Source organism: Mus musculus, chromosome 7 (assembly GCF_000001635.26).
Source record: "Mus musculus strain C57BL/6J chromosome 7, GRCm38.p6 C57BL/6J".
NCBI lineage: Eukaryota > Metazoa > Chordata > Mammalia > Rodentia > Muridae > Mus > Mus musculus.
In genome coordinates this window covers 23,755,984-23,828,072 of record NC_000073.6, presented here as the reverse complement: position 1 = coordinate 23,828,072, position 72,089 = coordinate 23,755,984, and the positions used below count along the sequence as shown (strand labels likewise).

Below are 72,089 nucleotides of genomic sequence, written 5' to 3'. Positions count from 1 at the left end.
TCTATGGAATCTTCTGAACCTGAGGTTCTCTCTTCCATCTCTTGTATTCTGTTGCTGATGCTCACATCTATGGTTCCAGATTTCTTTCCTAGGTCTTCTATCTCCAGCGTTGCCTCACTTTGGATTTTCTTTATTGTGTCTACTTCCCTTTTTAGGTCTAGTATGGTTTTGTTCATTTCCATTACCTGTTTGGATGTGTTTTTCTGTTTTTCTTTAAGGGCTTGTAGCTCTTTAGCAGTGTTCTCCTGTATTTCTTTAAGTGAGTTATTAAAGTCCTTCTTGATGTCCTCTACCATCATCATGAGATATGCTTTTAAATCCGGGTCTAGCTTTTCAGGTGTGTTGGGGTACCCAGGACTGGCTGATGTGGGAGTACTGGGTTTTGATGATGGTGAGTGGTCTTGGTTTCCGTTAGGAAGATTCTTACATTTGCCTTTCGCTATCTGGTAATCTCTGAAGTTAGTTGTTATAGTTGTCTCTGGTTAGAGCTTGTTCCTCTCGTGATTCTGTTAGCTTCTATCAGCAGATCTGGAAGACTAGCTCTCTCCTGGGTTTCAGTTGTTAGAGCACTCTCTGCAGGCAAGCTCTCCTCTTGCAGGGAAGGTGTACAGATATCTGGCGTTTGGACCTGCCTCCTGGCGGAATATGAAGGCCCAAAACAGGGCTTGTCCAAGAATCTGTGTAGCTTCTGTATTCCATACTCTCACCTGCTCAGAGTAGTCTCAACAGGATCCTGGAACCAAGATGTCTCCCCCAGATGCTGTGGCAAAGCCCTCCCGGGCAGGCCGGACACCTCTCCTCTGGCAGGGAAGGTATTCGGGTATCTGGAGCTCAAAACGTGGTCTGTCCCAGAAGCTCTGTAGCTTCCACCTGACCCGGAAGCTGTTAGCTTCTGCATTCCATGCTCTCCCCTGTGCAGACTTGTCTAGGCGGAATTGGGTGTCCTAATTCTTAATACCTGTGTAGTATTGCATTGTGTAAATGAACCACATTTTCTGTATCCATTGTTCTGTCGAGAGACATCTGGGTTGTGTCCAATTTCTGACTAAGACAAATAAGGCCACTATGAACATAGTGGAACAGGTGCCCCTGTGGCATGGTGAGGCATCTTTTGAATATATACCCAAGAGTGGTATAACTGGGTATTGAGGTAGATCTATTTCTAATTTTCCAAGAACTTCAAGATTGATTTCCAGAGTGGTTGTACCACCTTGCAATCCCACCAGTAATGGAGGCATGTTATTCTTTCTCCATATCCTCGCCAGGATCTGCTGTCACCTGAATTTTTGATCTTAGCCATTCAGAGTTGTGTGAGGTGGAATCTCAGGGTTGATTTGATTTACATTTCCCTGATGATTAAGGATGTTGAACAATTTTTCAGTTGCTTCTTAGCCTTTCAGTATTCCTCAATTGAGAATTCTTTGTTTAGCTCTGTACCCCATTTTTAATGGGGTTATTTGATTTTCTGGAGTCCAGCTTATTGAGTTCTTTGTATATATTAGAGATTAGTCTCCTATCAGATTTAGGATTGATAAAGATACTTTCCCAATCTGTTGGTGGTCTTTTTGTTTTATTGACAGTGGCTTTTGCCTTATAAGATACTTTGCAATTTTATGAGGTCCCATTTGTCAATTCTGGATATTGCACAACCAGCCATTGCTGTTTTGTTCAAAAAATTTTCCCCGTGCCCATAACTTCAATGCTTTTTCTCACTTTCTCCTCTATAAGTTTCAGTGTTTCTGGTTTTATGTGGAGGTCCTTGATTCACTTAGACTTGAGCTTTGTAGCAGATAAGAATGGATCAATTCACATTCTTCTACATAACTGCCAGTTGAGCCAGCACCATTTGTTGAAAATGCTATCTTTTTTCCACTGGATGGTTTTATCTCCATTGTCAAAGATAAAGTGAGCATAGTTGTATGGGTTAATTTCTGGTTCCTCAATTCTATTCCATTGATCCACCAGTCTGTCACTGTACCAATACCATGCAGTTTTCATCACAATTGCTCTGTAGTACAGCTTGAGGTCAGGAATGATGATTCCACCAGATGTTCTTTTATTGTTAAGAATAGTTTTTGCTATTCTAGTTTTTTGTTATTCCAGATGAATTTTCAAACTGCTCTTTATTACTAGGTGAAGAACTGAGTTGGAATTTTGATGGGGATTGCATTGACTCTGTCGATTGCTTTTGGCAAGATAGCCATTTTTACTATATTAATCTTGCCAATCCATCAGCATGGGAAATCTTTCCATCTTCTGAGATCTTCTTTAATTTCTTTCTTTAGAGACTTGAAGTTCTTATCATAAAGATCTTTTACCTCCTTTGTTAGAGTCACACCACAGTATTTTATATTATTTCTGAGTATTGTGAAGGGTGTTGTTTCCCTAATTTCTTTCTCAGCCCGTTTATCCTTTGTGTGGAGAAAGGCCACTGAGTTTGAGTTAATTTTATATCCAGCTACTGCACTGAATCTGTTTCTCATGTTTAGGAGTTCTCTGGTGGAATTTTTAGGGTTACTTACATATACTACGATATCATCTGCAAATAGTGATATTTTGACTTCTTCCTTTCCAATTTGTATACCCTTGATATCCTTTTGTTGTCTAATTGAACTGGCTAGGACTTCAAGTAATATATCGAATAGGTAGGGAAAGAGTGGGCAGCTTTGTCTAGTATTAGATTTTAGTGGGATTGTTTCAAGTTTCTCTCCATGTAGCCTTATGTTGGCTACTGGTTTGCTGTATATTGCTTTCATTATGTTTATATATGGGCCTTGAATTTCTGATCTCTCCAAGACTTTTATCATGAATGGGTGTTGGATTTTGTCAAATATTTTCTCGGCATCTAAGGTGATGATCATGTGGTTTTTGTCTTTGAGTTTGTTTATATAGTAGATAATGTTGATAGATTTCTGTATATTAAACCATCCCTGTATCCTTGGTTGAAGACTACTTGACCATGATGAATGATTATTTTGATGTGTTCTTGGATTCAGTTTATGAGAATTTTATTGAGTATTTTTGCATTGATATTCATAAGGGAAATTGGTCTGAAGTTCTCTTTCTTTTTTGGATCTTTGTGTGGTTTAGGTTCAGAGTAATTGTATCTTCATAGAATGAATTGGGTAGCATACCATCAGATTCTATTTTATGGAATAGTTTGAGGAGAACTGGAATTAGGACTTCTTTGAAGGTCTGATAGAATTCTGCACTAAACCCATCTGGTCTTGGGTTTTTTTTTGGGGGGGGGAATGAGACTATTAATGACTGCTTCTATTTCTTTAGGTTATATGGGCTGTTTACATCATAAACCTGATCCTGATTTAACTTTGGTCCCTGGTATCTGTCTAGAAAATTGTTCATTTCATCCAGGTTTACCAGTTTTGTTGAGCATAGACTTTTAGAGGAGGTTTTGATGATGCTTTCGATTTCCTCAGGTTATGTTGTTATGTCTCCTTTTTCATTTCTGATCTTGTTAATTAGGAAACTGTTCCTGTGCCCTCTAGTTAGTCTAGGTAAGGGGTTATCTATCTTGATGATTTTCTCAAAAAAAAAATAGTTCTTTTTGTTTCTACTTTGTGGATTTCATCCCAGAGTTTGATTAGTTCCTGCCATCTACTCCTCTTGTGTGAATTTGCTTTTTTTTGTTCTAGAGCTTTTAGGTGTGCTGTCAAGCTGCTAATGTATTCTCTCTCTTATTTCTTTTTGGTGGCACTCAGAGTTATGTTTTTTCCTCTTAGAACTGCTTTAATTGTGTCCCACAATTTGAATATATTGTGGCTTCATTAAACTCTAAAAAGTCTTTAATTTCTTTCTTTATTTCTTCCTTGACCAAGTTATAATTGAGTATAGTGCTGTTTAGCATTCATGAAAATGTTTACTTTCTATTGTTTATGCTGTTATTTAAGATCAGCCTTATTCTGTGGTGATCTGACAGGATGCATGGTATAATTTCAATATTCTTGTTTCCATTGAGGCCTGCTCTGTGACCAATTATGTGGTCAGTCTTGGAGAAGACATCATGAGGTGCTGAGAAGAAGGTGCATCCTTGCTTTTTAAGATAAAATGTTCTGTAGATATCTGTTAAATCCATATGCTTCACAACTTCTGTTAATTTCAATGTTTCTCTGTTTAGTTTCTGCCTCCAGGATCTGTCCTTTGATGATAGTGGGATGCTGAAGTCTCCCACCATCATTGTGTGATGTGCGTTGTGTGCTCTGAGCTTCTGTACAGTTTCCTTAATGACTGTGGATGCCCTTTTGTGGGAACTAAAGGGGTGTCTGTAAAAGGAGGGAGGAGGGAGGAGAGCCTGCACCTGGCCAGAGTTCCTCCTATACTCTGGGCAGGTGGATGCAGGAGGTCTGCCAGATGTTTTCCACTCAGCCCATGGCAGGCTGCCATATCTGCCTGTCCTACTTATGTAGCCAGTGTGCTAGTCCATGTCTTTTTATTAGGGAATCAAATCCATTGATATCAAAAGACACCAATGAAGAGTAATTGTTGCTCCCTGCCATTTTTATTGTTAGAGTGGGGATTCCACTCCTGCTGGTATCCTCTTTTAGGTTTGTTGAAAGATTACCTTCTTCCTCTTTCTAGGGCACAATTTCCCGCCTTGTATTGTACTATTCCGTTCATTATCCTTTGACAGGCTCGATTTGTGGAAAGATATTGTGTGAATTTGGTTTTGTCATGGAAAACTTCGACCTTTCCATCTATGGTAATTGAAAGCTTTGCTGGGCATTGCAGCCTGGGATGGCATTTGTGCTCTCCTAGTGTCTGTATAACATCTGTGCAGAATTCTCTGGCCTTCATAGTCTCTGGTGAAATGTCTGGTGCAATTCCAATAGGTTTGCCTCTGTATACCACTTGACCTTTTTTCCTTACTGCCTTCAACCTCCATCTTTATTTAGTGCATTTATTGCTTTGATTATTATGGGTCAGGAGGAATTTCTCCTCTGGTCCAGTCTATTTGGAGTTCTGCAGGCCTCTTGCATGTTCATGTGCATCTTCTTCTTTAGGGTAGGGAAGTTCTCTCTATAATTTTGTTGAAGGTATTCACTGGCCCTTCAATTTGAAAGCCTTCATTCTCATCCATACCCATTATCCCTAGGTTAGTCTTCTCATTGTGTCTTTGATTTCCTGGATGTTTTGAGTTAGGATCTCTTTGCATATTGCATTTTCTTTGATTGTTGTATCCATGCCTTCCATGGAATCTTCTGCACCTCAGATTCTCTCTTACATCTCCAGTACTCTGATGCTGATGTTCCCATCCATGATGCTGAGTGATCTTGGTTTCTGCCAGTAAGATTCCCACATTTGCCTTTTGTCATATGGCAATTTCTGGTGTTAGATGTTTCATCTGTATCTGGCTGGAGATTGTTCCTCTTGTGATTCTGCCAGCCTTGTCAGCACTCCTGGAAGTCCAACTCTCTCCTGTGTTCCAGTGTTCAGAGCAGGCAACCCCGCCTCTTGCAGGGAAGATGCACAGAGGTCTGGCACCCAGATCCACCTCCTGGCTGATGATGAAGGCCTAAAGGGACCCCGTTCAAGAAGCTCCGTTGCCTCTGCGGTCCACAAGCTCTCTTGAATGGACTGATCTCCAAGAGACCTGGGATACAAGATGGTGTTCTCACCTGAGTCCCGGGGCCAGAGCCCTCATTGGAGGCCGACTCTCCTCCAGCAGGGAAGGTGCCCAGATGTCTGGGTCTCAGCTCTGTCTCCTGGCTGAGGATGAAGGCCGGAATAGACCCTGTTAAATAAGCTCTGTTGCTTCTGCACCCCACGTGCTTTTTTGCATGGACTGGTTTCCAAGAGACCCGGGATACAAGATGGTGCTCTTACCTGAGTCCCGGGTAGAGACCACTCTGGAGGCCAACACTCCTCAGTGATCTGAATATCATGGGCATGCTAGGGCACTTGTGGCATGGGGAGTCCCCTGGGGACCGTGGGATCATCCACTGAATTTGTGCCCAAGGTGGCCCTGGGCTGGATGGAGCCAACCAGAAGGAACCACAGCTACTGGTTGTGTATGCTTCCTGCTGGCACAGAACCCCCTCCACACACACACACACACACACACACACACACACACACACACACACTGTCTTGGAAGAAATGTTGTGATCCTCTCACAAAAGATCTCAAGATCCTGGGTGTATTAGGGCACTGTGGTGTGGAGAGTCCTCTGGGGACCATGCGACTCTCTGCTGATTTCGTGCCCAAGGTTGATTGGGGCTGGCGCCAACCTGGATCCTTTGCTACTGTCTCCCCTGTCCTCATCACACAGGGCTCTTAGTTCTCATTCACAGGTGAGCAGGTCTGGCTTAACAGTGGGAGACTGCATGCATACCAGTCTGGCCAAGATCTTACTAGGTCTAAAAGAAACTCTGGATAAACTCCTAACTTGGGTGCCCATTAACATATCTGGGAGGTTTCCAGGTCACTGGGCCATGGGTCCCACCTCTGTGCTGCTGATTTTCCCAGCTCAGCACAGGAGAGCACACCTGAGCAGAGCTTACAATTTCAGAAAGAGACAGACCAGGGTAGCTCACCTGTCTGCTGCTGTGAGTGTAGAGATCATGGCCTCCATGGGTTCCTAAGGGAATGATGGCTTCCCAAATGTATTTTTAAACAATAGAATATTAATGGCTTTTAGCAAAGTTATCATTGGGTTTGACATTTGGATTGTGATTTGTAGCAGCTGAAGTATCAGTCTGGGTTGGTTTCTGCCCTCAGCATATCCAAGCACCATTGTGCACTGGGCTGGATTGGAAGAAACGAACCTTATCTGGTTGGATGGGTTAGGAGGATCTTGACTGACATGAATACAGGGAAATAATAATCTTTGTAGACAGTTTTGGGTGGAACAACTCTTTTGCTTTGGGGTGAACAAGTGCTATATAAACATTGGGGACTGTGTAAGTGTTTGTGTGAGTTTATATCATTGGCAGAGGATGAAGTGCTACCAATCCCTCATTTGCATAAAGAAGAATTCCAGATGCTGGTTAGACATGTTTTCATAAATCAGATAGGAAGTCTGATCTAAAAGCTGGCTACCAGGTTATGTGCCTAACTTAACGATGATAGATATGGTGTTGTACAGACTACATGTGCAGGTATATCCAGAAACAGAACATGGAGGAAACAGTCCTACTTCTGCCAGACACATCAAGAGATTTTTTTTCACTTTCTTTCTTTTTTATAACGTGTTTTCCTCAATTACATTTCCAATGCTATCCCAAAAGTCATCCCCCCCCCAATCCCCTATCCACCCATCCCCATTTTTTGGCCCTGGTGTTCCCCTTTACTGGGGCATATAAAGTTTGCCTGTTCAATGGGCATCTCTTTTCAGTGATGGCTGACTAGTCCATCTTTTGATACATATGCAGCTAGAGTCAAGAGCTCCGGGGTACTGGTTAGTTCATAATGTTGCACCTACAGGGTTGCAGATCTCTTTAGCTCCTTGGATACTTTCTCTAGCTCCTCAGTTGGGGGCCCTGTGATCCATCCAATAGTTGACTGTGAGCATCCAATTCTAGGCCCCCGCCTAGTCTCATGAGAGACAGCTATATCACTGTCCTTGCAACAAAGGCTTGCTAGTGTATGCAATGTTGTCATCGTTTGGAGGCTAATTATGGGATGGATCCCTGGATATGGCAGTATCTAGATGAATCATCCTTTTGTCTGAGTTCCAAACGTTGTCTCTGTAACTCCTTCCATGGCTGATTGTTGAAATTCTAAGAAGGGACAAAGTGTCCACACTTTGGTCTTCGTTCTTCAGTTTCATGTGTTTTGCAAATTTTACCTTATATCTCGCTATACTAAGTTTCTGGGCTAATATCCACTTATCAGTGAGTACATATCATTTGAGTTGTTTTGTGATTGTGTTACCTCACTCAGGATGATGCCCTCCAGGCCCAACCATTTGCCTAGGAATTTCACAAATTCATTCTTTTAACAGATGAGTAGTACTCCATTGTGTAAATGTACCACATTTTTTGTATCTATTCTTCTGTTGAGGGGCATCTGGGTTCTTTACAGCTCCTGGTTATTATAACTAAGGCTGCTATGAACATAGTGGAGCGTGTGTCCTTCTACCGGTTGGGACATCTTCTTGATATATGCCCAGGAGAGGTATTGCTGGATCCTCCAGTAGTACTATGTCCAATTTTCTGAGAAAACGCCAGACTGATTTCCAGAGAGGTTGTACAAGCTTGCAATCCAACCAACAATGGAGGAGTGTTCCTCTTTCTCCACATCCTTGCCAGCATCTGCTGTAACCCTAATTTTGATTTTAGCCATTCTGACTGGTGTGAGGTGGAATCTCAGGGTTGTTTTGATTTGCATTTCCCTGATGATTAAGGATGTTGAACATTTTTTCAGGTGCTTCTCTGCGATTCGGTATTCCTCAGGTGAGAATTCTTTGTTCAGATCTGAGCCCCATTTTTTAATGGGGTTATTTGATTTTCTGGAGTCCACCTTCTTGAGTTCTTTTTATATATTGGATATTAGTCCCCTATCTGATTTAGGATAGGTAAAGATCCTTTCCCAATCTGTTTGTGGTCTTTTTGTCTTATTGACAGTGCCTTTTGCCTTGCCGGATCTTTGCAGTTTCATGAGGTCCCATTTGTCAATTCTCAATCTTACAGCACAAGCCATTGCTGTTCTATTCAGGAATTTTCCCCCTGTGCCCATATCTTCGAGTCTTTCCCCCACGTTCTCCTCTATAAGTTTCAGTGTCTCTGGTTTTATGTGAAGTTCCTTGATCCACTTAGATTTGACCTTAGTACAAGAGATAGGAATGGATTGATTCACATTCTTCTACATGATAACCACCAGTTGTGCCAGCACCATTTTTTGAAAATGCTGTCTTTTTTTCACTGGATGGTTTTAGCTCCCTTGTCGAAGATTAAGTGACCATAGGTGTGTGGGTTCATTTCTGGGTCTTCAATTATATTCCATTGGTCTATTTGTCTGTCACTATACCAGTACGATGCAATTTTTATCACAATTGCTCTGTAGTAAAGTTTTAGGTCAGGCATGGTGATTCCACCAGAGGTTCTTCTATCGTTGAGAAGAGTTTTTGCTATCCTATGTTTTTTGTTATTCCAGATGAATTTGCAGATTGCTCTTTCTAATTCGTTGAAGAATTGAGTTGGAATTTTGATGGGGATTGCATTGAATCTGTAGATTGTTTTTGGCAAGATAGCCATTTTTACAATGTTGATCCTGCCAATCCATGAGCATGGGAGATCTTTCCATCTTCTGAGATCTTCTTTAATTTCTTTCTTCAGAGACTTGAAGTTTTTATCATACAGATCTTTCACTTCCTTAGTTAGAGTCACACCAAGATATTTTATGTTATTTGTGACTATTGAGAAGGGTGTTGTTTCCCTAATTTCTTTCTCAGCCTGTTTATTCTTTGTGTAGAGAAAGGCCATTGACTTGTTTGAGTTAATTTTATATCCAGCTATTTCACCGAAGCTGTTTATCAGGTTTAGGGGTTCTCTGGTGGAATTTTAAGGGTCACTTATATATACAATCATATCATCTGCAAAAAGTGATATTTTGACATCTTCTTTTCCAATTTGTATCCCCTTGATCTCCTTTTGTTGTCGAATTGCTCTAGCTAGGACTTCAAGTCCTATGTTGAAGACTAGGGAGAACGTGGGCAGCCTTGTCTAGTCCCTTAATTTAGTGGGATTGCTTCCAGCTTCTCAACATATACTTTGATGTTGGCTACTGGTTTGCTGTAGATTGCTTTTATCATGGTTAGGTATGGGCCTTGAATTCCTGATCTTTCTAAGACTTTTATCATGAATGGGTGTTGGATATTGTTGAATGCTTTTTCTGCATCTAACGAGATGATCATGTGGGTTTTGTCTTTGAGTTTGTTTATATAATGGATTACATTGATGTATTCTCGAATGTTAAACCATCCCTGCATCCCTGGAATAAAACCTACTTGGTCAGGATGGATGATTGCTTTAATGTGTTCTTGGATTCGGTTAGCGAGAATTTTACTGAGTATTTTTGCATCGATATTTATAAGGGAAATTGGTCTGAAGTTCTATATCTTTGTTGGATCTTTCTGTGGATTAGGTATCAGAGTAATTGTGGCTTCATAGAATGAGTTGGGTAGAGTTTCCTCTACTTTTATTTTGTGGAATAGTTTGTGCAGAACTGGAATTAGATCTTCTTTGAAGGTCTGGTAGAACTCTGCACTAAACCCATCTGGTCCTGGGCTTTTTTTGGCTGGGAGAGTATTAATGACTGCTCCTATTTCTTTAGGGGATATGGGACTGTTTAGATGGTTAACTTGATCCTGATTTAACTTTGTTACCTGGTATCTGTCTAGAAATTTGTTCATTTCGTCCAGGTTTTCCAGTTTTGTTGTGTATAGCCTTTTGTTGAAGGATCTGATGATGTTTTGGATTTCTTCAGGATCTGTTGTTATGTCTCCCTTTGCATTTCTGATTTTGTAAATTAGGATGTTGTCCCTGTGCCCTCTAGTGAATCTGGCTAAGGGTTTATCTATCTTGTTGATTTTCTCAAAGAACCAACTCCTCGTTTGGTTAATTCTTTGAATAGTTCTTCTTGTTTCCACTTGGTTGATTTCACCCCTGAGTTTGATTATTTCCTGCCATTTACTCCTTTGGGGTGAATTTTCTTCCCTTTTTTTAGAGCTTTTAGATGTGTTGTCAAGCTGCTAGTGTGTGCTCTCTCCAGTTTCTTCTTGGAGGGACTCAGAGCTATGAGTTTCCCTCTTAGAAATGATTTCACTGTGTCCCATAGGTTTGGGTATACTGTGGCTTCATTTTCATTAAATTCTAAAAAGTCTTTAATTTCTTTCTTTACTCCTTCCTTGACCAAGGTATCATTGAGAACACTGTTGTTCAGTTTCCACGTGAATGTTGGCTTTCCCTTGTTTATGTTGTTATTGAAGATCAGCCTTAGCCCATGGTGGTCTGATAGGATGCACGGGACAATTTCATTATTTTTGTATCTGTTGAGGCCTGTTTTGTGACCAATTATATGGTCAGTTTTGGAGAAGGTCCTGTGAGGTGCTGAGAAGAAGGTATATCCTTTTGTTTTAGGATAAAATGTTCTGTAGATATATGTTAAGTCCATTTGTTTAATAACTTCTGTTAGTTTCACTGTGTCCCTGTTTAGTTTCTGTTTCCATGCTCTGTCTATTGATGAAAGTGGTGTGTTGAAGTCTTTCACTATTATTGTGTGAGGTGCAATGTGTGCTTTGAGCTTTACTAAAGTGTCTTTAATGAATGTGGCTGCCCTTGCATTTGGAGCATAGATATTCAGAATTGAGAGTTCCTCTTGGAGGATTTTACCTTTGATGAGTGAGTATGAAGTGTCCCTCCTTGTCTTTTTTGATAACTTTGGTTTGGAAGTCGATTTTATTAGATATTAGAATGGCTACTCTAGCTTGTTTCTTCAGACCATTTGCTTGGAAAATTGTTTTCCAACCTTTCACTCTGAGGTAGTGTCTGTCTTTTTCCCTGAGATGGGTTTCATGTAAGCAGCAGAATGTTGGGTCCTGTTTGTGTAGCCAGTCTATTAGTCTGTCTCTTTTTATTGGGGAATTGAGTCAATTGATATTAAGAGATATTAAGGAAAAGTAATTGTTGCTTCCTGTTATTTTTGTTTTTACAATTGGCATTCTGTTTTTGTGGCTCTCTTATTTTTGGTTTGTTGAGGGATTACTTTCTTGCTTTTTCTAGGGCGTGACTTCTGTCCTTGTATTGTTTTTTTTTTTCTGTTATTCTTTGAAGTGCTAGATTCGTGGAAAGATAATCTGTGAATTTGGTTTTGTTGTGGAATACTTTGGTTACTCCATCTATGGTAATTGAGAGTTTGGCCGGGTATAGTAGCCTGGGCTGGCATTTATGTTCTCTTTGTGTCTGTATAACATCTGTCCAGGCTCTTCTGGCTTTCATAGTCTCTGGTGAAAAGTCTGGTGTAATTCTGAGAGGCCTTCCTTTATATGTTACTTGACCTTTTCCCTTACTGGTTTTAATATTCTATCTTTATTTGGTGCATTTGTTGTTCTGATTATTATGTGTCGGGAGGAATTTCTTTTTTGGTCCAATCTATTTGGAGTTCTGTAGGCTTCTTGTATGTTCATGGGCATGTCATTCTTTATGCTTGGGAAGTTTTCTTCTATAATTTTGTTGAAGTAATTTGCCGGCCCTTGAAGTTGAAAATCTTCATTCTCATCAACTCCTATTATCTGTAGGTTTGGTCTTCTCATTGTGTCCTGTATTTCCTAGATGTTTTGAGTTAGGATCTTTTCACGTTTTGTATTATCTTTGATTGTTGTGCCAATGTTCTCTATGGAATCTTCTACACCTGACATTCTCTCTTCCATCTCTTGTGTTCTGTTGCTGATGCTCGAGTCTATGCTTCCAGATTTCTTTCCTATGTTTTTTATCTCCAGCATTGCCTCACTTTGGATTTTCTTTATTGTGTCTAGTTCCCTTTTTAGGTCTAATATGGTTTTGTTCATTTCCATCACCTGTTTGGATGTGTTTTCCTGTTTTTCTTTAAGGACTTGCAACTCTTTAGCAGTGTTCTCTTGTATTTCTTTAAGTGAGTTATTAAAGTCCTTCTTGATGTCCTCTACCATCATCATGAGATATGCTTTTAAATCCGAGTCTAGCTTTTCTGTTGTGTTGGGGTGTCCAGGACTAGGTGGGGTGGGAGTGCTGCATTCTGATGATGGTGAATGGTCTTGATTTCTGTTAGTAGGATTCTTACGTTTGCCTTTCGCCATCTGGTATTTTCTGGAGGTAGTTGTTTTAGTTGTCTCTGGTTAGAGCTTGTTCCTTAGGTGATTATGTTAGCCTCTATCAGCAGACCTGGGAGACTTGCTCTATCCTTATTTTCAGTGGTCAGAGTACTCTCTACAGGCAAGCTCTCCTCTTGCAGGGAAGGTGCCCAGATATCAGGTGTTTGAACCTGCCTTCTGGCAGAAGTTGTGTTCCACTCACCAGAGGTCTTAGGATACCGTGGCGGATCCTGTGTGGGTCCTTGCGGGTGTCCAAAGACTCCCCGGGCCAGGGACCCCAGTGCTGCATTGGGCCGGATGGGACATCATGAGATTTTTAGGGTTGGGCATGATTCAACCTCACTCCTGCTCTGGACTAACTTTCACATTCATACAGCTTTCTGGCTTCATATCCCTCTTCCTTTTTCATGAAGGTGAGATTGCATCTGCTAGGGGCCAGGCCCAGTGGTTCTTCTTTCTTGTTGGTTCCACTTGATGCAGTCAATGAGGAAACATCTGCAGGGAGTAAGACTTGGTATTACAAGTTATTTGGAGCTACTGTTTAACAATAAATAATTTATGCCGGGCATGGTGGCGCACGCCTTTAATCCCAGCACTCAGGAAGCAGAGGCAGGTGGATTTCTAAATTCAAGGCCAGCCTGGTCTACAAAGTGAGTTCCAGGACAGCCATGGATATAAATAGAAACCCTGTCTCAAAAAAACCAAAAAACCAAAAACCAACCAAACAAACAAAAAAACCCAGCAAATCGTTTACTTATCTTAAGTCTATGACACTTTCCTATATTTGCTGACATGCCTGAGCTCCTTTTAGGTGAGATACTGTTCAGCACCTCATCATAAGACAGCAGGGGATTAAGGTAAGTAGCCTTTGTCAATCTCCACAGAAATTACAGGGCTCTAACTTCAAACCTGCTAGTTGAAGTTACAGTCAGTAAAAGGGACACATTGAAAAGTGATTTTAATCTTTATTTCTAGATTCTCTCCAAATGATTCATTTGAGAGTCATCTAAGAAAACAGGATTCTGGTTAGAAAGGGGGGAATAAGGTTTCTTTTTTTTTCTTTATCTGTACTCAAAATTTATACATCTATCAGAATAAATGATCACATGGTAAAAAGTTCATCACAAGTGAAGCTAGCAGAAAGTGGCTTGGATCTACCTCTGGGTTTGACCTCCTGTTGAAGGATGTTAATGTTGATAAAAACCAACTTGAAAGCAAGTCAAGGCTGGCAAGAAACATTGATCAGCTACAGGTTATTTAGTGTATCCATTGGAGTAGTGATTACTCATGATTCCTAGACAACATTACTACTCCCATATATCACTGATGGAATTCTGAAAGTGAGTTTTAAGTTTCGGTAGCATGGTACCATCATGACAAATGGATTCAATTTTTAATTCCTAATGTCTGCAAGCTCCATATAGGAAGGCCTGCTGCATGCAGTCACCTGTGTTTCAGTAAGGAATACAGGGAAAGAGCTGGGGATAGAGGAGATGAAATTGCGTTATAGAGAGATCTCAATTCTGGTCTGACACTCCTGTGTTCCTATATTTTTTAAGTCAATTATAAAGTATCTCCAGTGGTGTATATTGGGAGGGATATAAGTAAGCTGGGAAGTAGAAGAGTTAGAATGAAGAATAACAAAAACACCTATAAGAATAAAGGAAAGGGAAGAGAGTGGAGGCTACATGGCTTGGCAGTAGCCACAGATCATGGATGTCCTTCCAGGAGATCTTGTTGTTCTATTGTGGATGGTCTCTCCTCTGCCTCCACAGAGAGTTGGGAAATCTGCTTGGTTGTTGTGGTTATGTTGGACATTTGTAGTAGGAACCTAAATAGGCCTATGCTGATTCTGTGGAAACACATAGCCAAAGTTGTTACACATTTGTGTGTGTGTGTGAGGGGATTTCCTACCTTCCAAATAAAGTCCATTGGATCTTGACATTGTACCAGATGGGAGGAATTACTCCTGGTAAATGCCAATGGAAGGAGATGGGAGGGTTTTTGGAGCTCTTGTAAATGTTAAATAGATTTAGGGTAGTAAGATCCATCTTGTTCAGTGGGTAGGTGTTTTTTTTTTTTGTTTTTTGTTTTTGTTTTGTTTTATAAGTTAGATTTTATGGTTTCCTGTATCCTTTCTATTATCCTTTGCTTGACTCTCTTTGTAGTTCAAGAATCCCTGTGTGGTGGGCAATTTCACATTGTGAACAGGTTTTGAATTGTGCACTAGTAAAAGCAGGGCCATTTTCAGTTTTTATCTGTTGGAGAATGCCCATAAGGGCAAAGGTGGAGAACATAAGGTGAATTGACCTTTTTGATTTTTCTTTCATTTGACCAATAGCCCACATAGAATACTAGTATGAATCAAAAATAAGAAAGACATTTTGTCCATGGAATTTAGAATGGATATGATATCAATTTGCCATAGGTCATTGGGTATGAGATCCCAGAGTTTGGTGTCCATAGCTTATAAAGTGTCCGTAGTAATAGGGATGCACAACAGGAAAATGTTTTTATTCTTCTTTGAGTCTGAGCCAGAGGGACATGGGGAATATGGGCTTGCAACCCTTTATATTTGTTTTTGTATATGAATGGGATTTATCTGCTTGTTCAACAGAGGCAATGAACATTCATCTAGAGGCAGTCTGATTAACAAGGAAGTTTCCATCAGATATCTGATCTGGCAGGGGACTATGAGATCTGGCATGTTGCAGGTAAAGGGAAAATGGATCTTTAGTATGAAAGGGGGAGTGGATTGTGTCTAATTTGACAGAATCTTCATAACCAGGGAGTCAAATTAAAAGAGAATTTACATTGTATCTAAAAGATTAAATGGGCTAGGGATTTCTTTTAGAGCTAAAACAGATAGCATATAGGTCCTTAATTTGGAAGAAATGATAGAACAACAGAATAGGATACCAGAGGTGTTCATTTTCTAGGGAGTGGCATTTTTGTCACTAAATAGTGAGGAGACCCTGGTGATGGATATCTTTGTAAAGAGCCTGGGGGTGGGGAAATAACCACAATTAAGGAAGAATAAAAACTCATTTTTCATTAGGGTAATGGTTATCAATATGTTCTGGGAATCCTATTAAGTTAATAAAAAAGCAGGAGTGATTTATGAGTAGCCATGACTATTAGAGATAGAAAAAGGTATAACGAGAATATCAGGTTATTTCTCTGTGTTTGGCACTATACCTACGATTTCTAATGCTAACAACTAGTGTATCTGCTACAGTTAGAATTCTAGATGCACTGCACAATAGGGTGTGGAGCCATCCCAGCATACTTTAGGACTGCTATAGGGCTCCCCCAAGTGTAGCAGAGGAGTGAAAACCTGTACATGGATATCATATCCTCTCATTCCAGGGATCCAGATGTAGTTCAATATATGGACATCTATCCACTTAAACCACTACATAAATAAATTCTAAGAAAAAAAAACCCACATGATCATTTTATTAGGTGCTGAAAAGTAATTGGCAAAATTCAACATCCCATCATGTTAAAAGTCTTGGAAAGATCAGGAAAACATAAACATAGTAAAAGAAATATAAAGCAAACCAGTAGCCAACATCATGCTAAGTGGAGAAAAACTTGAAATAATCCCAGTAATATCAGGATATACTAGGCCAGGTTTCCCACTATCTGCCTATCTATTGAATATGGTACTTAAATTTCTAGCTAAAGCAATTTGACAACAAAAGTAGTATAAATGTATACAAACTGGAAAGTAAAAAGTCAAAATATCACTACTTGCAAATGATATAGTAGTATACTGAAGTGATCACAAATATTCTACCAGAAAACTCCTACCACTGATAACCTCAGCAAAAACTAACTTAAAAAATATTACCCTTCCTATACTCAAAGAATAAACAGGCTCAGAAATAAATTAGGAAAATGACATCTTTCATAATAGTAACAAACTGTATAAAATATCTTAGTGTGAATCTAACTAAGCAAGTGAAAGATCTGTATGACAAGAACTTCAAGTCTCTGAAAAAAGAAACTGAAGTTCTCAGAAGATGGAAAGCTCTTCCCTGCTCTTGGATTGGCCAGGTTAGTATAGTAAAAATGACCATCTTGCTGAAAGCAATCTACAGATTCAATGCAATCTCAATCAAAATTCCAACTCAATTCTTCATAAAGTTAGAAAGAGCAATTTACAAATTCATCTGGAATGACAAAAAACCCACTTTGTCATACTACAAAGTCCCTGTCTGTACATGAGAATATACAAGACACCAGATCACATATTGTCTGTCTGGAAGTACTTGATTTTAGCATGATTTTGCAAGAAGTAAAGCATATGGTATAATGTAACACCCCCCCCCCCCAAACACACACACCCCAGGAAAGTCATGTAAGAAATCTTTTGATCTCCTCTGGAGTGTTTCTTTCTACTTTTGATAACAACATCAATTCAGAACTTAGAATCTCTCAAAGGAAAATTGACTAGTCATTAAGATCTAACAAACTCTTGGCATCATCCTTAATTACCAGAAAGTGAAAATGATGATTTGCTCTGGGGATAAATGTTTTTTCTCTCATTAGAGGTATTGCAACATCCCCACACAGGCACAATAAATAATATCACAGATAACACAGTAATGGGCTCTCTGAGTGATGTCAGGGCCACACACTGTCTCTTCATGAGCTCTGATAGTGGGTCTCAGTCAGTGATCAGTGAACCACTTCATGGAAAATATGGGGCAGGTAAGGATTTCTTTTGGATCTGTCTTCGGAAATAGTTACACAGAAAGATCATCAAACGAAGTGGAATTCAGAACTCTGTTTCTGCAGTAACTCTCAGAAGCAGGCCTTAATCCCTGTGAGCATCTCCATCATTGATAAATGTAGGTGAGAATCCTGCAATTGTAGATATTTGCTTAGACTAGATTTCTTACCAATCAATGGTGTTTTGTAGAACCAACATTAATCATGAGAATGACTTCCTTTTTATCTCCACAGTTTACCTAATCATGTCAGTCATTTCCTTTGTGTAAAAAAATGTCTATTCCATGGCTCAGGATTCATCGAAAAATTCCTTCCATCTGACGACTATATGTGAGAGGACAGGTTTTTAGCTGTAGGATGATGGCTTATCTTCTTCTATGTACAGCAAAATAAACCAAGTAAGTTTCAGAGTAAACATGATCTATCTGAAACTGAGTTTCAAAAAAAAAATCTGTGTGTGTAAACACTTAAACTGTAATTGTTTCAATGAGTTCAGTTGTGTATGACAAAAACTGTAGATTAATCAGTTTTGTGTACAGCACCTAATTCATTAGAAAAATAGATAAAGTTCAGATATTTATAAATTAATGATATGCTTGGGATCCAGACACTTTTATCCTACATACATAATATATGTGTAAATCAAGTTTCTTCTATGTGAGTAGAATAATAGTGACATTTTCAGAATCATTTTGCATTCTATCATTATGGTAAAGATTGTAAAAACTTATTAAAACTAGATGGATTATTTTAGGGGAAATTCTTCAGTTTCATTCTTTTACTAAATTATAATGATTAAATTATTATTTTTTGAGAAATACTTATTTTATTTTATGTATATAAATATTTTGCTGTTGTGAATTACAGGAAATACAGGAAAAAAGTGCCATAAAATCAATAAACAGCATTAGATCCAGAACCAACTATCAAAAACCAAATTTGTTCTTCTTAACACATTATTATAACATGAGGAAAAATGCTGAATTCCAATCAAGCAAAAATACATGCTTGTCTATAAATGTTAATTTATATATATGAAGATCCCATACTGGGTTAAAATGTGGGTCATGTTATTGACCAATAGAGATAATGCTGCATCACACACACCGATCCATCATAAGGAAAGACAAAGTAAAATAGTTGTAAAGTTGATATTCTGGATCAATGTTCATGCAGTGTTTCCAGTCAACATGACCATGCAGATAAAGTAGAGCTGCCCTTCGTGGGGGAAAATGTCTTCAAATAAATTGAAAAGGTCAGGATTTGAGAAGACTCAAACAGCACTGCCAACCTGATCACTATTCTGTTGACCAATGAAGTTGTCTCCATGTTGCTTCAGAATAAATCTGTGAAAACCACAGAGGAAGTGGCTCTTCAGGTCCTCTTGCTTTGCCAGGTTGGGTTTGGGACTGCAGTCAACATTTTTCTGATTGTTCATAATTTATCTCCAATCTTGAATGGATCTCAACAGAGACCCATAAAAGTCATTCTAGCCAACTTAGCTGTGGGCAATACCTTGATTCTCCTCTTTGCATTTCCAAACAATATGACACTTTTTGTTCCAAAGGACCCCCCAACTGACCTAAAATGTAAACTTGGGTACTTCATTTGGCTGGTGGCTCGAAGTACAAACATGTGCTCCACCTGCTTTCTGAGCACTTATCAGCTTGTCACTCTTGCTCCAGGTACCTGGGGTAGGGTGATGCTCCGTGGAAGAGCCCCCAAATTTGTGAGGTATATTTGTTATAGTTGTTGGTTGTTCAGTGTCTTAAATAATGCTCACATTCCAATGAAAGTCAATGGTCCCCAGAAAACACATAATGATACCAATACTAAAAACAAATGGGTTTGCTCCACCACTGGTTTCAGTATAGGCATGCGCATCTTGTCATTTGCCCATGATGCAGTGTTCATCAGCATCATCATCTGGAGCAGTGTCTCCATGGTGATTCTCCTGAACAGACACCACCAAAGATTGCAGCATATTCAATCCACAAATCAGAAGCTCAGAGTTCATGCTGAGACTAGAGCATCCCACACCATCCTGTTGCTGGTGGTCACATTTGTGACCTGTTATCTTCTAGACTGTATTTGTACAGTCTGTAACATTTCTTTTTTGGACTCTCGGGTCTGGTTGAGGCGTGTCAAACAAATTTTGGATGTAAGCTTCCCTACCTTTTCTCCATTACTCTTGATCTTTAGGGATCCTAAGGATCCTTGTTCTCTGCTATTCTGCTGCTGAAAATGACAGTCCAAATGACAGACATTCCTTATAACTTTCCTAACAGCCATAAATGTTCTATTTTCTGGGAATACATTTAACATGTTTCTTGGCCGACTGTTGCCGAGAGCCTTAGTGCTTTATGTAATTTGATGTTATTTCTGTTGTCTTGGGAAGGGTTGTGAACAAGCAAAGAGTCAGCATTCAGGTGATTTCCTGTAAACCATCTTCCCATTTTAATAGGTAAAATAAAGGCTATAGCTAGTGATGGGCAGAGGAAGGTAATGTGGAGCTGAATGTTGGGAGAGAGAAGAAGGTGGGCTGGGAGAGAGACAGAAAGAGAGCGAGAGAGAAAGAGAGAGAGAGAGAGAGAGAGAGAGAGAGAGAGGAAGAAGGAGGAGGAGGAGGAGGAGGAAGGAGGAGGAGGAGGAGGAAGGAAGGAAGGAAGGAAGGAAGGAAGGAAGGAAGGAAGGAAGGAAGGAAGGAAGGAAAGTAGAGCAGAAGCACATGGCCTGGAGAAACTGCAACTTATAAGGGGTCTCATAGATAGAAAAGATGGTAGTGTAGAGGTAGATCTGCCCAATCTAGGTGCACAGTTTGTATTCATATTAATTGAGTAGTGCTTTCATTGCTGGGGCATATTTGGGTTGCAGAATTACCAATACTGCCCACTAGTATAATATGAACACTATGGAGTTTGAGGTGGTTAGATTGTCATGCAATACATTGCTGCTCATACTATAGCTGCATATCCAGCTGAGCCTGTGATGCAGAGAAACTGTTTCACATCTCTCTCCTCCTTGAGAAAGGAAATAAGAAATGACAACAGAAGCCAGTAATCACAAAAATTCAAATTATTTTAAGAAGTATTTGCTTTAGTTTTGCTGTGTTAGAAGATATGAGACAATACTAAAGTCCATATTCTTGATAATCTTTTCCTTTTCGTAGGGCTGCTATCTTGAACAAAATAATTCTTTTTATTTGAAGTATTTTCAGACATTTTATCTCAAATCTATGGGGCTAATAATCCACATTTAATTGTCAATTGTCAGACACAAATTTTAGTAGAAAAAGGAGATGTGTGCTTGACCTAGAACAAAATAAAATACCTGAACAAAAATAATACATTATGTTGCATTTTGTGCTTATTTCCACATGTATTAATCCCAAATGCTGGCATGATACTTAGGAAAAAATACTATACAATGAAACTTGCTTCTTATGCATACAGGTGCATTTACTTTGCTAAAGAAAGTCTTCTTTCTTTTCCCATGAATTTTGCTTTTTATCACTGAAAATGAAAACTAAGTCCTAGTTTTCATTTTCTTTCTCCTTTTTTCTATTAATTAGTATATTTACTCAGTTTGCATCACAATGCTGCCTCACACTGCCTAGTCTCCTTTCCTATAGTCCAACCCAATATCATCCCTCCCCTTCTCCTTTGAGATGTAGAAGGCCTTTCCTTGGTATCTCCTAAACCTGGCATATTAAGTCTCTGATGGGCTTGGGGCATGTTTTCCCAAAGATGGCCCACAGGACAGCCCAGTTATGGACACAGGATCCACAGGCAGGCAACATATTTAGGAACTGTTCCTGTTCCAGTTGTTGGAGGATCTGTATGAAGGTCACATTTCACATCTGCTATCTATGTGTGTGAGGGGCCTAGATTCAATCCCAATATCCTCTTTGGCTAGTGTTTCATTCTCCAAGAAACCCCAACTATCCAAGTTACTTGACTGAGTCAGTCTTCCTGTTCCTGTGGAGTTCCTCTCCCTTTCAGGAGCCTCCCTACTTTCTCCAACTCTTCCATGAGACTCCTCAAGCTCAGAAATGTCTGGCTGTAGGGCTCTGAATCAGTTTCAGTCAGCTTCTTGGAGAATCCTCTCAGAAGACAGTTATGCTAGACTCCTATCTGTAAGCATAACAAAGAATCATTAATATTGTGAGATACTGGTACATGCCAATGGGATATGTCTCAAGTTGGGCCAGTTATTGGATTCCCAATCTCTTCATCTTTAGTCCATCTTTGTCCCTGCATTTCTCCTATACAGGACAAATTTCATGTCATAAGTTTTGTGGGTACACCTGTGTCTGTATAACTTCACTGTGTGTCTGGACTGTTTACAGGAAATGGCTATTTCAGAATCTATATCCCCACCACTAGGAGCACCAACTAAAGTTAAACCCATAGACTCTTAGGAGCCTTCCCAATTCTCCCCCAAGCCCCATCCCATTTCAAAAGCTGATTTCCATTCACTATCCCAGCCTTCTGGCCCTCACTTCTGAAACTTCCCATACCTAGTCCTGAACATCCCCAACTACCCACTCCCTTCTCCCTCACTTCATGTTCCCTTCATCCACCTGCCTTATTTGTCTATTTTATTTCACTTTGTGAAAGAAATTCAAGCATCATCATTTGGGAATTATTTTAAAGCTTCTTTAGTTCCCTGGAAAGTACCATCTACTTTATATATAATTTCCACAAATAAATGAGTACAAACCATGATTGTGAGATTGGGATCTGAGTTATATCATTCATATATATATATATATATATATATATATATATATATATATATATATATATATATATATATATATAATATTGTCGATATTGTCTTTACATTTCAAGTGTAATCCCCTTTACAGGTTTCCCCTCTGAAAACCTCCAATGTGTCTTCGTTATAAGTTGGAGGACCTTTTGTGTATATGTCCAGGGGTGGTATAGCTGGGTCCTCAGGTAGTACTTTGTCTAATTTTCTGAGGGAGCACGAAACTTATTTCCAGAGTGGTAGTACAAGCTTGAAATTCCACCAGCAATGGAGGAGTGTTCCTCTTTCTCCACATTCTTGCCAGAATCTGCAGTCACCTCTGTTTGTGATCTTAGCCATTCTGACTGGTGTGACGTGGAATCTCAGGGTTGTTTTGATTTGAATTTCCCTGATGATTAATGATGTTGAACATTGCTTTAGGTGCTTCTCAGTCATGTGATATTCCTTGGTTGAAAACTCGTTTTTTAGCTCTGTACCCTATTTTAAATAGGGTTATTTGGTTGCTGGATTTTAACTTCTTCAGTTATTTGTATATATCGAATATTATCCCTATAACCTATGTTTGATTGGTAAAGATCTTTTCCCAATCTTTCGGTTGCAGATTTGTCTCATTGACACTTTTCTTTGCCTTACAGAAGCTTTGCAATTTTATGAGGTCCCTTTTTTAAAGTTTTGATATTAAAGCATAGGTTATTGGTGTTCTGTTCAGGAAAGTTAATCCTGTGCCAATGTGCTCTAGGCTGTTACCCACGTTCTCATCTATGACTTTCAGTGTATCTGATTTTATGTGGAGATCCTTGATCCACTTGGACTTTTACAAAGAGCTGGATCAATTTGCATCCTTCTAATCATACCACTAGTAGAGCCAGCACCATTTGTTGAAAAGGATGTCTTTTTCTCACTGGATGGTTTTTAGCTCCTTTGTCAAACATCAAGTGGACTATATGTGTGTGGGTCCATTTCTGGGACTTCATTTCTATTCTTTTTGTTCTACCTGCCTGTCATTGTACCAATACCATGCAGTTTTTATCACAATTGCTCTGTAGTAAAGCTTGAGGTCAGGCATGCTAATTCCACCAGAGTTTATTTTATTGTTGAGAGTAGTTTTCACTATACTGGGTGTTTTGTTATTGCATATGAATTTGCAAATTGCTCTTTCTAAGTCTGTGAAGAATTGAGTTGGAATTTTGATGGGGATTGCATTGAGTCTATAGTTTGTTTTCAGCAAGATGGTAATTTTTACTATATTAATCCTGCCAATCCATGAGCATGGGAGATCTTTCCATCTTCTGAGATCTTTGATTTCTTTTTTTTCAGAGACTTGAAATTATTTTCATACATATCTTTCACTCAGTTAGAGTCATGGAAAGGTACCGTATATTATTTGTGAATATGGTGAAATTTGTTATATTTCTATTTTCTTTCTCGGTCTGCTTATCCTTTGTGTAGAGAAAGGCCACTGGTATGCTTGAGTCCACTTTATAGCCAGCTACTTTTCTGAAGTTTTTTATCAGGTTCAGGAGTTCTCTGGTGGAACTTTTGGGGTCACGTAAGTATACTGTCATACAGTCTGCAAATAGTATTATCTTGTCTTCTTTCTTTCCAATTTATATCGCATTGATCTTCTTTTGTTGCCTAATTGCTCTTGCTAGGACTTTCTCAGTATCTAATGAAATGATCATATGGTTTTTTTTTTCTTTGAGTTTGTTTATATAGTGGATTATGTTGATGGACTTCTGTATATTATCCATCCCTGCATCTCTGGACTGAAGCCTAATTGATCATGATGGATGATCATTTAGATGTGTTCTTGAATTTGGTTTGAGAGAATTTTATTGAGTATTATTGATGGGTGTTCATATGGAAATTGGTGTAAAGTTCTCTTTCTTTGTTTGGTGTTTGTGTGGTTTAGGTCTCAGAATAATTGTGGCTTCATAGAAGGAATTGTGAAGAGTTCGTTCTGTTTCTTTTTTGTAGAATAGTTTGAGGTTGGTCTTTGAAGGTCTGATAGAACTTGGCACTATATTCATCTGGTTCAAGGGTTTTTTTGGGAGGGGGGATACTATTAATTACAGTTTCTTTTTCTTTAGGGGATATGCAACTTCATTAATCTGATTCTGGTTTAATTTTGGTGCCTGGTATCTGTTTAGAAAATTGTCCATTTCATCCAGGCTTTCCAGTTTTGTTGAGTATTGGCTTTTACAGTAGGATCTGATGATTTTTTGATTTCCTCAGTTTCTCTTGTGACTCCCTTTCCATTTCTGATATTGTCAATTAGGATACTCTCTCTGTGCCCTCTATTTTGAGTGGCAAAGGGTATATATATTTTGTTGAGTTTCTCAAATATCTAGCTCCTGTTTTGTTTGATTCTTTGTATTCTTCTTTTTGTTTCTATTTGGTTGATTTCAGTCCTGGGTTTGATCATTTCCTGCCATCTACTCCTCTTGGGAGAATTTTCTTCTTTTTATTCTAGTGCTTTCAGATGTGCTGTGAAGCTCTTAGTGTATTCTCTCTCCAGGTTCTTTTTTAAGCACTCATATCTATGAGTTCTCCTCTTAGTACTGCTTTTATTGTGTTCCATAAGTTTGGGTGCATTGTGGCTTAATTTCATTAAACTCTAAATAGTTTTTAATTTCTTTATTTATTTCTTAATTGACCAAGTAGTCATTTAGTAGAGCATTGTTCAGCTTCCACATAAATGTGGCCTTTCTATTGTTTATGTTGTTACTGAAGACCAGACTCAGTCTGTGGTGATCTGATAGGCTGTATGCGATTATTTCAATCTTCTTTTAATCTATTGAGGCCTGTTTTTTTACCAATTATATGGTCAATTTTGGAGAAGGCACCATGAGGTGCTGAGAAGAAGGTATATTCTTTTGTTTTAAGGTAAAATGTTATATAGATATCTGTTAAATCCATTTGTTTCATAACTTCTGTTAGTTTCACAGTGTATTTGTTTAGATTCTGTCTCCATGATCTGTGCATTGCTGAGAGTAGGGTGTTGAAGTCTCCCAATAAATTTGTGTGTGATGTAATGTGGGCTTTGAGATTTAGTAAAGTTTCTTTCATGAATGTGGGTCCCTTGCATAGGAACATAAAATTCAGAATAGAGAGTTCTTTTTTTTTCACATTTTAAGCTTTATTTAATCTTTCAAGTTGGTCATAAAATAACATTGTTTGAGCAATAGAGCCTCAAACCATACACACTCAAAATGTTTGGAGATAAGCTCATCTGAGAGCAACACACAGACACTCTTTTTTTTTCTCTTGATCATGATATAAATGATTCTTGTTTATTACTTAGCAATAGGGACCATGAGGAAAATAAAAAAGGAGTATTACCTCTAACAACCTAAGTTACCTTCATGCTATGCTCACTGCGTATGTAACGGTAAGTACCAATGTTCTAGTTGTCATGAATTTATTGAATCATACTGTTCGTGACTATGAAGGTCTATCATAGTAAAATTATCATAATTACTTCATTAAAACTTTTTTAAAAATGAAAGAAACTGGGTTCATTTTATTCTGTATTTAAAGACATTAAAAACAGCAAGCAAACAACACCTGTGTTTTTTCTTTCTGTGTTTTAAGGACACATTATTAATACGAAAGACATCCTGATCAATTAAAAGTACATGTTTCAGCCCTCTCCCTCCAAAGAAAAGGACTGATTTCAAAGTAGTAGGCTAGCAATTCTGCAGAAGTCTAATCCAAAGACTAAAGGACATATCAATCCAGGTAACAAATGATCAACTCCCACTAGCAGAACTCGTAACGATTAGCACATGTGTACCACACTTCTTCATGTCCATAACATTCTATACACCAACCCTATAATTTTAACATTAAAGATCTATTGTTTTCTTACATGTTAGCTAAAAATGAAAATGTGATGAGTATAATTTCAGTATTTAATATTTAATGATATTTTTAAATAACATGAAATTATAATCATCCACAATATAAACAGAGGAATTTTTAACATTAATAGCTAGGTTCTCATTTCTATCTCATCTCATTGGGACTTTTAAAAGACAATAGCTCAGTAAGAAAGTAACAAGAAGGAAAATGATTTCTTTCATCTGACTTGACTTTCTTTGTGCTACTGGTATGCATACACTTTAACAGGAAGGGAACATAACGCTCAAGTTGAAAATTGCCAACTCAGGGGCTAGAGTTGGTTCAGTGGTTAAGAGCATTAATCCCTCTTCTCTTGCAGAATACCAAGGTTTGGTTCCCAGCACTCACGAAGTAGCTCACAACCATCCTGAACTCCAGCTCCAGGGACTGCACACCCTCTTCCGACCTCCTACAGCATTACACATGTGGGGCACAGATATAAGTGCAGGCAAAACACTCATGCACATAAAACGAAATAAAAACTTTTAACAAAAGTGCAAACTAGAAGGCAAACGACAAGTAAGAGAGCTAAGTGCAGCATCAGGGCAGAGCAGGTGAAGGCTCTGTACCTTTTGAAGGCTGTCCTGCACACACTGCTCGCTCACTCTTCTCCTTCCAAGGCTGCACACCATCTTGTTCCAGAACCACGGACAAAGCCTTCTGCACATCAAATTTGTTTTTCAGAATTGCCTCAGTCAGTATGTCATCAGGCACAGCGTCCCCCAGTACCTCTCTCATGTGATCAAGGCATGAATACTGGCAAGCTTGGTCAATTTCACTTAATTGGTGATTCAAAAGAGAATTAGAAGACTCTCTCAGATCTTTATAGCCATATTCTTCTTCAGGATTGTCACGGCGTGAGTAAATGAACTGAGCAGCTGTTGATGGTGAGATACAGTAGTCATCCTTCACAGACTGCCCATACAGACCATCGTCTTCAAAATCTTCATCGTAGTTATAGCCCCGCACGTTCCAATGCCAGCCATCGCGCACGGACAGCGACATCTGCCGCTGTCCCTTCCAGAAAAACTCAGCTCAGAAACCGACCAGGCGCAGACCGCGGGTGGAACACCTCTGCCGCCCTTCTTGTCTTCCGCCAGGCCTCTGTGCTGACCACACAGACACTGGTTTTTTTTTTTGTTTGTTTGTTTGTTTGTTTATTTCTCGAGACAGGGTTTCTCTGTGTAGCCCTGGCGGTCCTGGCACTCACTTTGTAGACCAGGCTGGCCTCGAACTCAGAAATCCGCCTGCCTCTGCCTCCTGAGTGCTGGGATCAAAGGCATGCGCCACCACTCTCGGCTTCACACAGACTTTTTTTTTTCCCATTTTTATTAGGTATTTAGCTCATTTACATTTCTAATGCTATACCAAAAGTCCCCCATACCCACCCACCCCTGCTCCCCTACCAACCCACTCCCCCTTTTTGGCCCTGGCGTTCCCCTGTACTGGGGCATATAAAGTTAGCAAGTCCAATGGGCCTCTCTTTCCAGTGATGGCCGACTAGGCCATCTTTTGATACATATGCAGCTAGAGACAAGAGCTCCGGGGTACTGGTTAGTTCATATTGTTGTTTCACCTATAGGGTTGCAGTTCCCTTTAGTTCCTTGGGTGCTTTCTCTAGTTCCTCCATTGGGGGCCCTGAGGTCCATTCAATAGCTGACTGTGAGCATCCACTTCTGTGTTTGCTAGGCCCTGGTATAGTCTCACAAGAGACAGCTATATCTGGGTCCTTTCAGCAAAATCTTGCTAGTGTATGCAATGGTGTCAGCGTTTGGAAGCTGATCATGGGATGGATCTCTGGATATGGCAATCACTAGATGGTCCATCCTTTCGTCACACTTCCAAATTTTGTCTCTGTAACTCCTTTCGTTTCCTATTCTAAGAAGGGGCAAAGTGTCCACACTTTGGTCTTCGTTCTCTTGAGTTTAATGTGTTTAGCAAATTGTATCTTATATCTTGGGTATACTAAGTTTCTGGGCTAATATCCACTTATCAGTGAGTACATATTATGAAAGTTCCTTTGTGATTGGGTTACCTCACTCAGGATGATGCCCTCCAGGTCCATCCATTTAGCTAGGAATTTCATAAATTCATTCTTTTTAATAGCTGAGTAGTACTCCATTGTGTAAATGTACCACAATTTCTGTATCCATTCCTCTGTTGAGGGGCATCTGGGTTCTTTCAGGCTTCTGGCTATTATAAATAAGGCTGCTATGAACATAGTGAAGCATGTGTCCTTCTTACCGGTTGGGGCATCTTCGGGGTATATGCCCAGAAGAGGTATTGCTGGATCTTCTGGTAGTACTATGTCCAATTTTCTGAGGAACCGCCAGACTGATTTCCAGAGTGGTTGTACAAGCTTGCAATCCCACCAACAATGGAGCAGTGTTCCTCCTTCTCCACATCCTCGCCATCATCTGCTGTCACCTGAATTTTTCATCTTAGCCATTCTGACTGGTGTGAGGTGGAATCTCAGGGCTGTTTTGATTTGCATTTCCATGATGATTAAGGATGTTGAACATTTTTTCAGGTGCTTCTCTGCCACTAAGTATTCCTTGGGTGAGAAATCTTTGTTCAGTTCTGAGCCCCATTTTTTAATGGGGTTATTTGAATTTATGGAGTCTACCTTCTTGAGTTCTTTATATATATTGGATATTAGTCCCCTGTCCGATTTGGGATACGTAAAGATCCTTTCCCATTCTGTTGATGGTCTTTTTGTCTTATTGACGGTGTCTTTTGCCTTGCAGAAGCTTTGCAAGTTTATGAGGTCCCATTTATAGATTCTCTATCTTTTTTTTTTATTATTAGGTATTTTCTTCAATTACATTTCCAATGCTATCCCAAAAGACCCCCCCCCCACTCCCCTACCCACCCATTCCCATTTTTTGGCCCTGGCATTCCCCTGTACTGGGGCATGTAACGTTTGCCTGACCAATGGGCCTCTCTTTCCAGTGATGGCCGACTAGGCCATCTTTTGATACATATGCAGCTAGAGTCATGAGCTCTGGGGTACTGGTTAGTTCATAACGCTGTTTCTCCGATAGGGTTGCAGATCTCTTTAGCTCCTTGGATACTTTCTCTAGCTCCTCCATTGGGGGCCCTGTGATCCATCCAATAGTTGACTGTGAGCATCCACTTCTGTGTTTGCTAGGCCCTGGCCTAGTCTCACAAGGGGCAGCTATATCACCGTCCTTGCAACAAAGGCTTGCTAGTGTATGCAATGGTGTCATCGCTTGGAGGCTAATTATGGGATGGATCCCTGGATATGGCAGTCTCTAGATGGTCCATCCTTTTGTCTCAGCTCCAAACTTTGTCTCTGTAACTCCTTCCATGGGTGATTGTTTCCAGTTCTAAGAATGAGCCAAGTGTCCACACTTTGGTCTTCGTTCTTCTTCAGTTTCATATGTTTTACATATTGTACCTTATATCTCGCTATACTAAGTTTCTGGGTTAATATACACTTATCAGTGAGTACATTTCATTTGAGTTCATAGCCTTATTTATAATAGCCAGAAGCTGGAAAGAACCAAGATGCCCCTCAACAGAGGAATGGATACAGAAAATGTGGTACATTTACACAATGGAGTACTACTCAGCTATTAAAAAGAATGAATTTATGAAATTCCTAGCCAAATGGATGGACCTGGAGGGCATCATCCTGAGTGAGGTAACCCAATCACAAAGGAACTCACACAATATGTACGCACTGATAAGTGGATACTAGCCCAAAACTTAGTATACCCAAGATATAAGATACAATTTGCCAAATGCATGAAACTCTAGATGAATGAAGACCAAAGTGTGGACACTGTGCCCCTTCTTAGAATTGGGAACAAAACACCCATGGAAGGAGTTACAGAGACAAAGTTTGGAGCTGCGACAAAAGGATGGACCATCTAGAGTCTGCCTTATCTAGGGATCCACCCCATAATCAGCTTCCAAACGCTGACACCATTGCATACACTAGCAAGATTTTGCAGAAAGGACCCAGATATAGCTGTCTCTTGTGAGACTAGGCAGGGGCCTAGCAAACATAATTGGATGCTCACAGTCAGCTATTGGATGGATCACAGCTCCCCCAATTGAGGAGCTAGAAAAAGTATCCAAGGAGCTAAAGAGATCTACAATCCTGTAGGTGCAACAACATTATGAACTAACCAGTACCCCGGAGCTCTTGACTCTAGCTACATATGTATCAAAAGATGGCCTAGTCGGCCATCACTGGAAAGAGAGGCCCATCGGACACACAAACTTTATATGCCCCAGTACAGGGGAATGCCAAGGCCAAAAAAATGAGAATGGGTGGGTAGGGAAGTGGGGGGGAGGGCATGGGGGACTTTTGGGATAGCATTGGAAATGTCATTGAGGAAAATACGTAATAATAATACAAAAAGAATAACACACACACACACACACACACACAAGAATTCAAGGCCCATACCTAAACATAATAAAAGCAATATATAGCAAACCAGTAGCCAACATCAAGCTAAATGGAGAGAAGCTTGAAGCAATCCTGCTAAAATCAGGGACTAGACAAGGCTGCCTACTTTCTCCCTACCTATTGAATATAGTGCTGAAGTCCTAGCCAGAGCAATTAGACAACAAAAGGAGATCACAGGGATACAAATAGGAATGGAAGAAGTCAAAATGTCAGTATTTGCAGATTATATGATAGTATCTATAAGTGACCCTAAGAATTCCGCCAGGAAACTCCTACACTTGATAAACAGATTCAGTGCAGTAGCTGGATATAAAATTAATTCAAACATATCAGTGGCCTTTCTCTACACAAAGGATAACAGGCTGAGAAAGAAATTAGGGAAACAACACCCTTCACAATAATCACAAATGATATAAAATACCTTGGTGTGACTCTAACCAAGGAAGTGAAAAATCTTTATGATAAGAAATTCAAGTCTCTGAAGAAAGACATTGAAGAAGGTCTCAGAAGGTGGAAAGATCTCCCATGCTCGTGGATTGGCAGGTTTAACATAGAAAAAATGGATATCTTGCCGAAAGCAATCTACAGATTCAATGCAATCCCCATCAAACTTTCAATTCAATTCTTCACAGACTTACAAAGGGTAATTTGCAAATTCATCTGTAATAACAAAAAAATATAGTATAGCAAAAACTATTCTCAACAATAAAAGAACCTTTGGTGGAATCACCATGCCTGACCTAAAGCAGTACTACAGAGCAATTGTGATAAATAAACTGAACTGTGATAAAAACTGTACTGGTACAGCGACAGACAGGTAGATCAATGGAATAGAATTGAAGACCCAGAAATGAACCCACACACCTATGATCACTTGATCTTTGACAAGAGAGCTAAAATCATCCAGTGGAAAAAAGACAGCATTTTCAACAAATGGTGCTGGCACAATTGGTGGTTATCATGTAGAAGAATGCAAATTGATCCATTCTTATCTCCTTGTACAAATCTCAAGTCTAAGTGGATCAAGAAACTCTACATAAAACCAGAGACACTGAAACTTATAGTGGAGAAAGTGGGGAAAACCATCGAATATATGGGCACAGGGGAAAAATTCCTGAACAGAACAGCAATGGATTGTGCTGTATATTCGAGAATTGACAAATGGGACCTCATAAAACTTCAAAGCTTCTCTAAGGAAAAAGACACTGTCAATAAGACAAAAAGGCCACGAACAGATTGGGACAAGATCTTTACCAATCCTAAATCAGATAGGGGGCTACCATCCAATATATATAAAGAACTCAAGAAGATGTACTCCAGAAAATCAAATAACCCTATTAAAAGTGAGCTACAGCACCTTGAGTATTATGAGATTGTCTTTTTTTTTTCACTGATAAGTGGATATCAGCCCAGAAACTTAGAATATCCAAGATATAAGATACAATTTGTGAAACACATGTAACCCAAAAAGAACGAAGACCAAAGTGTTGACACTTTGCCCCTTCTTAGAATTGGGAACAAAACACCCAAGGAAGAAGTTACAGAGACAAAGTTTGGAGCTGAGACAAAAGGATGGATCATCTAGAGACTGCCATATTCAGGGATCCATCCCATAATCAGCCTCCAAACACCTCCAAACTGCCTTTTGGGTGGAAATTTCTCTGTATCTTGGTGTGATGCAGCCAGTGGAGCAAGTATGAATTCAAGGAGTGATCCTGTCACCTGTGTTCAATGAAACTATGTATGGTCCTTTCCAGTGTGGCTCCAGGGATTGCTTTTGATGTCTCTTAATGAACACTCAACCACCAGCCTGGCAGTTTTGCAGCATAGGTGGACAAGCACCTTTTTATATTGCCTCTAGTCATGGCCAAACTTCCTGTGCATGTGGATAAAAGTCTCCACAGAATCAAGAACATATTTGACAGTGAATTCATTAAGCACATCAGCTCTTTTTTATATAATATTTTTATTAGGTATTTTCTTCATTTACATTTCCAGTGCTATCCCAAAAGTCCCCCATACCCTCCCCCACCACTCCCCTACCCACCCACTCCCACTTCTTTGCCCTGGCGTTCCCCTGTACTGAGGCATATAAAGTTTGCAAGACCAATGGGCCTCTCTTTCCAATGGTGGCCGACTAGGCCATCTTCTGCTACATATGCAGCTAGAGACAGGAGCTCCAGGGGGTACTGGTTAGTTCATATTGTTGTTCCACCTATAGGGTTGCAGATCCCTTTAACTCCTTGGGTACTTTCTCTAGCTCCTCCATTGGGGGCCCTGTGATCCATCCAATAGCTGACTGTGAGCATCCACTTATGTGTTTGCGAGGCCACAGCATAGCCTCACAAGAGACAGCTATATCAGGGTACTTTCAGCAAAATCTTGCTAGTGTATGCAATGGTGTCAGTGTTTGGAGGCTGATTATGGGATGGATCCCTGAATATGGCAGTCTCTAGATGATCCATCCTTTTGTCTCAGCTCCAAACTTTGTCTCTGTAACTTCTTCCTTGGGTGTTTTGTTCCCAATTCTAAGAAGGGGCAAAGTGTCAACACTTTGGTCTTCGTTCTTTTTGGGTTACATGTGTTTCACAAATTGTATCTTATATCTTGGATATTCTAAGTTTCTGGGCTGATATCCACTTATCAGTGAGTACATATCATGTGAGTTCTTTTGTGATTGGGATACCTCACTCAGGATGATGCCCTACAGGTCCATCCATTTGCCTAGGAATTTCATAAATTCATTCTTTTTAATAGCTGAGTAATAATCCATTGTGTAGATGTACCACATTTTCTGTATCCATTCCTCTGTTGAGGGGTATCTGGGTTCTTTCCAGCTTCTGGCTATTACAAATAAGGCTGCTATGAACATAGTGGAGCATGTGTCCTTCTTACCAGTTGGGACATCTTCTGGACATATGCACAGGAGAGGTGTTGCTGGATCCTCCGGTATTACTTTGTCCAATTTTCTGAGGAACCACCAGACTGATTTACAGAGTGGTTGTACAATTTTGCAATCCCACCAACAATGGAGTAGTGTTCCTCTTTCTCCAAATTCTCGCCAGCATCTGCTGTCACCTGAAATTTTGATCTTAGCCATTCTGACTGGTATGAGGTGGAATCTCAGGGTTGTTTTGATTTGCATTTCCATGATGATTAAGGATGTTGAACATTTGTTCAGGGGCTTCTCTGCCATTCGGTATTCCTCAGGTGAGAATTCTTTGTTCAGTTCTGAGCCCCATTTTTAATGGGGTTATTTGATTTTATGGAGTCCACCTTCTTGAGTTCTTTATATATATTGGATATTAGTCCCCTATCTGATTTGGGATATGTAAAGATCCTTTCCCAATCTGTTGGTGGTCTTTTTGTCTCATTGACGGTGCCTTTTGCCTTGCAGAAGCTTTGCAATTTTATGAGGTCCCATTTATCGATTCTCGATCTTACAGCACAAGCCATTGCTGTTCTATTCAGGAATTTTTCCCCTGTACCCTTATCTTCGATGCTTTTCCTACTTTCTCCTCTATAAGTTTCAGTGTCTCTGCTTAAATGTGGAGTTCCTTAATTCACTTAGATTTGACCTTAGTACAAGGAGATAGAAATGGCTCAATTCGTAATCTTCTACATGACAACAGTCAGTTGTGCCAGCACCATTTGTTGAAAATGCTGTCTTTTTTTCACTGGATGGTTTTAGCTCCCTTGTCAAAGATCAAGTGACCATAGGTGTGTGGGTTCATTTCTTGGTCTTCAATTCTATTCCATTGATCTACCTTTATATCACTCTACCAGTACCATGCAGTTTTTATCACAATTGCTCTGTTGTACAGCTTGAGGTCAGGCATGGTGATTCCACCAGAGGTACTTTTATCCTTGAGAAGAGTTTTTGCTATCCTAAGTTTTTGTTATACCAGATGAATCTGCTGATTGCCCTTTCTAATTCATTGAAGAATTGAGTTGGAATTTTGATGGGGATTGCGTTGAATTTGTAGATTGCTTTTGGCAAGATAGCTATTTTTACTATATTGATACTGCCAATCCATGAGCATGGGAGATCTTTCCATCTTCTGAGATCTTCTTTAATTTCTTACTTCAGAGACATGAAGTTCTTATCATACAGATCTTTCACTTCCTTAGTTAGAGTCACGCCAAGGTATTTTATAGTATTTGTGACTATTGAGAAGGGTGTTGTTTCCCTAATTTCTTTCTCATCCTGTTTATCCTTTGTGTACAGAAATGCCATTGACTTGTTTGAGGTAATTTTATATCCAGCTACTTCACTGAAGCTGTTTATCAGGTTTAGGAGTTCTCTGGTGGAATTTTTAGGGTCACTTATATATACTATAGCAGCCTTATTTATAATAGCCAGAAGCTGGAAAGAACCCAGATGCCCCTCAACAGAGTAATGGATACAGAAAACGTGGTACATTTACACAATGGAGTACTACTCAGCTATTAAAAAGAATGAATTTATGAAATTCCTAGGCAAATGGATGGACCTGGAGGGCATCATCCTGAGTGAGGTAACCCAATCACAAAGGAACTCACACAATATGTACTCACTGATAAGTGGATATTAGCCCAGAAACTTAAGATATCCAAGATATAAGATACAATTTGTGAAACACATGAAACTCAAGAAGAACGGAGACCAAAGTGTGGACACTTTGCTCCTTCTTAGAATTGGGAACAAAACACCCAAGGAAGGAGTTACAGAGACAAAATTTGGAGCTGTGACGAAAGGATGGACCATCTAGTGATTGCCATATGCAGGGATCCATCCCATAATCAGCTTCCAAACGCTGACACCATTGCATACACTAGCAAGATTTTGCAGAAAGGACCCAGATATAGCTATCTCTTGTGAGACTATGCCGGGGCCTAGCAAACTCAGAAGTGGATGCTCACAGTCAGCTATTGAATGGACCACAGGGCCCCCAATGGAGGAGCTAGAGAAAGTACCCAAGGAACTAAAGGGAACTGCAACCCTATAGGTGGAACAACATTATGAACTAACCAGTACCCGGGAGCTCTTGTCTCTAGCTGCATATGTATCAAAAGATGGCCTAGTCGGCCATCATCGGAAAGAGAGGCCCATTGGACTTGCAAACTTTATATGCCCCAGTACAGGGGAACACCAGGGCCAAAAAGGGGAAGTGGGTGATTAGGGGAGTGGGGGGGTGGGTATGGGGGACTTTTGGGATAGCATTGGAAATGTAAATGAGGAAAATACCTAATTTAAAAAAATCAAGGAACTCCCTAGAACTGGATAAATATGAGATAGGTAATATCAGCCAAGGGGTGAGGGAACTAATCCTCTAAATAGTGGGCATGAAGTTCCATCTTCCAATTTTCCCAAGCTGCAGGCTTGGGTTCAGGCTTGTAGTGACTTGTGCCTTCTCTTCTGTCCATCCTGATGCATAGAGAAGTTAGATGATGTTAACTCCAGGGCTGCTAGATAGAACAAACCTGCAAAACTACCTGGCTACACAGAGATAGTCCAGAGAACTGCTGCATGTTAACCTGAGTTTCCTTGAGATGGCATGGTACTGGGACAGCCTGCTTCCACTCCCTCCAAACAGCTCACACATCTCATCAGCTTCAGAAGAGGGAAGTCCAACTACAGTTCAGGTTGGAAGTACTTCAAAATATTCTCAGTAGAAAAAATGAAGTCATCTAGAAAGGAAGAAAGAAAAATGAAAGAAAACACAGGGTTTGTGGTGCAGACCTATAAGTCCAAAAAAGACTGTGGAGGAAGTAGGATCAAGAATTCAAGATCTCCCTAAGATACAGAGAAAGTCTAGGCTGTCCTGGTCTACAGACTGTCTACCCAGGTGGAACTGCTCTTACCCAGCATGCAGGATGCTGTGGGTTTCTTCCCTAGAACCAAGTAAACCAGGCTTAGTAGATTATGTAATCCATACATTTGTTAGGTAGAGACCCAGAATTCAGAACTCAAGTCATCCACAGCTTCATATTTAGAAAAACAAGCAAGCAAGCAAGCAAGCAAGCAAACAAACAAACAAACAAACAAACAGGACAATGTGCAAATCTGAATTCTCTGTATGGCAGAAGGCAGGAGGAATACCAATTCATGGTTACGTGGAATACATACAGGAATGTGGAGTCAAAACAAGATGAGAGGAAAAATATGAAAGGATTCCTCACATGAAGGACCTGATAGGGGGATAGAGAGATTGCTCAGCAATTTAGAGCACTGACTACTTTTTCAGAGATCCTGAGTTCAATTTCCATCAACCACTTGGTGACTCACAACCTACAGTGTACTCTAAATAAATAAATAAATAAAATTTTTTTAATAAAAAAAGAAAGATCTGATACTGTCACGGGAATTAAATCCATGTTCAAACGAAAAAAAAAAAAAAAGACAGGAGTATAAAGTTTAGCCAGTCAGTACTGAGGAGGAAAAAGTAACAACTGTGTTGGGAAACTATAGATACTGCTATAAATAAGGACTGCATTAGTTAATGATGCATACATGACCACAGACAGAGGTGTGTATGTGTGTGTGTGTGTGTGTGTGTGTGTGTGTGTGTGTGTGTATGTGCATGTGTGTGTGTGTTTCTTCTTGTGTGTGCCTGTCTGTTTGTCCTCAAATATGTAGACCAGAAATATTTATCAAATGCTTTTCCACCTTAATTTTTGAGACAGGGTATGCCAGTGATCTCAGGCCAGCAAACTCCCACATCTGCTTCTCTTGACATCCAGTCTAAGAGGACACAAGTACTCTGCCATGTGTGGTTTTCACATGGTCCTTTTGTTGCACTGTGACACTTTACCCAGTGTCACTTTACCCACTTTACACACAACTCCCCAGTTCCAGACCTTAATTCTGGTAGTTGCACATATTTAGAATGTGCGTGTCCTTTTCTCAATAGGATACCACTCAGTCTGGAACTTACTCTCTTGTACAGTGGACTTGAAATTTTGATACTAGACAGGGAAGAGTGGCTCAATATGGATATTTATGTATTAGCAATGTTAAGACAGGAAGAAAAGGATCTTACTCAAGGACCTCTTTGGCTACAAGATATCCTGTTAGGACATATGAGACCCAGAGTAAAGATCAAATGCTAAAAGCATTACAGTGCTCCTAGGGAGGAGCTGAGGCAGTAGGATCCACAGGAAGTAAAAGCCAGTCTGGGCTATGCCCTGAGTTCCATTCCATTTTAGGTATAGATGAGACAATTTAAACATTAGAACCACCATAGCAATATTATTCCTACTAACCAAAGTATACAGAAACAAATGTGAGTGGAAGTGTACCTGAGACATCTGAAAACACCTATCAGGGAATAAAGACCACTTTCTGTCTTTTGTTGTAGGTGGAATTTGTTCCCTTATCATATTTTAGTAAGTCTGCTATGAAGAGTGACACATTCAAGTATTGTTGTTGTTGTTTTTGTTCTTAGGGCTGTCTGTTTGCTGGTGTTCAATTTCATGTATCTCTTTCCATCAAATGTGATTTTAAATTTTATGTTTGTGTTTGACACTTAAGGCCATCTTCAGTGTTACATAATTCCGTAGTGGTTTATGAAAGAGCAGCTCTGCCTTTCTGCCTGGAAGTTGTCCATGTACATGAAGAGACAGAGACACAGACTCACCAGGGGTTCCATGTTCCAGTGCATGAATGGCAAGGAAAGATGATGTGATTTCAGCTCTCCAGAGTCTCTGAGAAATCCTCTTGGTTTTGTTTGAGTATCTCAGCCTGTTCCAGTAGCTAAGGCCAGCACAGAACTCATGAAGTGAACTTTCTCAGAGTTGTGTATTGTGGATTGGAGAGCATATGGTCCTATATTTTTCCTGCCCCAGAATGGAATAAGACACCCCTCTCTTCTCATATTAGTATGTGTGTGTGTGGGGGGGGGGAGATACTTGTCCTACAAAAGCTTAGTGTTGGTCAGCAGACAGTGGAGATAATAAATAAGAATGTGTTTCAGAACAGTAGAATGCTGTAGGGACATACTATTGAACTCATCAGAAATCTCAGCAGTATTACTATTCCAGGAGCCTTGTCTTCTGTTCAATTAGGGGAGGCATTTAGTTGGAGGGATATCCAGGTCAGTCACCTGGACTTCTGTGTGCCTCACACAGTGAGTGATGTTGGTACAGTTTAGGAAGAAAGAACACAGGAGATGACATCTTACCGATGTGAATGTGAGAGGGACAGTGAAAGCTTCTTAGAAGTCACCTCAAAGGACATGCAAGGATGCTTACCTGGGCAAGAACAAGCAATGTGCAAATACTCAAAGAAATGGAAGCAAACTTAGAGATGTGTCCAGCCGAGTGCAGACTCCAGGTAGAGACCTGAAGCTATCATGAGGCAGGGCCAAAGCAGTACAGAAGGTTGATGCCCCATTATAAGGATCTCTAATTAGACCCTGGTCACAACCCTTATCATTCCCACACAGTGTAGAATGTGGTGCTGAGTCTGGACTCCTGTTGCCAAGGTGAACTGTGACCTGTGAACTGTGAAGAAAAAAGCACAGACAGGCAGGAGGTGAGGAACTAGAGGGCAGAATTGATAGAAAGAGAGGGCATAGCTCCTCCTGGAGTCACTCCACATATGTGGTTTTCCTAAGCTTTGCTCTGAGTTGGATCTGAGGCCTGAAGCAATGGAACCTGTGATGGCTTTGGCAAGGGGATGGGGCTGAGTGAGGGAATGTAAAAGTTTGGCAGGCACCTGCTCTATAGAGGAATCCCACAGAGACAATTCCAGGCCTCATTCTCAACCAGAGAACCCATTTTGGGCAGGGAGACATCTCTAGAGAGACAAGTCTACCTCATGAAGAAGACTATGTTCCTTGTAAGAAACAGTGAGCAAAGGACAGACACTTCCCATAGAACAATCTCTGATGTTTAACCAGGCTGGAGGAGAAGTCATGGGGCTACTGTTCCACATAGAGCTTTGATGCTCTTTTGCACTTCAGGCCTCTCCTCTGAGCAACACCCATTGAAAAGTCAGCCCTTCCTGCCTGTAATTTTACCTGGACAGACCTGTGCAGTGGACATCTCTCCATGTGCAGCATTTGCCTGAAAACACACTGGTTCCTGGACATCTGGCCTGGATCCCCTGAGGGATTATCTGATTCTCAGCCAGGCTGGCCCCAACCCATGAATTACAAGCCATGGAGTTGAGGGCTGGTTCTTTTCCAGACTTAAAAGAGGAAAGAAATAGGAGACAAGCTCTTAGTGACTTGGAAAAAGCACAGGACATACTGGGCTGGATCTATAAGGCCATAGCACCTACTAGTTCTCCAATCACTCACTGCTTCCTTTGGCTATGCTCCTACCCTCTCCTCTCCCTGCTTCGATCATTGTCTCTGCTGTCCATGTCTAGATCAGTAATCATCAGATGATTCAGGGGTATCTATTGAATTGGTCTTTCTGAAGTGACATATCAGTAAGTTCCTAAATGTGCCACAAGCAGGCACTCTCATTTGAAGCAAAGGACAAGAGGGAGTATGGATAAAATGAATGAGGATGTGCAGCCACCTTGTCTTGTGGATGATTCCAAGATCATCTTTCCTCAGTACCAGGTTGTTATGGGAGACTTGAATTCTCTTTGGTAGTGACAGGAAGCAGCACATGTTTCAGAAGCAGTTCATGATTGTCTTCCTCACCCTCTTCCAGTGGTGTCACCAGGTATGAGGGGAAGGATAGCCTGCATCCTCAGGCTGGCCATCAGTAATGGGCTCTTACTGAATGATAGCAACATTCTGAATGATGGCCTCTTCCTGTTTGATGGCCTCTTTCTGTGAAAGGTTCCTTTCCTCCATGAGGGTTTTTTTTTTCTGAAAGGTATCCCCAGAGGAGGAGTCTGTGAGTGGTACACTCTTAGGTGCCTGCAGAGATCCAGAGAACTCCTCTTGGGAACTGCAGGAGAATGTATTCCTGTCAAACTTATATCCGATGACTCTCATGGTCCTGACCATGCTAGGGCTCGGGGTGCCTGGGAAAATCTGTGTGGAATTAGGTGGTAAACCTGCTTCACTGTCCCTGTCCCTGATCATTGGGTGCCTCATGATTTGGAGAATGGTCAGCCTCCTGCAGGGATTGATATTAAGTATTTCTATGATGATATTGAAAATATTAATGGAATCATAAGGAATGCTGATGTTTACAGTTATGATCTGCCACCTCACCTCCACATAAGACCAGTCTTTTAAGGCAAGCTCCCTGCCAACATGAGGACCTCTAAACTCCAGATATCCACAGGGAGACCCTCAAATTCCTCTGCTTTCAAGAGTTCTGGGGCAAAGTCAGGGAGTGTGCCAAAGAAATCAACCAGCTTCTGTCCAGGAATCACTTTAGCAGCCAGGACAAAATCACACAGCTTGGTGGTCCTCCTGTAGTTGATCAAACTGTTGCTGGCCTTTATGTCTGTGTGGACAATGTGATGGCCATGGCAGTACTGCACTGCATGTACTATCTGGGCAAACATCCTTCAAGTCTCACTCTCCTCTAAAGACCCCAACTGGAAGATTCAGTCTAGTAGCTCTCCCTCTGAGGCATACTCAATCACCAGGTAGGTGGTCTTTCTTCTCTGGACCACATGAATCAGCTTGATATTGTTAGGATGGCTAAGGGACTTCATAATCCTGGCTTCCATGCAGATGACTGAGGTATACTTCTTGGTGTCTTGGAGAGTTTTTACAGTCACAGAGGTCAATGTGGGGATATGGAAGGCCTGTTTCACCACTGAAAAGTTTCCTTCACCCAGGGTGGTTAGCATCTTATAATTAGTAGTGACATTCTCCTCAATACAGTATTGTATCAGCGCTTCATATCCTGTTTCATCATCCATGGTTTGTATAGAATCAAACTTGCAATATGAATAAAAAAATAACATTTATAATCAGCCCAAGAGAATGCTTACAACTATAAATTCATACCTCAAAAAATATAAGCAAAATGTCAGAAATATGTCAGACAACCTAGTAAGGTACTTTAAATATTTAGGACAAGAAGATCAAAGCACCTTTTAAAGCAGTAAACACAAACTATGACATAGATCAGGTTGTCAGGGACCAACTGTAAACTGAAAGAACAAAACAAAGGATCACAGACAGTAAGAGCTGCTCTTTGGAAAGAGCAACCATCCTCTCCTCTGATCTCAGCACACACTGTGGGCAAATGCACCAACAAAAATCTATGTGTATGTATACATATATGTAAAGCTTGTCTGGCTGTATGTTAGAGCTTGCTCCATCCACCAATTGTAGTTCTACATATAGATATACATGTTTCAGAAGGTGAGAAACACTGGTCCTGGAATGGACTTTGGAAAGCCCACTCTAAATTACAAACTTCCCCCAACAAGACCACATCTACTCCAACAATGCCACATCTCCTAATCCTTGCAAGTAGTGCCACTCCCTAAGCACTTAAGTATATGAGCACACGGGGGCCATTCTCATTGAAATCATCACAGGTATCTTCAGCAATAGGATCTTGCTATCAAGTTGTGGTGTTTAATGGGTAGTATTGGCCATAGAATTTGGATGTGTGGGCATGAAACCTTATTGGTAAACAACTCAAAAGACATAAGCCATTTTTGGTGTTGGTGTTTTATGTAGTAGCCTATGATGCCTACCCCCCTTCTATAGTAATTTTACTTTAATTCCTTTTCTAAATGTATATATTGTAGGAAACTTCTAGAAAAGCATGTTTGCATGTGACTTTTCAAAAGGCCTTTTGTGTTACTTGTCTCTCCCCACATTCCCTCATTGCCCCTGTCCTCCCTTCACTCTTCCCATTTAATCCTCTTATTCTATTTTATCCCTTTACAACACGATTTTTAATTTTTCCTTCTTTGGATGATCACTCTCTTCCCATGTTCCCTTCAGCCTACCCTATTTCAATATTTTCAATGGAACACACAGATATAAAGCATAAAAGCATTCATATTAAAAAAACATGCAATATTTGTCTTCCTGATTTCGGGATGCCAAACTGAGGATAAGTTTTTCAAGATCTATACAGTTTCCTGCAGATTTCATTTTCTCAGCAGTTGAATAATAATATATTTTTAAATGTATCTCATTTTCATGGTCTACTCATTAATAAATAGAAATCTAGGCTGTTTTCAATTTCTAGATCAGCAATGGGTAGCAAGTGTCTCTGTAGTAAGATGTAGACTTTTGGCTAAGTGTCCATATCTTGTATTTTTATGTTAAGGAAGAGATTTTAACATTTAAAAATATTTGTCATACATTCATAATTTATCTTTTTAGAGCCATAAATATAGATTATAGGATACATGCCCCAAGTTTTAATCGAGTTATTTGGGTTTTTGTGTGTGTCTGTTGTGTCCGGCCAGCTGACCACATGTTTTGGGTCCTAGGCTGGAAAAGCATGTTGGAAACCTGGAAGAGAAGAAGGTCTAGGCTGCATGAAATAAGGAAGGAACCAAGACAAACTCTCTGCTCAAGGTTCAATTTTAATATCAGCAAACACGCTTTATAAAGAAAAGGGGAGGCCCGTCCCTGGCCAAGCAAAGTTCCTTTGAAGAAGATAGGTTAGCCTTTTAGTGGGAACTCGCAAAGATCACAGTTCGGTGTTAACTCTGGAAGATTCTTGGAAGAGAACAGGTTCGGCCTCTGGCAGGTTGAGCCTCAGGCATGTAGTGGCACATCAAAGGAGCAGCACAGCAGGGGGCTCCGCTCAAGTGGTGGCGGATGGTCACAGCCAGCCTTGCTAGGCTGGAAGGAGGTAACATGTGTCCTTCAGTGTTTTGTCTTCTTTATATATTCTAGGCTCAAACCTTTTGATCCCAGGACTGTGTGGGTGCTTTGCATCCTTCTGCAACAGAAAGGGTGTGCCTCTTTTATTAGAAATACAAGACTGTGATCTGATGTGTTGGTGCTCTGTAGATTTTGTCTCTTGAAGGTTTGCTTATTTCAGAGAGTTGCCAGCCTCTTAATTGTATGCAGGTACTTGCGATGGAACTGCAACTGTTGGGTAATGGGTTTCTAAGACTGAGTTGAGTTGTGCCTGTGATCTTAGGTCATAGAAATATTATTTGTTGCTTGTGGCAAATTCATATATATTGGGGTCATCATAGGTGCTAGTTTCTGTCCTGATTCATGTTTGAGTTATCCATGGGGCTTTAAATATACCAGGGATTGGTGTCCAGGTCAACAATGTTACAAAATTCTACCTTCACTTCTGGGTAGGCTCCTTGAAGTTCTGTAACTATCAGAGGCTCGGGTAGAGGGAAATCAGGACTTTGGCATATGTACTAGTGTTAAAGTGGAGGGGCGACCATGTGTTTCTGTCTCCATTAATGAACTGCACTTAGTGTGATTTTGTGACTGAAGGGTACTAGGTGTGTGTCAATATGGATATTGGGTCAATGAGGACACTGACCTTTATGTGCTGAGTGCATAGGTGCTCTGTTTGGTTCTCTTTGTGCCTCTGTGCCCTATGGTTAGTCATTTCTACAATTTAGAACTTGCTGTAATATATACTGTTTAGAATTTCTTTTTGCACCGAATGAGAAATGTGGATCTAGTTTCATTCTTATACTTATGTATTTCCAGTTTCCTAGTACATTTTGTTGATGGTTCTCCTATTCCTCTAACAAATGTTTTTGTAATGTTTGTCAAAAGGCAAAAAGAAAGGGCGTTGAAGTAATGGCTCCATGGTTAAGAGCACTTATTATTCTTGCAGATGATCCAAGTTTAACACAAAGTACCTACATAGTGGTCCACAATTATGTGTAACTCCAGTCCCAGTAGATCAGTTACCATCTTCTGAACTCTGTAGGCACTGTGAATCCATGTTGTACATATACACACTGTGATGGTTTGTATATCTTTGAACCAGGGAGTGGCACCATCTGGAGGTGTGGCCTTGTTGGAATAGGTGTGACCTGGTTGGAATGGGTGTGTCACTGTGGGCATGGGCATAAGATCCTCACTCTAGTTGCTTGGAAGTCAGTCTTCTACTAGCAGCCTTTGGATGAAGACATAGAACTCTCAGCTCTGCCTGGTTACTGCCATGCTCCCACCTTGATGGTAATGGACTGAACCTCTGAACCTGTAAGCTAGCCCCAATTAAATGTTGGTTTTATAAGATTTGCCTTGGTCATGGTGCCTGTTCACAGAAGTAAAACCCTAACTAAGACAGAAGTTGGTACTGGGAGTGGGGTATTGCTGTGATAGGCCTGACCATGCTTTTATTTGAAAGAATGTGGATTTTTGGACTTTGGATTTGGAACTCAGTGGAATGCTTTAAATGGGGCTTAATGGGTCATTCTAGTAGGAATATGGAATACTCTGTTGCTGGGAGTAATTTGAACTGTGTTGACCTGGCCCAAGAGATTTCAAAGGAGAAGAATTTCAGTGTGTGGCATAAAGACTGTTTTTGTGGTATTTTGGTGAAGAATGTGGCTACTTTTTGCCCTTGTCTAAAAGTCTGCCTGAAGCTAAGGTGAAGACACTTGGATTAATTGCATTGACAAAGGAAGTTTCAAAAAAGCCCAGCAGAGACTTTGTACTCTGGTTAAGTCTCACAAAGAGAAGTTTGAACAAGCATAGCAAACTTAGAAAGGCAAACTATAAAATATATGGCTCAAGTATTAAAGGCATACCAATAAGTGAAATGGAGCAAAATCCTGTGTTCTAGGAAATAACAGATTAAGGGAGTGGGACCTTGGGGCAAGATCCTACCCAGCTGAATTTAGATCCAGGCATGGTAGTACACACCTTTAATCCCATGAGACAGTCATGCTGATCTCTGCATTCAAGGCCAACCTACAGAGCAAGAACCAGGATAGCCAAGCTTAGGCAGTTAAGGATTTAGAAAACATAAAGCCAGTGATAATGTAATAGTACAAGGGGATCATGTTTTAGTTCCTGTAAGCAGCAGAACTCGGCAGCTTCAGCCATGTGGCTCTGGCTCTAGAGTTAAGAATGGAAGGAACTACGGGAACAATTGATGCTGGTTAGCTGGAGCTAAGACATTAGCAATGATTAAGAAGAGACCAGCATCACTGAGTTGAAATCTGGGAGTTGTTTTCTGGGAGCACAAAGAAGCTGTGTTCCAGAGATAGCCAAAGTTGTACCTTGTGCTGCAGCTGGACTTGGTAATGTGTAAGAGTCACCCAGGTGGTACTGGTTATGAAGGCATTAAGGTGTCATGAAGAACAGCTGAGGCTTGGCACTGTGAGAGTTCATGGAAGGTCATTGGAGAAGGTGTAGCCTCAGCTGTAGTTGATGGCCCAGGACTTAAGGGGTCAGGCAAAGGATTTGATGCTTGGAACCATGAAGAGAGCCTATGAGAGGCTATTGGTGAAGCCTAGTTGGAGTGGAACACCCCAGTGTATTGGAGATGTCAGTACCATGGGTTGATCACCAAGAACAGCAGCCATAGTGGAGTGGATCAACTGAGTGCTACAGAGGGCAGAGCTGGGGAAGTAATGCCAACCCTTAGGAGGAGCCCAAAAGATCAAGTGGAATCCCAGACACTGAAACAAGAAGCTGTAACACTGAAATTGCCTTGGAGACTCAAAGGCGTTAAAGATGCCAGAGCCATGGGATACATGCTGAGGAAAACTTCTAACAGGGAGTGGAACCAACCCAGGAGAAAGCAGTTGTTGCAGTCAACAAAGGTGAAAAAGGAGTAGAGATCTGAAGACTGCTTTGACATCAGCCATGGAGGTGCAGAGTTTGGAGTTTGCCCAGCTGGTTTCCTGTCTTTATTTGGGGATTACAGTTAATTAGTTGGATGAATGTCAGAAGAGCCCTTGAACTTTGGACTTTAAACACATTGTTGAGACTGCTATAGACTATGAGGACTTTGAGAGTTGGACTAAATGCATTTTGCATTATGCTATGTTTAAGTATGGCCCCCATAGACTCATGTTTTTGAAAAAGTCTATGGGGACCAGGGAGTGGAATGTGATGTTTTGCATATCCTTGAACCAGGGAGTGGCACCATCTGGAGGTGTGGCCTTGTTGGAATAGGTGTGACCTGGTTGAATGGGTGTGTCACTGTGGGTGTGGGCACAAGATCCTCACCCTAGTTGCCTGGAAGTCAGTCTTCTACTAGCAGCCTTTGGATTAAGACATAGAACTCTCAGCTCTGCCTGGTTACTGCCATGCTCCCACCTCGATGGTAATGGACTGAACCTCTGAATCTGTAAGCCAGCCCCAATTAAATGTTGGTTTTATAAGACTTGCCTTGGTCATGGTGTCTATTCACAGCAGTAAAACCCTAACTAAGACACACACCTATAGTAAAATACTTGCATACATAAATATAAATAAATACATTTTACATACAGAAATTTAAATAAATACATTTAGGAAAAAGACAGTTGTTTATAGCTAGGTATATTTCCAGGTCCTGGGTTCTTCTCCATCAACATCTATTTCTGAATTATTGGTGAGATTATCATTCTGTAGTATAATTTGAAACTAGGTACTCCATAATTTCTAATGTGATTTCTTTGTGTCCTGGCTTGAGTTCAATTTGGGCATGTTAATACTCATGACTTGGAGGAAAGTGCAATTTTAGACATTTTTTAAAAAATGTTCAAGTCATTGGAGTTTGAGGGATACTACTATGAAGTTATAGTGACATGGTGGGGCATCTTTTGGGTATATGTGCAAGAGAGGTATAGCTGGATTATCAGGTAGGAGCTATTTACAATTTTTTGAGGAATCTTCAGATTTATTTCCACAGTGGTTGTACATGTTTGCAAACCCACCAGAAATGGGGTAATATTCCCTTTTCTCCACATATCCACCAACATGTGCTGTCACCTGTCACCTGTCTCCTGAGTTCTTGATCTTAGCCACTCTGATTGGTAAAGGTGGAATGTCAAGGTATTTTTGATAAGCATTTCCCTGATGACTAAGGACTTTGAACATTTCTTTAAGTGCTTCTCAGCCATTCGAGATTCCTCTGTTATGAATCCTCTGTTTTGCTCTATACTCCATAATTTGATCAAGTTGTTTGTTTTTTTAGAGGTTACTTTCTTGAGTTCTTTATGTATTTTGGATATTCGTCCTCTATCAAATGTGGGATTGGTAATGATTTTTCTCAGTCTGTAACACCTATTCTCCTTAAGGAGAGAGGGTCTCCTTAAAGACATACACATCCTATACATATTAAAAATATGAACAGTAAACTATTTTTTTTTAATTCACAGAAGTAATTAGGACAAGTTAGATTTTTGAGTTTCATCAGAATGACAACAATAACCACTATAGATACTTAGCTTGTAGGCTCTGGTATCTTTGGATATTCTCTGATAGCATAGAAGATTAGATGCTTGATTTTAATCTTCTGAGAAAATAATTTTGTGACTGAAGAAGCCACTGACAGAGTGACAAATGCCATTGTTCTGATACCACTTGTCTCCTGTTTGATTGGCAGGTGTTTCTGATGATTGGAAAAAATTTCACCATGGACTAGAGTGAAAAATTTGCCAATGTCTTTAAGGAGAAGATGTACAGTTTGGATCCTGGTATCCCCCATGGATCTGAGTCATTAAATCTCTTAAGTCTCCTGATCAAGAACTTCTTTTGCCTCTTTTCCTCTTTACTCCTGATGTAATGAGAAGCCTGCAGTGCTTGATAGAGCAGGAAGTGATGTTGTGCAATACTGGACTCACACCTGAGTTGTGTCCAAGATAGCAAAGTGTACATCTACTAAGATGGAATAACATGCAATGTATAAAAATAATAAAAATATCCTCTTTGAAAACATTTAGTCATTACAGTATATTCTCCTATGATCAGATGGGTAAATACAGAGAAGAATTCTGTTTTTATCTGAGGCTTAATGTATTAAGTTGAAAGGAACAGAGTATAACTATTTGATCTGGATCATATAACACATGAAACTGTTTAAGAAAATAGTTTTCAACCATTTTAGATGAGCCTGCAGCAGAGTGCAGTTATATACAAGAGAACAGAGTATAGTGAATAACTCACTTACTGTGTCAGTCAGATTCCAACCAAAAGTCTTTTCACATCAACAAGCAATTATGGCCTTACTCTTTTAAAATTATAGCACTGAGCACCATGCCTTGTTCACAGAAAAGATGTTAAGCACCCATTTATATAATAAAGTAATTGATGGTATTAGTAAAGCAGTCTTCAGTGTTTAGCATTTTTAGCAACTCTGGCTTTCAACAGTTGAAGAGAACAGAATAAGGTTCCTTAAGATCTCTGAAGATCAACAGTAAGGGGGAGAGAGTGGGGAAGCTTGCAGCCAAAACTTCACAAAAATGCCTCATGAAGAGATGAGAAACTAGTTTTAAAAAAGGTGTGAAAGATGATACAAATAAAATTTAAAAGATAAAAGCTAACAAATATGACCACCCGCATCAGGACAGTATGGGTCGCTCTGGTCTCAGCTTGGCCTCTGTGGTCTTGATTGGGGGTAAGCCTGTGCTGCATTCACTGGTGATGTCCATGAAGAAGTACCATGGAATCACTGGTCCAGACCATGATACTGACAAATGTGGCATCACGGGCAAACCTCAAGAAGAAAATGTCTACACTAAATCCAGAAGCAGAACAAAACAATTTGTTTTTAGAATCAGTGTTATTGTCTGTTATCTGTATTCAGTGAACTTAATTGGAACACAAATGTTATTCAAGACACATAGGAACCAACAACTGTAACAAGAATAACTCACCAAATTTGGGACACTGCTCTGAGTATAACTTTACCTCTATTAATAGGAACAAGAATGACAAACTGATGGATACTCAGGACACAGGTGGAACACAAGTTTGTGCTTCTTGCCACCATGTGACTGAAGAATTCTAATTTATATTTGAGGTCAGTTGGAGGATTTCTTGGAGCAAAAGTCATTATGTTGTTTGGAAATACAGTGAGAAGGAGAATCAAAGCACTGGCCACAATCATGTGGCTTAAAATAACTTGTCTGGGACTCTGTTGAGAACCAGTCAAGATTGGGAAGAAATTATGGACAAACAGAAAGACCTTGGCCATAGTTCCAACCCCAAACTGGCAAAGCATGAAGAATTGAAGAGCCACTTCCTCAGTTTCTTATTCTCCGTGCAGTTTTGTGAAGGTAACCCAAAAGAGTTCAGGATTTCTGTCTGGTAACGTAACATGTACCTGGACACGAGAACAAACTTCAGAGTTTATTATTGTGCCATCTGTGGTGTCAGTGCCTTCGTCTTCATGGAGATTCTAGGACATCTCCAATGAAGAAAAAATCATTTATCCCCAGAGAAAAATCTTCATTTTTATTTTCTGATGATTAATGATAATTTCTAGGAGTTTGTTAGATGTTAATGAGTACCTGAGCAGAAGTTATGAAAGAGTTTTCATGTTTCCTTTGGGAGAATCTAAGTTCTGAATTGATCTTGTAGTCAGATGTGAATTGGGGCGCTCCAGAGTAGAACAAGGGACTCATTATGTGAGTTTCTACAGAGTAATTTACTCCCTACTATTTCACTCTTGCAAAATTATGCTGACACCAAGTCCTCCCAGAAAACTGGCAATGTGTCAGTCAGAATCTGTAACTTTCCAGGAAGTTGCTTCATTCCAACTTTTCCCTTGTTTGACCCAGGACATTTATAAATGGCAAATTTATTAACTGAAACTGGTCTTTCCCACCTCAATCCTCAGGTTATTCCAAAATCTATTTGTTTTCAGGTAGATTGTTACTTGTTTTCTGATATACTCATGAATCTTTATCAGAGACCTAATATCATCTATTAATATCTATGAATCTGCTTTGTAAAGAAGGAATCCTTGACATACAATAAGCTTAGATATGGATAGAGCAATTATTAAGAAAAAAATTAAGAAAAAATGATCCATCTACATTCATTTCTGCTCCAGGTATAAATGAAATCTAGAGACTTAGTTTTGATTTTCAAGGATGAAAAGTAAAAACTCAGGTTATAAATCTAAAATTTGTATATTCTAAACCTTTATTGATATTCAAATCTGCAACAAGGTTATCTGAGGCACAGTCAAATAACATATACTTGGATGTATGAGAAACAAGCTATTATTGCACATTAGTTTTACTAATGACAATACTCACATTTAAAAGGCATATATGTGGAGATAAGACAAAAAAGAAAGAATAACTTGTCATTTATTGCTCAGAAACCTTATGTTTGTCTAGGAAAAGAACACATCCATAATTTCAACTGTGATAGTTATGTTGGCCAATTGACAATTACATATGGGGTATTAGTTTCTTGGAATAACCTAAATGTCAGAAATTTGTAAGATTCATGGCATGTTGAAAAATATGAGACAGAATATAGTGTTATAAAGGACTAAAGGGTGATAATGTTACACAAAGTGTTACATTTCAGTGTATGTTTGATGGAAAGTAGACTGGGAGATATGGAAAATAGTCTTTTGAAAAACTGTACAGAAACATACTGCTATTGGGGCATCCTGTAATATGTTAGCATGCATATTTCAAAGGACTTTTTTTCTAGCTGCTTGACTATTAACTCCCAAAGCACAATCCAACCCATCCCCAAGCATCACAGAACAATAGTGCTGATAACTCTCCAATACTTGGTGGATGAATACAGCATATTCTGGACACACAGACATGCAGAAATCAAACTGGTCTTTGAAGTTTATACAGCATCTACCTGTCCACAGGTAGTATAAGAAAGGAGGCTTAAATGGAAAAGCCAGTTTTTGCTTTCTTAAAAGTTGCCTCACACAGTACTGGAGGAGAAAAGTAGTCAGAAATACCAAGATTCTATGAATCCTGCCAGGTACAGCAATTACTGGCTATATGAGATATGACCATTGATTCAAGAGTGACATAAATGTTTGGGAGAAACCATATACTTTATTATTAGACCGAAGTCCCTGTCCATGAGGTAGAACTCATAAATGGCATTGTTTATGTTATCTGTGGGCAGATAGGTCTTAGCAGGAAACCCAATACTAATGTTCTGCATAATGGACTGAGAATTGAAACATTGATGAGTTATTGATACAGTTGTATATCAGTGCACTTCTCAGCCCTCATCAGAGAAGCGTCTTGGAACTCTCAACTGGTCATTGTGCAGTGATAAGACATTGGTGTGCTCACTCAGCATTAGAATGTATATATCATACCTCTCATCAGGGCACTATTGTAAGTGATAATCGATGATAAAGAGATATAGTTTTTAAATGACTTGATCCCTGGCAGGTTAGCCACATTGTGAAGAAGGCCGTACTCTAAATAAGAATGGATTTGATGGAAACAGAAGACAATCTATAGTTGGGTGGGTAGGACTGAGAGAGCAGATGTGCAAAGAGTTTGATGAGTGAGCTGAGTATGACCCAAAAATTGAATGAACTTCACCAAGTTAATAATATTAAGAAGTATAGAAAATTGGGCAATGTTACATGCCTGTAATCCTAGCATGTGGAAGATATAGTGAAAGGTCATCATATGCTTGAAGACAGCCCTTTCTAAGTAAGTGTTATGATTCCAGGCACTGTGGCACAGCAAGGTTCTTCTTCATAAAGTTGAGAAGTAATATACAGGTTTTGTTTCCTATTCTTAGAAAAGCATACATACATAAACAATAAATCTAAATCACACATGCTCCACTTATTTCCTGCCTTTTACCTACTCTCTCCAATATATCTCACCTTGCACCTCATAGGATCTTTTATTTTTTATTAAAATTAGATTTTTTCCTAATAAAATCCATTAAAATAATCAAAATATAAGATAAAACAGAAAGTAACACATCAAAGTTTGACAAGACTGACAAAGGAAAGAGGTCCAAGACAAGGGATTAGAATGAGAGACCCACTTGTTTACACATTCACAAATCCCCAAAACACTACACTGGAAGTCATGGTTTAGACATAGAGGGCCTAATGTATACATATTTAGGTCCTGTGTCTGTTCCCTTAGACTCTGTTTCTAATTTCATGTCTCCTTTTGAAAAATTACCCTTTATCTCCATGAGTGCTCCCCATAGGTTTTGGGTACCAAGTCAGACACTAGATCATAGGCAGAGTTTCACTCATAAAATGAAGAAAATGACCCTCCCTCTCTTTGTGTTCAGGTAATGTCAGATCATCCTTTGTCCCTCCCTTGTTCATTCTGTTATCTTACACTGTTTGATCATATTCAGACCTTCTCTTATGAACAACAAATCTACGAGTTCTTGTATGGATATTTCCATGAATGTAAGTAGGTGTACTAAAATCATGTGTGCTACCCTCAGAGGTCAAAGGATGACATTGGATCCTCTGGAACAGAAACCATCTATTGTTCTGAGCCTCAATGCCTTTTTGAAAAGAGAAATTTTGTTTTTCTTTTAATTCCTTGTTTGAAATGATGCAATTATTTTTATTTTCTATCTATTTGTGTTTTGTCTGCATGTACATTGCACGGGGTGTCAGATCCCCTGGAACTGGAGTTCCAGTGACCTACCATGTGTATGCTGGAAATTGAACCTAGGTCCTCTGGATCAGCAGACAGTGCTCTTATCCATTGAGCCATCTCTACAACCTAAAAGCAGAGCTTCTGACTGCTGAGCCATCTCTACAGTCAACTCTGGTATTTTGAACTGGGGCAAGTCAAACATGTTTAAATATACCCTGATCAGACAAATATTGTGTTCTTTCATGCCACTTCTTGACTTTTTTCCTTAGATATTTTCTTTATTTACATTTCAAGTGTTATCCCCTTTCCTGGTGTCCATTCTGAAAACCCCCTATCCTCACCCTTCCCCCTGCTCACCAACCCACCCACTCCTGTTTCTTGGCCTTGACATTTCACTATACTGGGGCATAGAACCTTCACAGGACCAAGGGCCTCTTCTCCCATTGATGACTAACTAGGCCAACCTCTGCTACATATGTAGCTAGAGCCATGAGTCCCACCAAGTGTTTTCTTTGGTGGGTGGTTTAGTCCCAGGGAGCTCTGGGAGTACTGGTTAGTTCATATTGTTGCTCCTCCTGTGAGGCTGCAAACCTCTTCATCTCCTTGTGTACTTTCTCTAGCTCCTTCATTGGGGACCCTGTGCTCCGTCCAATGGATGGATGTGGGCATCCACTTCTATAGTTGTCAGGTACTGGCAGAGCCACTTCTTGATATTGTCAAGGGCAGATCAAGACTTTGACAGAACTCCAGTGGTTTTAGTGTATGACACTTGACCTTACAAATTTAAAGATCACAGATGTCATAATTTCACCTCACCATTTACATTCCTTTCATAACTCACTCAGATTTCCATAACTTGGTAAGGCTCACATGCTTTCTTTCCAATTCTAGAACCACATTAAGACCTCTTCACTTTAAAAAATTGTCCTCTCATTTATTACATTCTGAACACAGTTTTCTCTCCCTCTTTTCCTCCCAGTTCCACCCCACAATGTCCAGTCTTCCCCAGATCCACTCCTCATTTTCCACTTAAAAACAGGAAGACCCCCCCAACTAAACATGGCATATCAAGTTTCAATAAGATTAGGCACCTCCCTTTATATTAAGAGTGGATGATGCAACCCAGTAGGAGGAAAATGGTTTCCTAATCAGGCAAGAGTTAGAGACAGCCCAAATATCATTGTTAGGGGTCCCACAAGAAGACTAGGCTGCATAATTATAATACATCTTTAGAGGGCCTATGTCAGTCCTTTGCAGAGTACCTGATTATCACTTCAGTCTGTGTGAGATTCTATGAGGCCTGGTTTGTTGATTCTATGTGTTTTCTTGTGGTATTATTGAAGGTCCTCTCTTCTACAATCCTCCCTCCCCCTTCTTTAGGATTTTCTGACCTACCTAATGTTTGCCTGTGAATCTTTGTATCTGTTTCTGTCAGTTGCTGGATGTAGCCTCTCGGACAAATGACTATGGCAGGCTCCAGACTATGAGTATAGCAAAATTTCATTAAGAATTATTTCATTCATATTTTTCTGGCTATTCTTGGTTCTATCCTTGTTCTCTGGAATATCCAGCCTCTAGTTCCAATGCCCCCAGGCAGTGTCAGGGATGGACTCCTTCTCATGGCATGAGTCTCAACTTGACAGATTATATGGTTGGTGACTCCCACAAGTTTTGTTTCACCTTTACCCAAGCACATCTTGTGGGCATGACAGATTGTATGTTGAAGACATTGGGGCTAGGTTGATGTACTAATCTCTCCACTGGAAGCCTTTCCTTGTTAGAAAACAACAACCTTGCCGTTTTATAAAAGTTCTTTTTTTTCTAAAATTGTTTCCATTCATACATTTAAGTAAAAAAAAACAATTTATTTTTTTTAAACTTACTGTTGCCTTTTACCACGTTCTTCCCTGTCTTCATATCATTAGACTCAGTAACACTAAAAAATTTATGTGAAGCAAAATGTTGATCCCAATCTACTTTTGTACAGCATAATGTTATAAAATAATATTACCTGTTGTCTTAGTCAGGGTTTCTATTCCTGCACAAACATCATGACCAAGAAGCAAGTTGGGGAGGAAAGGGTTTATTCGGCTTGCACTTCCATACTGCTGTTCATCACCAAGGAAGTTCAGGACTGGAACTCAAGCAGGTCAGGAAGCAGGAGCTGATGCAGAAGCCATGGAGGGATGTTCCTTACTGGCTTGCTTCACCCGGCTTGCTCAGCCTGCTCTCTTAGAAACCCAAGACTACCAGCCCAGAGATGGTCCCACCCACAAGAGGCCTTTCCCCCTCGATCACTAATTGAGAAAATGCCTTACAGTTGGATCTCATGGAGGCATTTTCTCAACTGAAGCTCCTTTCTCTGTGATAACTCCAGCTGTGTCAAGTTGACACAAAACTAGCCAGTACACCTGTGTACACATTGTATAACTTGTGAAGCTTTGTATGTTCTTAAAGCAAAACCCACAGAAAACACTATTCTTTCAACAATCTTTTGTGCCTTGTATAGACCAGAAAATGATGGCCCATGCATAGCAAAAATATCATCCAACTGATGTTTATAACATCCAATAGGAAAAAGAAAAGCCCTCACAAAATCCTAATCTTAAAGTAATGGGTGAAGATTTTAAAATAATGGACCCGTTATTCCAGAAGCATTTTCTATTACAGAGTTTGGAAACACTTTACCTAACCCTTAGATGTTCATCAGAAAATGCTTTAGATAGCTTCTCTGTGAAATGTCAACTATAAATGATGAATTTTCCAAGATTATCAGAGATTATAGAAGGAAGCGAGTTGTGTATATTGGGAAGGAATGCTAAGTCTAGTATTTACAGGCTGGAACCAAGCATCAGAGAATTACCTAATTTCTTCAAGGTTTATCAAAATTAGGTTTATATATTATATGCATATATGCATACATGTACATATGTATGCACACTCATATACACATAAAAAGGCTATATATGTATATATGTATGTATTTATGTATGTATGTATGTATGAATAATCATTATGTAGCTAAGAGAAAAACTGACACCATATTATAGGCTTAGATTTTTCAAAACCTCCTTTAATAAGGGTTCTTAAACACTTCAATCTCCTTTCTAGCCCACTGACCAAGGGTAGGAGAGAAAGATGGTTAATAGGAACAGAGGATGTGGTCGTGTTTAGAAGTAGTTCTATGGGGCTATTCCAATGTGTGTTGTCAGAATATCAGAAATCCATTCCAAAACATCAAACACAAATCAGTAGAAGCAGTCCAGTCCAATTGGCAAACACCAAACATGAATCACTAGCAGTGAATCAATTGTGAAGAAACCACAAAGCAATGCTGAGTTGGCATGAGTCTATGAAAGTGGTAGGAAGAAGGTAGAATACGACGAGGAATTCTTTGATGTGTTTCTTTCTATGAAGTCATGACAGGGGAAGATCAGAGAAGATTAAGAAACTGTCAAAAGGCAAACAAATGTGAGAGTGTCATTTACTGTCTGTTGTATTATACTCTTTACATATTTCAAGTATCTTCTCAAGTGTCTGAGTCAGAAAAACATCCTATCACATGTCTGCCTCAGTAAAAACCCACTCACTTTTCTGCTTCACCAAAACACCCTCTCAGATCTCTGCATCAGCAAAACATTTTCTCATAAGACATCTTCCAGCAAAACATCACATGGCACAACTGAATCTCCAAATAAGTCAGACATTTACCCTCAGCACACAGTGCACACTGTGCTCAGATTTAGGTATGAAGACATACTTTTCTTTATCTGTTCACAGTTCCTGCTGTTGAGAGGATCAAACAACAAGGCATGGCATGCTGCAGGTCATATGGAGTTATCCTCTCATTCTTAAAATTACACGAAGTGTTCTAGTCATTCTAACTAGAACATTACTGGTTTAGGGTTCACAGTAAGCTCCCAAGGGAAAACAAATCCACCATCAATTAAATGTTATAATATTAAAAAATACTAATATGTGCCAAAATATTAAGATATAAAATACCACTAGGAGAAAGGCAGATTCAACAGAAAAAGACAAGAAGGTCCAATAAAAACTAGGGACGTAGTTTTAATTTTAAATGATGAAAAGTAAAAACTTATGTGTTACATGCATAAAATGAAGAGGCTACAGTTTTACTGATATCTGAACCTTTACCAAAATTAACTTAGGAAAAGTCAAAGGACAATTCCCTGGATATATAAGAAGCAATCTATCAATGAAGAGTATTTTTCAAAGTTAATATGCTAACATTTAGGCAAAACTTATATGACAGTGAGACATAAAAAGGAGGATAACAAATCATTTATTGTCCAGGTACCTTATGCTGGTCTATCGCAAGCACATATATTTTTTCAACTGTAAAGTTTACATCTGCTAATTGACAATTACACAAGGTTATTAAAAAGATCTTGAGATTCCACCTTACTCCAATCAGAATGGCTAAGATAAAAAACTCAAGTGACAACAGATGCTGGTGAGGATTTACAGGAGGGGGAACACTCCTCTATTAATGATAGGGTTGTACACATTGTATGGTCAGTCTGGAAGTCCATCTAACAATTTCTCAGAATATTTGGAATAGTTCTACCTGACAACCCAGCTATAGTGGTCTTTGGCATGTACCCCACCATACCACAAGTACATATATGATCCTCTATGTTCACAGAAGCTTTATTCAAAATAGCCATTAACTGGAAACAACCAAGGTGTCCTTTGACTTACGATATATTCAGAAAATATCATTCATCTATACAATGGAATACTATTCAGCTATAAAAAGGCATCATGGTTTTGGGAGGCAAATACAGGCTTAGATTCTTCTCAACCTACTTTAATAAGGGTTCTCAGTTGCTCTAACATCCCTTCTAACCAATTACCCACCAGAGATAGTGCAGCAAAAGGATTAATAGGGCAAAAGTGGCATGTAGACCTGTATAGAAATAGTTTTTTTGGGGCAATACCTATCTTCATTATCAGGATATCAGCAGTTCAGGTCACAAGAAAGAGCAACTATAGTTTATCCATTCACAAACACTGTTCCAAGGTAAAAGCCAGGACATAGACACACTGTATTTCCGCCTCCACATGACTGTCCACCTGTGCCCTATTTTCATTGTTAGATCATGAGGTATCACTGCTTGGTGCCTGCTCTGGCAAGAGGCTCTTTTATAAGTTCTCTCACTTGGTTAATGAATCTGGTCCATAAAAATGGAATTCCAAGATTTAGCACATTTATATTGATGCAAATGTCATTTTTAAAAAGACTTTTTACAAAGGAGACATCTCATGACCCCACTATATCCAAGAAGGCTTGAATACCAAACTTAATCTCTGTCACTTATAAATAAGTGCAGTGCCAGCTAAACTTTGGTTCTGTTGGCTTTTTGTAATAACATTCCATTAACTCTTAAATAATAAAATGCCCAATTCTTGCTAGTTTTTAAAAAACTTTTTTACATTAGGAAAGAAAAATTAGATATTATATAGAAAGTAAATATGTATTTTTTGCATTTTTAAAAAATTATGAGACAATTAAAGTCTGTCATCAGAAGTTAATACCAAGGACCACCTAATACCTACCTCTTATTTCTTCTTATCATAATTGAAATAAAATGTTGCCTTATTAAGAAAGAAATGAATAGAACTATCCACATTTGCTAATGCTCTAGTCACAATACAAGAAATATAAATATCCCAGATGTCCAATGTGGTGGATTGAGTAGGTATGGCCCCTTAGAGTCATGTATTTGAATGCTTTGCCACAGGGAACAGCACTATTAAGAGGTGTGGTCTTGTTGGAATAACTATGGACCTCTTGGAGGAAGTATGTGACTATGGGTGTGAGCTTTGAGGTCTCCAGTGCTCAAGCTACATCAAGTGACACAGTCTCCTTCGGTTATCTTCAGACTCAGATGTACATCTTCCAGCACCTTCTACAGCAAAATGCCTGCCTGCACTTTGCCATGCTCTGTTCCATTATGATGTTGGATAAAACCTCTGAAACTTTGAGCCAGTTCCAATTAAATGTTTTATCTTCTAAGAGTTGCTATGGTCATGGTGCCTATATGTAGCAATGAAGCCCTGAGACACTGAGCAACTAATGAATGTTTAATAAATATATGGTATATTCACATAATGGAAAATTCTTCTGATGACAAGAAAAAATGTAAAATCCAGAAGTTAATGGATAGAACTAGAAATAATTATGCTATGTGAGATATGGAGAAGTAAAAAGAGAATTTTTACATTTTTCTCTCATGTTTTGATATTAAATTTGAATATTTAGATATGTGTTATTTATGTTTAATTACTTTAGTAGTCAAGAATTTAGTAAGAGTAATGGGGGTTCAAGAGAGAGGGAACTGAATAGTGTTATAAAATTATAGGGAAATAATGACACATGGGGGTCAATTATGGGTGAGTATATGATTGAAAAGTAGAGAAGGGAATATGAAGGGGGGTCATTATCACTAAATGTCTTTTGAAAAAGCATACAAAAACACCATAGAAGAGGAGCTTCTCACTCTATGTTAATAACATGTTAAAATAGTTCTAATGGAGTTAAACTACATTACAGAGAAGGTTTGACCTCTGGCTATCAAAAGAAATCCTCCAATTCCCAGAATGGGTTACTTCTTTTTAAGTTTCTTTTTAAGCAATTCTATAGCTCCCTGAACAATACAAACTATTGCAAATAGAGGTGTAAATTCTCTTGGTTAAAAACACCACAAACAGAACTCATATAATACGGAGAAATCATACTGTTATATAAATATTCTTATGCCATCTAGGTGTATATGTGTGGTATAAGAAAGCAGACTGAACAAGTCATGTGGGATAAGCAGTGTCCTGGTGGTAAAAGGTGCTATGTATAGTACTAGAGGCAAAATGTAGTTCCATATGTCACCCACTTCTGTTGAAGAAATTATATAATCCTTGCCTAAGGTTTCTACCCTGCCTCTGATGCATTGGTTCCCATATAATAGACAAACACAGTCTTTATGTTTACAATAAGCTTTAAACATCACAAGAACTGAGTGAATACCTACACTCCACGCTATCAGTATCTACTTTCCTGTCGATTATCCCACATTATTACTTAATATTTACTATATTTAATCTGGACTTCTCTTTACTCCAATGGGCCAGTCCTCATGGTCATAATTTTATTGCTTACCTAACCCAGGGCATCTTCTCCTTCATGCTTCTACACCTTATTCTCCTCATTTTAATCCAAAGCACATGAAACCTAAACCAGAACTATGTCTCTTTTTCCAGGTATTGACTACTGATGATTTTTAAATTTACCAATCAGAAATAACTTGGGGACAGTGTCACTACATGTGCATTCTCTCATTTTGGGGGTAACAAATCTTGGGTTCTAGTATTAGCGTTAGAATACAAGGAGCATCAGATCAACTTACTACACAATTCTGAATCCTACAGGCAATAACAGTGACTGGCATGATGAAATATGCCCATTGGTTCATTAGTGGCATGAACATTTTAGGAAGTCAATCACCTTCTGATTTTATCTATGTCCCAGTACATGCAATAGAACTCATACCTGGAATTGCTAAAAGGCACTCAGGGAAAGTTCAATAGTTAAATATTGCTAAGTGATCATATTACTAGAACATTTTTATTGATCTATTGACATACCTGTAAATCTCTGCATGCCTTAGTCCTCACGAGAGAAACTTCTTGAACCAGGTGTCAATTAATAGAGAAATTCTCAAGGGGACATAGCAGATAATAAAATACTGCAATGTTCAGTACGTATCATACCTCTTCCACCAAGGAATATGGGTTGGGTAGACCTTTAAGAAGCAGAGATAGCATATGCAATGGTGTCAGCATTTGGTGGCGGATTATGGGATGGATCCCCAAGTGTGGCAGTCTCTAGATGGTCCATCCTTTCATCTCAGCTCTAAACTTTGTCTCTGTAACTCCTTCCATGGGTGTTTTGTTCCCAATTCTAAGAGGAGGCAAAGTGTCCACACTTTGGTTTTTGTTCTTGAGTTTCATGTGTTTTACAACTTGTATCTTGTATCTTGGGTATTCTAAGTTTCTGGGCTAATATCCATTTATCAGTGAGTACATATCATGTGAGTTCTTTTGTGATTGGGTTATCTCACTCAGGATGATACCCTCCAGGTCCATCCATTTGCCCAGGAAGTTCATAAATTCATTCTTTTTAATAGTTGAGTAGTACTCCATTATGTAAATGTATCACATTTTCTGTATCCATTCTTTTGTTGTCTCTTGTGAGGCTATGCCGGTGATAGGCAAACACAGAAGTGGGTGCTCACAGTCAGCTATTGGATGGAACACAGGGCCTCCAATGAATGAGCTAGAGAAAGTACCCAAGGAGCTGAAGGGGTCTGCAACCATATAGGTGGAACAACAATATGAACTAAACAGTACTCCCGGAGCTCACGTCTCTAGCTGCATATATAGCAGAAGATGCCCTAGTCAGCCATCATTGGGAAGAGAGACCCTTGTCTTGCAAACTTTATATGCCTCAGTACAGGGGAACAGCAGGGACAAGAAGTGGGAGTGGGTGGAGGGTGTGGTGGACTTTTGGGATAGCATTTGAAATGTAAATAAAGAAAATACCTAATTAAAAAAATTGAAAATGATTTAAAAAAAAAAAAGAATGTGACAACCTGTAACACATTCTATTTGAAAATCTTAAAAAAAAAAGGAAACAGGGGGGTTGCACATACAAACTGACAATATTTGTGACAGAAAGCAGAAGATCCATGTAAGCTCTAGCACAAATCTCCTAATGTTTTACCAACTTGAATGAAGCTAGGGTCATCTGTGAAAAGGAATCTTAATTGGTAAAATATCTCCATAAGATTGACTTTAGCTAAATAGGTATGCCGTTTCCTTAGTAATAATTGATGTGGGAGGTCCCAGGCCACTAAGGCCAATGCTAGCTATGGGCTTGTGGTCTGGGTAGCACAAGAAAACAGGCTTAGAAAGTCATGAAGAACTTTCTCTTCATTAATGTATCTCAAGCCTTGGGTTGAGGGTTTGGTGTAAATGTCCCATTTAAAGGTTAACATTCACAGTAACTTACTCAAGATTTGAGCACTTACAGATCTCTGCATTAACCACCACGTGTTGTAATACAAGATTCTCTGAAAAATGTAAAGTAGCACAGATCTATGAAAACAATATTTAGAAGGCACTTCAACACTACTAAAATTTTCTAAATCAACATCAAAACATTATACTCTCAGCCTTATGTTTTTCAACAATGGATTTTGACAGTGTTTAAAGTACTAACCATAATCTCTTTCCTGTGGATCAAATGTTTAATGTATTCAAAAGAGTGCTAGGTCATCCTCTTTGATAGTCTTGCCATTATTGCATTGGTAGCTACATATTGCCTGGTATGTTCAAATTATAGATGACAGTATCAATCACTTGGCAACAGTCATGCCATCATCATACACTTGCTAAGACATACATGGACTGTAACTGATAAAGTCTGAAGACAAGGATCAGTGCAATAATTCCAATTATTTTCTCCAAGTCCTGCCAAACTCACAGGGAATCTGCCTGATTCAGTAGGTCAAATATCCATGACACATTTCAGTATGTCATCACTTCTGTTGTGACATGTGGGAATTCTAACCAGTTCCTGTGACATTATAGACAAGATAATCTTCTACCACATCACTACATCTCCATTTTCCCAAGTCAGAGGCCATGTGAATCAAGTCTCCAAGCATCAATGACTATGTATACATTGTTTATGAGGTCAAAGGCAGTGCTTTCCCTAGCCAAGTAGGATTTTCCTTTGACAGCACAATCAGAATCCAGGGAAATACATAGAAGGAGTTTCTTTAAAACTGAAAATAGAACTCAGATGGTCTAAAACTTGAGAACACAAATTATATATTTTATCTCATATTGTTGTCTTCTGAATTCACATGCACACAACATTGCATAAGTGCACATGAGTATGCCCACATATTCAGTGTAATTAAAAATTATGAAATTTTATTATGAAAAACATGTGTCTTTGTGTGACAAAATTCTGTGACCATGATAAATAGTATATGAAAGCTGCTAATTGGCCTTAAGATTTCAGAAGATTTGCGTCCATGATGGTGGAGTGAAAACATGGTGACAGAGTGAGTTTAGAGCTCACATCTTTATCCCCAAGCAGAAACAGGAGAACTAGAGATAGTGGAAGGCATTTAATTTTAACCCTTGGTTTAAAGATGCATTTCCAGCAACAAGGCCATAATTCTTCCTTTTCTTCTATCATTTTACATCCCAATAACTGCCATCTTCCTGGTCAACCCCTCCCACAATTTTCCTACTGCACCATTCCCCTTCTCCTCTCAGAGGGTGTAGCCACGCTTGGGTATCCTCCCATCCTGGCACATGAAGTCTCTATGGGAATAGGCTCATCCTCTCCCACTGAGGCATCCCATTGAGAAAAACATACCTCTCATACCTGCAGCATCTTTTGGGATAACCTCCATTCCATTTGTTGGGGACCCATATCGAATCCAAGCTGTACATCTGTTGTATATGGGTAGTGAGACCTAGGTCCTGCTAATGTATGCTATTTAGTTGGTGGTTCAGATTCTTAAAGTCAACAGGTACAGGTTAGTTGTCTCTCTGTTGGTGTTCCTGTGGTGTTCCTGTCTCCTTTGGGATACAAAATCCTTCCCCCTACCCTTCCCTAAGACTCCCCAAGCTCCATCCACAGTTTGGCTATGGATGTCTGCATCCATTTGAGTCAGCTGCTTGGTGGAAGTTTTCAGATAACAGCCATGCTGGACCTCTGTCTGCAAGAATAAGAGACTATTATTAATTTTATCAGAGATTGGTGATTTCCCATGGAATGGGTGTCAAGTTGGGCCTCTTCTTGTTTGGCCATTCCCCTAGTTCTGTTCCATCCACAGTCTCTGAACATTATTTAGACATGATAAATTTTGTGTGAAATATTTTGTGACTGGGATGGTGTCCATATTGCTTCACTGAAGTTCCTGCCTAGACACAGGTGGTAGTCTACTCAGGATCCATATCACCAATGCCATGTTTCTCAGCTGAGGTCCTCCCCACTGATTCTTGAGTACATTCTTTATCCCAGATGTCTGTCTTGTCTTGGAGATGCCTTTGCCTTCCTATCTCCATTAGTTGCAGATTTTTTTATTCATTCTCATGGCCATTTGACCATCTTGCCTGGCCTTCCCAACATCTGATCCTTAACCTTCCCATTTCTTTCCCCATTCCCCCTTTCACTCAATTCAATCCATCCATCTTCCTTTTAATGACTATTTTATTCTCTCTTCTACGTGAGAATCAAGCATTCTCACTTGTGAAAGCCATAATTCTTAATGCTTTCAAGCAACCACACCTGGTAAGCATGAGTTTCAGTGTCTGGTACTTATTTACAGACATTTTATAAAATGCCACATCATTAGAGATAAGATAAGAATCTGTCAAGTAACTGCAGTCAGAGAGAGTTCTTGAGATTAATGATGGGAAAATTTGATTCAAGGCACAATTACAAGAGGTTCTATAGTGGCAGATTCCAGGCATTCACAGTTTTCTAAAATACACAGCAAATAAACAGGGGACCACTAGATAGCAGCTCTCTGAATACATGTGTTATGTCTCAATATCTACAATTAAACTAGCAAAGCATAACAGGGAAAGATGTTAAGCAAAATATGATGTCTGTAGCAGTTTTTGTTGTTGTTGTTGTTTTGTTTTTTTGTTTTTTCCCATATTCCTTGTTTGGCAAGCTCTGTCATTCACTATCATGACGGAGTGTCAGCGTCCAACACTGGCTGTTATTGAGAACAAAGCTTAGGACAGAGCTCAGAGGTCTTCAGTATACTCTGTCTGATTGTCAGATTGAAAAGACTATTTTTATCTATATAGTTGTGTTTGTGTGCATGTGTATTTGTATGTATAAACACATATTACATTTATACCAGAGTGACTTTGGGTCTGTTCATAGTTATCATATTTCAATTGGGTTCCCCCTTTGGAGTCCTTTGTTTTGTTAATAATGTGATTTAAGAATGTACTCAAATGGAAGCTCCAGAACAATCTTGTTAGTGTTAAGAAGACAAATATGATAGACTTTTGATCAACCCTTCTCTTTGGCAATTTAGGCACACAGGTGGACAAACTTAAATCTTTACTTGTTTAAGGTCAAATCCACTTTAAGATCTTGTATTCAAGGTCACTTGGAATAGCAGGAACCACTACACCCTTTATATTTTCATCTACCATATTATCCATCTATGTGAGAATAGGTCAAAGACTTTGTTGGTCCCTGGCATTATTATTAACATGGAAGAAAAGTTTCCTGTATCTTGAATGTCATCTTTTTAGATTAAACACTGATAACCGGTTAACCTATTGGGTCTACATGACCTCCCAGAATTAGAGGATAGGTGATTTTCATTAATACAGTGCATTTTGTATAATGATCTTCATTCCAATAGGACCTCATTGACCTTGGAAGATCACCACATTTATTTTATCTGTTTATACCAGTATAGACTTTCAAGTGCCTGTATTTAGAACCCAGGAAGTCACTTATATCAGTATGATTTGTAAAGGATTATTTTTATTCTGTGTTTAGAAATTATTGTTCAAACAATATATGTGTTTGTGATATGTAAGGTGGGTTCAAGGAACAATCAGCAGTACTCATAAATATTACAGGGAGCAGATTAATACAGAGAGAACTTTATAGACTTTAAGGCCACCAATGCCATTTCTACATCTCATATTTTTACATTCCTTTTATTACTTACTCAGACCCCCATACTTTGTTTACCAGCATTGTTTCTGGTGGTGGGGAAATATCCAGTCACCTTAACCATTATGCATTATGCAGGAATCCTTCTTTGCTAGAATTATTTCTAACCCCACAACTTGTCTTTTTCCTACTTACTGTTTCCTTTCACTTTATTTCCTTTCTTCATAACATGAAAGACAGAGGCATTAAACAATTGAGATCAAAGGGTAAAGTACATAAAACTACATATTTCCACAATGTAAAAAATTAATATTCTTGGATGCATATTGCAAGAATTGTTCCTGGGACCCACCCTTCTCAACATACATACAAATATGTTTAAGCAATAATTTATAAACTTATAATAAAAATTAAAAAAAACTAATGTTTACATGTTGTACAGCAAACTGTAGAGTAAGCACAAGTCATTCGACAATATTTTTTGCTTAGTGCATTTTTTCTACAGACAATAGCTGTGCTTTGATTGTTAGTGAGTTTTAATACCATGTTGAGAGAATTAGATACCTAACAACACACCAAATTGAATTTTACAGTATCCAAGATAATAAAAATCTTTGTTAAAACTATCATCTAAGAGTCAGTGGCCACAGATGTTTAGACAGATGGTGCTCTTTATCCGTCTGCTGAATGAGCATCCTTTTAGATATGTCTATTATAAATATTTTTCTATCTTGTTATAAGTAATGCCCTCTTTCTGCTGGGATGAATTTACCCCTTTACTGTTCTTAAAACCACAATGTCTTTATATTTGGCCAATATTTTTGTACTCATAGCTGCTGATTTCCGAATCTGGACACATCTTAATTCAGGAAAACGAATTTTAGATGACATGTTAAAACTAATGTATTGTGCTTGAAGTAAAAATCCAAATCCCACCTTAGAAGCATCCTCACAATGAGCTCACATATCACAGGACAGTGTATACACAAAAAGCATTATATCCTCTATAAAACAGCACATTGTATAGGACAACCCACAGATGTCTCATTTGGCTCAGGTGGGGAGAGTACTCCCTGTGTGGGCAGGTGGAGGATGCCAAGAGGTTCACCAGCCACCATGGAGAACTGTTGGGCTTTAGAAACCCAGGTGCCTTCCTATCAGAATAGGTTGGGAGGACATCTAGAGGTCTGCCTACCTTCACAATATGCAATCCAGGTGAGTTGAGGATGCTCAGAAGACTATGTGCCACATAGCCATTATGATGTGCAAGTATGTGGTGGACAGATGGAAGAGAAAGAAAAGCAGAACACTTTTAGCTTCATGAAGGGAGGTATAACTGGAGATGTGAAGGTGAAGTATAGATTGCCCACCACCTGAGATCATGGTGAAGTCTAAGCCTGTGCTGCCACTGAGGGTCATGTATGAGTCTGTGGCCATGCAGAAGCAGGGTTCTGTGTCAATATAGTGGCTCATGTTACCACATAAGACCTTGAAGTCATCCCTGGTCTGGGTTGCTTCTGGACCATGTAGATGTCCAAGTGCAGTGCAGAGCTTGTCCTGCCCCTAACTGGCTGTGGTTCTCTAAACAATTGGACCCTCCTCTTAGCCTCTGCAGCACTAAGGGGAGCTATTCCTGTACCTTTCCTAGGCAGGAAACACAGTAGTGCCCTGGTGAAAAAGGCACAGGTGAATTTGCCCCACCATTCTTCTTCCATGAGGTGGTAGCCGCATGGGGTAGATCCCATTCCACTTTACACCCCTGTAGCAGTAGGGAGAGCTTGCCCCAAGGCCATGAGAAGGTGAGAGCTGGCCCTTCCTCTTACCAGCTGAAGTATTTGCAGAGCTAGCTGTGGCAGTGCTGCAGAGCTCATTCTGCATGGGGAAGAGCTGTTGAGCTGACCAATGTATCTATAACCCAGGCACAGATTTAGAGCACTAAGTTGGCCCATCCCAACACCTACCTAATCTATGACTGTTAGCGCATATGAAGATGCTAGTCTTTCAGATCAAAAGCTGCAGGATTTCTACAACAAAGGATATCTGAGAGAAAACCCAGAAAGGATCCAATATTGATGGTGTGGCAGAAGTCATAGGCCTGAATATTTGCAAGTAAAGATGTATGGATAAAAGGGTATACTGTGGGACAATGAAATGTTTTTTATGTTTTGTTTATTTGTTAATTTCTAAATTGTGGGGGAATGTTACAAGGGGAAAGGGCATATATGAAGAGTTGGGGATATAAATAGGACTGGGCATGTATTATATGAAACATGAATAAAAATTTAATAACCTTTTAGAAAGGGAGGCTGCAAATGCAAATGACGTCTTCTTGCTGAGGCCCAAATAACTATAGAGGGAACTCTGGTGTGTGCTAGAAGGCAGACTTCAAGTGGAGTTCATTGATAACAGGATAGACAAAAGCACCTAAGAATTAACCACTTGCCCCTTGCTCCATGGAAACTAGGCAAACACATGCACATGAATGTGCACATGCATGCCCACACACACACACACACACACACACACACACACACACACACACAAACAAACACACACACACACACAAAAACTAAGGATGGTCTTCATTAACAACAGAAAGCACACATACACATTGAAGCTGAACACATTTCTACTCAATTATAATTTGGTTAGGGAAGAAATAAAGGAAGAAATTAAAGACTTTTTAGAATTTAATGAGAATGATGGCCAGCATACCCAAGCTTATGGGACACAGAGAAAGCAGTTCTGAGAGGAAAATTCATAGCTCTGATTGCCTCCATAAAGAAATTGAAGAGAGCATATACTAGCAGCTTAACAGTACATCTGAATGATCTAGAACAAAAGGAAGCAAATACACCAAGAGGAATAGATGTCAGGAAATAAACTCAGGCTGAAATCCTCCAAGTAAAAGCAAATAGAACTATACAAAGAATCAGCAAAACCAGGAGTTGGTTCTTTGGGGAAATCAACAAATAGATAAACGCTTAGCCCAGCTAACCAGAGGGCAAAGAGACAGAATCCAAATTAAAAAAATCAGAAATGAAAAGGAGGAAATAACAATAGAAACTGAGAAAATTAAAAAAAAAATCAGATCCTAACACAAAATTCTATACTCAAGAAAACTGGAAAATCTTTGCTGAAATGGACAATTTTCTAGACAGATACTAGGTACGAAATTTAAATCAATGTAGTACTCAAGTTCTAGCTAGAGCAATTAAAGAAGAAAAGTAGGTCAAAGGGATACAAATTGGAAAGGAAGAAGTCAAAATATCACTATTTGCATATGACATGATAGTATACTTAAGTGACTACAAACATTTCACCAGAGTACTCCTAAACCTGATAAACAACTTAGGCAAAATGGCTTGATATAAAATTAACTCAAACAAATCAGTAGTCTTCCACTACTCAAAGGATAAACAGGCTGAGAAAGAGATTAGGGAAATGACATCCTTCACAATAATCACAAATAACATAAAATACCTTGCTGTGATACTAACCAAGCAAATAAAAAAATCTGTAGGACTAGAACTTCAAGTCTCTGAAGAAAGAAATTGAAGATCTCAGATGGAAAGATCTCCCATGCTCATGGATTGGAAGGATTAATATAAGAAAAAATGACCATCTTGCTGAAAGCAATCTATAGACTCAATGCAAAACAAAAACTGGAAACAATCAAGATGTCCTCCAATAGAACGGATACAGAAAATGTGGTATATTTACACAACGGAGTACTACTCAGCTACTAAAAACAATGAATTCATGAAATTCATAGGCAAATGATGGAACTAGAAAATGTCATCCTGAGTTACAAAAGAATACACATGGTGTCCACTCACTGATAAGTGGATATCAGCCCAAAAGCTCAGAATAACCCAAATAAAATTTATAAACCTCATGAATCTCAAGAGGAAACACCAAAATGTGATGCTTCAGTCCTTAGAAGGAGGAACAAAACACTCACAGGAGGTAGAGGTTGGGAAACACTTGGGAGGAAGCAAGGATGGGGAGTGGGAAAAAAGAAACCGCATCAGGTTAGGGAGAGATGGGGATGATATACAGATGGTCAGGAATTTGAACAGAGGTGTGTAGCCATGGGGGATGGGGAACTGGAGGTAGCCACCAGCAAGTCCCAGATTCCAGGAAAGCAAGAGGCTCCAAGGAACCAGTATGGATGAGATTAGCTGAAATACCAAACAAAGGGGAGAGAGATCCTGTACACCATATCTAGATGTTAAGCAAGGCCCCTGGTTGAGGGATGGAGTCACTCATCTCCAAATTCTTAACCCAGAAGGGCTTCTGTAGAAAGAAAATAAGAAAAAAGGGGAACAAAATGTGGAGTGGTGACTAAAGGAAAGGCCATCCAGATAGTGAACTACCTGATGATCTACCCCATATACAGACACCAAACCCAGATACTATTGTGGATACCAAGAAGTGCTTGTTGACAGGAACCTGATATGCCTGTCCTATGAGAGGTCTTATGTGCCAGAGCCTGACAAACACAAAGGTGGATTCTCGCAGCCAACCTATGGACTTAGCATGGGCTCCAAAATGCAGGGGTTAGAGAAAGGATTGAAGGAGCCAAAGGGTTTGAAGCCCCATAAGAAGAACAACAATATCAAACAACCATACCTCCCCCACCCCCCAAGAGATCCCAGGGACTAAACGAACAACTGAAGATTACACATATAGGGAACCATGGCTTCGGCTGCATATGTAGCATAAGCTGGCATTGTCTGGCATCAAGAGGAGGAGAAGCACTTGGTCCTGTGAAGGCTAGATACCCCAGTGTAGGGGAATGTCCGGTCAATGAGGTAGGAGTGGGCGGGCAGATGGGGGAGTGGGTAGGAGATGAGGGTTCCAGAGGGGAGACCAGAAGATGAGATAACACTTGAAATGTAAATATATAAGTATCCAATAAAAAAGAAGAAAAAAATTAAATAAAAATCATAAGCCATAGAAATGAGCAATAGGAGGGGGTCAAGTACACAAGAAGACGTACAGAATCAACTGACCTCAGCCCATGGTTGATCACCAACACTGAACCACCAACCAACGGGCATGTGAGGGCTAGACCTAGGACCCCTATGCAGATGGAGTATATACACAGCTAGTTTTTCATGTGGGTCACCTAACAATTAAAGAAAGGACTGCCTCTGACTCTGCTGCCCAACTTTAGATCCCTTTCCCATAGCTGGCCTGCCCTGTCTGGTTCAATAGGAAAGGATGCATGAGACTTCTGAGACTTCATGTACTAGGGCAGGTAACCATGCTCCACCGTACTCTCTGTAGAAAGGGGATATGAAAATGGGGAATGGGGTATGAGGGTAGAACTTGGAGGAGAGGAGGGAAGATGCGTGTTTAAGCTGTAAAGTGAATAAATAAAGTAATGAGGAAAAAAGAAAATGTGGTACATTTACACAACAGAATATTCCTGGGATGTAAAAATTGTAAAAATAAAATTTGTAGGTTAAGTTAATGGATCTAGGAAATAATCATACTATGTCACATGCCCCAAACTCATAAAGACAAATAAGATACTGCATTTGTCTATATGTGGATGTTAGTTGTTGGGTCATTGATAAAAAAATCCTACAATTCATAGAACCATAGAAATTAAGTATAGAGTAATTGACTAGTAGGATAAGATGTGTCTATCCAGGAAGGGGAACTAGAATAGATAATAAGGGATGGATGACAGAGGGGAAGAGCATGGGGCATCAAATGAAGAGGGGCAGTGAAGAAGAAGCTGATGGAGGGAATGTGGGTATAGACAGCTAAAAGTGAGTGTTTTTAGTGTTTGGAAATGCAGCATGAGTTTCTAAGAAATATACATGTGTGAAGTCAATTTAACTAAAAAAAGAAAAAAAAAAACAAAGGGATTATGTAGCAAGAAGTGGACACCGATTTCCACCAAATGAAGCTTTTCAGAACCATAATGGGTTATGGCTATTAGGGTTGTGCTCAAATGGATCCCAAGTGAATTCTCCAAACCATCCGGGCTTTTATGAAGGCTACTTGCTGAACTCTACAAACTGACAGTAGAACCCTATTGTTGTAGCCAACACTTAAATAATTCCTTGGACATAAAAAAGTTGAGCTGTTGCATACTTAGATTATTTACCCCTATGAAGAGTGTTCTTGATACTGTAGAGCACTCTGCATGCTAACAAAGAAAAGAATAGTAAACATCAATCCAGCTATAAACTTTGTTATTTGTAATGTGACCTGCCTAAAAGATATGGAGCACAATAATTATACAAAGCTCGTGGAAGTAACCAAA

At 39.5% G+C, this 72,089-nt stretch overlaps 1 protein-coding gene and 2 pseudogenes across 1 annotated transcript; 1 reads left to right on the top strand and 2 right to left on the bottom strand.

The window, feature by feature from the left end:
- Positions 1–18,872: 18,872 nt before the first annotated feature.
- Positions 18,873–19,787, top strand: Vmn1r175 (vomeronasal 1 receptor 175). The gene has a single exon (NM_001166727.1). It carries the CDS (start codon positions 18,873–18,875, stop codon positions 19,785–19,787), a length of 915 nt encoding a protein of 304 aa, NP_001160199.1.
- A 20,812-nt stretch (positions 19,788–40,599) lies between these two features.
- Gm17780 lies at positions 40,600–41,487 on the bottom strand (annotated as a pseudogene).
- On the bottom strand, positions 48,826–49,685 carry Vmn1r-ps85 (vomeronasal 1 receptor, pseudogene 85; annotated as a pseudogene).

What these genes read in the sequence shown, in the direction of transcription:
- Vmn1r175 (NM_001166727.1), top strand. Translation starts at nt 18,873, where the DNA reads ATGTTGCTTCAGAATAAATCTGTGAAAACCACAGAGGAAGTGGCTCTT.